The sequence below is a fragment of the Lytechinus pictus genome, chromosome 10, assembly GCF_037042905.1.
Source record: "Lytechinus pictus isolate F3 Inbred chromosome 10, Lp3.0, whole genome shotgun sequence".
NCBI classification, from domain to species: domain Eukaryota; kingdom Metazoa; phylum Echinodermata; class Echinoidea; order Temnopleuroida; family Toxopneustidae; genus Lytechinus; species Lytechinus pictus.
The window spans coordinates 11,488,555-11,543,361 of record NC_087254.1 but is presented as its reverse complement, the minus strand read 5'-3'; the positions used below and the strand labels follow the sequence as shown (position 1 = coordinate 11,543,361).

Genomic DNA, 54,807 nt, shown 5'->3' with positions numbered 1-54,807 from the left:
TGGTGAGCAGGATTTCACTTCTGGGGAAGACGAACCGTCATTCATAAAAGAGACTTCTCCTTGACAGGACGTGGAAGGAGAATCGCGGGCAGGAGAGAGACAGAGAAAGAGAGAGGCAGGGGATTCTATGAAATGATTGAACTGTGCTTTTTATTCGAAGCCGGACGAATTAAAACACACATTTCCTCATTGAAAATTCGCCATCACTTTAAGAGTAAACATCAAATATACAATCAGTGTTATATTTGACTTTTAGTTTCGACTGACTGAATTCGACTGACTGAATCTTCGATGGTAGTACAAAGTCACTCAGGTGGCACTACGGAGTTAGTTTTATCATGAGTATATCAATGATTTTCACGACGCCTTCTGACATGGCATCCAACGCGACGTCGTTGGGCGGGCTCGAAGATGTCGAGAATGCTTCGATCCTGACATCAATGTCCGTCTCGCCGACGCCGTACGATCGTAATCGTGGTCTGACGGTCGACCATTCCCCGTCATCGGCTGTGGCAATCATCGAAGGCATCACGATGGTTATCATCTTTGTTGGGGCGCTTTTTGCCAATCTCATGGCGATCGTCACCATTCTGACTGATAAGGTGAGTTTTTTTAATCCTTTTTTTTAACATATCAATACTTGCAAATATCATTTTGTTAAAGGAGAATGAAACCCTGTGAGTTAGCTTGTGTGACTGAAAACAGAAAAAAAAATCAAAGAAGCAAATCAATGAGAGTTTGAACAAAATGACCAAATAATACGAAAATTATGAGCATTTGAATGTTGAGATCAGTGGCGTAATGAGCCAAAATCTTAGGGGGCTCGATATGGCGTATCGCGTAAAATTAAAAGGAAGTTAACAATTTCGGAATTTTTATAAAAATCCAAGTTTGTGATAGATTTTGATATGATATTCGGAAAAAATATATTTCACCCTTATCCCTTTCGTTTTTTTTTTTTTTGGGGGGGGGGCTTGCCCCCCCCCCCTCCATCTGCACGCCCATGGTTGAGATCACCAATGATGTGGACATCCTCTCTTTAGCAATGAGACCAAGTTAAGTGATGTCACACTTGTACAACTCATCCAATTACTTTTCTAGTATTTACTTAAATTGTCACCAGTTTATTAGAATGAGCAAAATATGTTCTGTGTTCAAAGGGGAGAGTAGGAGTTGCATCTATGTGACATCGCAAATCTTGGCTGTGTTGTCAATGAGAGAACCTCCATAGCATTAGTGATTTTGACTTTCAAAAGCTAATAATTTTCGTATTATTTGTCCAATTTAGTGTTATCAAACTTCCACTGATCTTATCCTTTTTATTATTTGTTTTCAAAGTTTTCAAACAAGCCAACTCGTTCCAAGGGTTTCATTCTCATATAGTATTTATTATTTTGAAGAATTATTGATATAGAATTGAAGATCCATATGCATAGTGGGCTTGACGGAGAGCTAGCATAAGGCACACATGTGTTACAAAATTCTAACAAAATTGATAATTGGAGAAAAAAAATGGAAGATTGGTTGCATTGATTTACTTTTCTCATTTTCATATTTACCACACTGGATCAAAAATAAAATATCAAACAACTTGAACTCCGTGATACATTTAAACTATAGGTTGTTTAACGGAGTGGTCCACTACGAACCCAAATCATGCATGGTGTCTTGTATAAAACCCAAACTTTTACTATGCTTGACTTGCAGGTTTTAAGGAAGAACTTTCACAATCTGCTTATTCTGAACCTGACCGTGGTTGACCTGGGCGTGACGATCACGAGCATGACTTTCTCTATCTGGTCCATCTATGACAACGGTTACCTTCTCGTGCACAGTGATATCCTATGCTCGGTAAGAATAAAACGCTTTTGTTGTTCTGTTGCATGTCGCCAAATGCAAATGGTAATTCTTTTATTTTTAAGTTTTAATTTACAGTGAGTGCCACAGTGTGGAACCCAATGTGAAATCACCTTTACACTGTGAAATTTGAGCATTTCAACAGTGTGAATCACATATTTACATAGTCGACAATCTGAGAACGCTAGAACAGTCACACTGTTGAGGTGTCCACAGTGTGAAAATATCTTTACACTGTTGAATTTGAATATTTAAACAGTGTGAGCAATATTTTTACATAGTTCACAGTGTGAAAATATATTCACACCTTCTAATTTGAGCATTTTAACAGTGTGAATAATATTATCACATAGTCCACTATGTGAATACACTGTGATCGTTCTGTGTGACACTGTGTTCTTTGATAGGAACTGAACGATTTGTGAAAATGGGTCAATGGATGATCATTACTTCGTAGCTCCAAAGGGCCGCTTGTTGTTTCCTGAAAACGAAATTTATTTCATTTTCTGCCTATCGAACAAATGAACTGAGTTTTACCTTCTGAACAACGACCGTTATATTATGAAAAATGTCGTAAATCCAATGAGCAAACCTTATTTCATTTTGGGACTATTCGACCTTCAAAATAACAAACCTTAGTTTATCGTCAGATTTACAGACGTTCGCAAGAACAAGAACAAACGCGATTTTCTCTTCAGATTAACAGACCTTCGAAAAATGTCCCTAATGTTCAGATTAAAGAACCAATTTTATGATTTTCGGGATAACGAACATCTTTCATGTTTCGGAATATGATATACACTTATAACTACAAGAAAACATTCCGCATTAAAGAGTAAAGGGAAAACACCTACATATTTTTTCCTTCAATCGACGATGACATTTTACGTGGAAGTTATCATGTGATTCTGATATCAGGTAACATATATGTTTAGATATGTAGTTCCGTATGTGCTAAATTCCTTTCAACCATTATCAGGTCTATCAAATTACAACAGAAAGGACATTCGTCATTTTTTTAATGATTATGCTCGAGCTGCTATGAAAACATTCATGGAATTAAGCCATTAGTCATTATACGGATAGTACCTTGACACAAGGAGTTGTATTGAATTACGGGATGCATGAGTTACCAAAGAGGCAGTTATTATGTACTGTACATGTAACATGATATAGTATAGGTACGGGTATCTCATCAAAATTATCATGACACAGATAACGTCAAAAAATCATAATGATTATGATGATGACAGTAATGATAAAATAATGTCATAAATGATGACGATAATTAAACACTCTTTGAAACACACTTCTGTTGAAATCAAATATTCAATCACGACGAAGCAACAACAACAAAAACGCCTTCCTTGGAATCTATATTACTTGGCGTATTTAATGGTGGCGATGCCACAAATTTAAAACTTTAAACATTTGTCACTCTGTTATTTGATTGATTTCTCCAGACTTTTATGTGACTCTAATTTTATTTTTCATCCTAATAACATGTAATTCGTCAGTTTTTCTTCTTTCTATAAAATTGAGGCCCTTCGTAGGGCCAAGGCACTAGACCAGACTACTACTTCCGGTCTGCAAATCTTTATGTAAAAAACTTTTTTGGAGTGTGGGGGCATATAACTTTTCTCATTGCTCTGCATCACATTCACTTATTATAAACGATTTTTGCTTGTTTCCATGGAAGCAGCAACACACTGCAGACAACAACGACCGTTATAAAAGGAAGGAGAGAGATGGAGAGAGAGAGAGAGAAAAAGAAAGATAGAAAAGCGAGGGAGGAGGGGTGAACGGGAGAGATTGAAGGAGACAGAAAATGGGCTTTATGGCGTAAGCAAATAAAATGACTAGTATTGACTTAACATCCACTGAAGAATATTCCAATAGTATTAAATCAGCGTGAAGTCTTAGGTACTCTCAGTATAATCCCAATAATAATATTTAAAGAAATCAATGAAAACCTACAAAAAGCGCTGCTTTCCCCTTCCTCCGGTTGCCATGACAATATGTTTAATTGTTTTCTTCTTATTTCAACGTGGCTCCTTTGAGAGTGGATTCTTGATTACCAATGCGGGTGGTACGGGGAGGGGGGTCCACAGAATAATCATCAAGATGTAGAAAGCATTGATCATCTTTATAAATGTGCGTTAGCGCAACGTGTTTGTTGGTGTGAGTGTGGTATATGGTATAATCAGATCTGTAATTATTATAGAAACTGGGGGGGGGGAGGAGTGTTACATTCAGCTCATTATATACGAGAGAACGAATTGAGACGGATTCAAAAAAATCCATTACATAACAGTGTATACTATTCTACGGTATAGATTTGGCATGAATTCAAACGGTATGTAATATTCTGCCGTAGATTTGGCATTAATTCAGCACACACAAAAATAATGGAATTTGATGAAAATTATGGTGTCGAGCAAAATATCAGAAAAAATAGACTGTCTATTTGATTCATGGGAGAGGGAATCTCCACACCAATCCCATTCAGTATATGGATAGAAGAGCATACCAGACACGGAAAGAAAAAATAAGATAAGATAATATAACAAAAGATAAGATATGATGAGGTGAGGTAAGATGAGATGAGATAAGATAATATGGTAAGGTACTATCTCAATGCATAAGGGCTAATCTGGTCCCTAACCACCCCCCCCCCCCCTCGAGTGAGACAATGGACCAGTCGTTTTGGAGTGGGATTTACATCTTTTGAGAGTGCATTATCGCTCGTTCTGGAGCGAACAGTGCATATTCTTTTTAGACATTTTCACTCCAAAAGGAGTTATAATGCACAAATTCATGTTTTACGTGTATTGTGTCACCTCGACGTATTTATATCATACTACATTTTATCATTTATGACAATTGGCAACTTCATTTATTTTTTTTTCAATTTTCAAAATTGCCAATCATTTCAATTCAGTTTCCCCCGCGGAATATGCGTTATTATATTTAGGAAGAATTGGGAACGTAGAGAGTGGTGTATATTCTTCCTAATATGATACCATGATAATATAACAAACATATCCCCTCCCCTTTCTAAGTGACTCTCGCGGTCTCGACGTGAATTGAGTACTTGCATGCAAAAGAACAAAGGACGAGATTATAAACCACATGTTAAATTGTCCTAGTTAAAGAGTTAATAAACAATTGTGGCATCCGTTACAAACCCAATGGTCATTACGCTGTCAAAATTTACTTTCGTCATCATTGTGTAAAAAAACATGAAAGAAATATGTCCATCTATTGTGGTAGCCCGAGGCCTATACGAAAGTTTAGAAATGCAAACAATAATTTCGGATGCCTGGATATTCACTAATGACAAATCAGATCCATGATAATTGAAAGGTTTGATTAATATGCTTCATAACCAAGCTTCATATAAATTTGTTTATATATTATAAACAAACCTTTGTTCATTTTCATAATTTATTACTAGTATCCATTTATGTATTTATATTTCATCATGGTAGCTTATTATACCTTGGGGCCATGAAAATAAATCACAAATAAAAAAAAGGGGGAAACACTGAAGAAGGGGGGGGGGGTGGAGGAATATATGCCACATAAAGAAGTTTTTTTACTGGCTGCTATGATTCAAGCATTTCTGTTTTTATAATAAACCTCTGCACTTTTTAAAACTTAATTACTATACTTTGTACTTACAATATTTTGCGTATGTCTAAACTTTGTTATATCCGATCTATTATAAAATTGTCACATTGTAATGTTTTTCATTATGCCATATTATGCCCATGTGTTGTATATTTACATGTATTTTGATTACACAGTCAATGCAGAAACTTCTGCAAAAAAAAAAGGGTTGAAGTAATGTATATACACACTATGCTAAAGAAACACATCAATGTACTAAATTATTATTTAAATATATAGGTATACGAAAAGATAACTTTCAACATTGCAAAAACTCCGGTGTTGATTTACCACCAGCCGGAATCTATATATGCCCACACCAGAGAAGTGTTAAACAACACCAGTTTGGTTTTGGTCTAACACCAGATAGGTGTTTATACAACACCAATTAGTATTAAAACAGCATCGGTTTGATTCCAAACTGGTATTGTTTGAATACTTCTCTGGTGTGGACATAATAGATACCGGGTTGGTGTTAAATGACACTGGTGATTTTGCAGTGAAGAAATTTGAATTGAACATTGGTTGAGAAATACACCATTATATTGAATAACTATTCACATCTACAAATACACGAACAGTTAAGCAAGTGATTTTGAATACATTTTGGGAGGGACAGTCAATGGAACAAATTGCGTAGAGTAGATATTTCTATGAAGATTAAACCTGGAAATTGAGTAGAGTTTCTTTAAAAATATGATTAAAAGATGATCTTTCAAATTCATGCTGACCAAATGTATGGCCAGAAGCAAAGTATTCCTTTACTACCAGCTTAAAAGAGTTGTTACTAATGATTTGCTGAATGTAAATTGATAAATATGCCAATGAATCGCACCAGCGTATCATATTGCATATTTGTTTTTTTTTAACAAGTGCACACCGAGTTACCAATAATGCCTATAGCATTTCCATTTATTTGAAAGAAGGATAAGAGCATTGCACATTAAATGCCTTGCTCACAGGCATAGGTGCGGCGGCCGGGGATCGAACCCCGGACTTTTTATGTATAGTCAGGCGCCTTAGACCACTCGGCCACGGCACCTCCACGGCATATGGTAGTAGTGTCACGATTGTGTAAAATATAAACCTATTATCAAGTTTGTGTAAAAAAAAGTTATGATTTTGAGGGGGCTGAAGTGCATGTAAATCAAATCAAATAAGATCGCAATAACTCCAGAAATACCTGAAAGTATGTGAATCAGTCAAAAGTTACACAATTCCAGGTTTAAAAGAAATAAAGAATGGATATCTTTAAATTATAAAATCATATTGACTCTCAAGACTACCCCCCCCCCCCCCGGCCTTGCGACGAGACGTCTCAAAAAGGCCTTCTTCGACAACAAAATCATTTCCTAAACATCAAACTGAAATTTATCTCAAAATTAAATTGAAACAAACCGGAAGTGTCGCGTTTGGTGTATACAAGTTGCTCATAAATCAAACAAGGCTCGAAATATTTCTGGCAATTTCCCTCTTCCTTGGTAACAAAATAAAAGGGGAAATCAGAGCTGGTATACCACGCAGAAATGACCATGGGAAGTACGCATTCTTATTCTGAATACCAATGATTATTAAAGGATGTAGCCAGGATATTATTTTCAACTATGGATATTGTTTAAGGTCAGCCTTGAAATTCCGCCGAGGCGTACATAAGGGCACCAACACTTTGTCATTTTTTTTTTCGTTTTGAGTCTCCATAAGTAGTGTGCTTCCTTTCATATTCATTTTGTCTGTAAATGCAAGGGTAGGGGAAAATTGAATGATGGTTAGGCAGAGAGGTTGAACTTGAAGGAAATAATGGAGGCGTTGGAAAAAAACAAAAGAAAGTGGGAGAAAGAGAGAGAAAGAAAGAGAGGGAGGGAGAGGGGAAGAGGGAAGGGAGAGAGAAGGTACAAGAAAGAGAGGGAGAGGCTGAAAGAGATGGAAAGAAAGAGGGGGAGAGAGAGAGAGGGAGATGGGGATGAATTGATTACTATACAGAGAGGGCTGAAATTTCATTCAAATTAGTGCAAATTAATATAACAGCTCGGGACAATTTGAAATGTCCTCGTTAAAAGTATTCGTGATCAATATGTCCAGATTAAAGTGTTTTTTTGTGTGTTTATACCGTGAAATGATGAAAATTGAAGAAATTCATATATTTCATAATCTGTCAAAATCTCGTCCTTATTTTTACCCAGATTGGGGCACAATGAAAAATGCTGTAGCAAGAATCGTGCATGCGCCACTTTTGCGTGCAAATCTGCATAGAAAATTTCCCGTTTTGCCACCAGCGAGACGAGATTCATCACCCTCAATTTGTCTTATAGTTAAAATTTCAGGAGAGAGAGAGGGAGGGGCGGTGAATTGTTTAATGGCTGCTAGACTTAGATTTAATTCAAACTAGAGCAAATTATTTACAGCTCTGTACACCATGGACAAATTAGAAAAATATATTTTTATTATGTCCTCGTTAAACGTATTCATGATCAATATGGCTAGTTTGAAGTGACGTGATTCGTGCCTCAATTGTGAAATGATGGAAATTGAAATAAATTTTGTCAGTTTCGTCGTTGATATCCCCGTGCAGTCATATTCTCGTCAGTGACTCTTTTTGGCATTTCTTTCAATTCCATATAATGATATAGGTACACATCACTGGCGACTCTCTTTATTAAGCGACCAAATTAAAAATGAAAATGAACGAATCGTGCGCGTGTATACAGAAGTAATTGCTACTCCAGTCACTAGTCTCTCCCAGTCTCAGTTTATAATTATATCATATCGGCAAACACATACTACAGCGAACTTTGGAGAGCCGGACCCCCCTTAAAGTAAAATGTATTTATACCTTTCGATTTTTTTTTGTATTAATTGTTTTTAATTAAAAAAATAATACAATCAGTCAATCAAATCAAACATTATAGTCGGAGAAAAAACACACAACAACAATAACAACAAAACACGACATTGAATACATTGATATTAACACACGTTCAAGGGTCAAAAAAGTATTTTAAAAAGAAATCAGAAAAAAAATGTCATAGGATTCCCTTTTAAAGAAATACTAAAAAAAAAACGAAAGTTTTTGTCAAAACGGTGAACCTATAGAATACAGTATGAAACTGAAATGCAATTAAATTCAAAGAAAAATGGTCAAAGGATATAATTTCTGGAAAAGCATGATTCATTTTCCTGAACATGTACAAATTTTTCAAATGATAGTCTTGATGGTTCACAAATAACCGTTTTGCACATGATGATAATTAGACATCCGATTACTCGGTCAATCCTTCTCACTGGAAAGAACAGTGTCCCACAGTGTGCTCACAGTGTGGAACATAATGTGAAATCACCTTCACACTTTGAAATTTGAGCATTTCAACAGTGTGAATCCCATATTCACATAGTCGACCATGTGAACACGCTGTGAACTGTCACACTGTCGATCTGTCCACAGTGTGAAATCACCTTCACACTGTAAAATTTGAGCATTTCAACAGTGTGAATCCCATATTCACATAGTCGACCATGTGAACACGCTGTGAACTGTCACACTGTCGATCTGTCCACAGTGTGAAATCACCTTCACACTGTGAAATTTGAGCATTTCAACAGTGTGAATCCCATATTCACATAGTCGACCATGTGAATACGCTGTGAACTGTCACACTGTCGATCTGTCCACAGTGTGAAATCACCTTCACACTGTGAAATTTGAGCATTTCAACAGTGTGAATCCCATATACACATAGTTGACCATGTGAACACGCTGTGAACTGTCACACTGTCGAGGTTTCTATTGTGTGAAAGTATCTTCACACTTGTTTTTTTTAATATTATTTTAACAGAGTGAATAATACCTACACATAGTCCACTATGTGAACACGCTGTGAACAGTCACACTGTCGAGGTTTCTATACTGTGTGAAAATGTCTTCAAACTGTTAACTTTGAGCATTTTAACAGTGTGAATAATATTTTCACATAGTCCACTATGTGAACACACTGTGATCATACTGTGTGACACTGTTCCTTCCAGCGGGGTTTGTCATATGATTTTTCACACCCTTTCTTTTTTTAAAACAAGTTTTTGGAAGAGGATAATTACCCGGGATAATACCAGTCATGAAAATCAGCAACAAAATCAAAGCATCAGTTTAAATGGTTTGGATGGGGGAAGACTCCCTCTCTAATGTATTTATTATTATTATTATCATTGAAATTTTAGATCAATGGTTTTGGCGCCGTTCTCTTTACCTTCGCCAACTTCACCACCATCCTCGCCATCTCTGTGGACCGCTACTTGACCGTGGTCTGGTCAAACAGGTTTCCCCCGACCAAATGCCGCGCAATTGGTTTCATCATCTTCTGCTGGTTCCTCCCGATCATCAACGTCCTTCCTCCGGCCTTCGAGTTCCTCTCCGATTTCAAGTTCCACCCGGATACTCACCACTGCTCGCCGAAGTGGGAAGACTGTCTCTATTTCATCATCTGGTTCACCTTTATCTTCGGTGTGACGGTTCCCATCATGACGTTTTCGTACATCTCTGTCATATGGACGATCAGACGGCAGGAATTGCAGGTAAATGACCTATAGGTCACACTGACGATACCGATCTCAAGCCAATCGAAAATGAAATTGATACGAATATTTTTTTTTACGACCTGGAGTCGACTGTAAATAGTGTGATGTCCAGTGATATTGCATCTTGTCTACCCCTCCACACGCACCCTCACACACCCTCGCACACACCCACGCTCACACACACACACACATTCGCTCGCACGTTTGTATTTCATAAAAAGCTATACACAATTATACCATTCAAAATATAAGTAGTGGAAGAAAGAAAGAGTTTTTAAGGGGCCGAATGGTGGACACTTGGCACTGTTTAGAAAAAAAAACGTCGTGATTGTTACAGAAATACATAGAGCCAAGAGACATTGTAACATTTGATTTGTTCCAGTTGTCAAATATTAAATAATTGTCGTGAAAAATAGAGCATACCTGCTATGCAGGATTTCACATGATATTTAATTAACGCTAAATTTTACAAAAATTAGTTTTAAGAATCCAGCATCATGACATGTGATCAATTGTTTTCCCTTTTAGCTAAGATCTCACGCTGCATTCAAGAAAGGCAAGAACAGCAAACAAACGAGTGATAGCGGCGTGGTCAACGTCTCAATGGACGTGGTCAGCAACGAAGGCTTGTCCTCGGCCGATTGGCCAAAGACTTCGGACGATCTCGGAACTACCGATTATGACGTCACAGAAGATGACGAGGTGACAGGAGGATTCGGAATGAAAGAACACGTGATCGCTAAGCCCGAGAAAAAGAAGAAGAAGAGACAGCAACTTCTCTACAAATTGGATAAACTCAGTGCGGATAAACGGGTGGCCGTCACAGGTAGGCCGAATAAATTCATTTCTTTATTTCTTTAGGGCATGAAATGTGAAATGTGAAATCAGTTTTAATAGAACAATATATTGTTAACATATGTACAAATACACAATTTAGTTAGATTTCCATTAAAAAAAAACACAGTATACCTCCAGAAAAGATATGTAATATTCACTGGCGTATAGATTGGGCAAGGGGGCGGTGTCACAATGGGCGGACTCCAAATAAAATTCAAGTAAAACTCAATGTGCACCAAATCACAATTTACAATTTATTTCAGTATACAAAACTCCAATATCAAAACATCTCTCTTCGAAGTTCAACATTGTCCAACGTATGAAGTTTAAAAGGGAAATAAAACTGTAACACCTCTAAATGATAAAGTATTCTGAAAAGTACTCAATTCACAAGTTTACAATCAAAGGATCCTGCATTGATCCAAGCTGATCTAATCACCAACTTCAACGTTCAGTGTGTTACATTTTCACCTGCAAAATTACCTCAAAAAATATCTATTAAACCTTTAACTTTGTTTCATTTTGTTTTCACAATAACGACTACCAAAAATTCCTATGAAAGGATCCTGCATTAATCCACCTTCATAGAGTTCCATTCTCACCACTTTGTATCTCTTATCACAACATTTTTGTGATTACATTTCAAAATCCTTCTAACTCCTGAACTTGAGCTTTAAAAAAAATTATGCACCAGTCATCTTCATAATCAATGTCTATTTTCTGAAATGTCAATTTGCAAGACTTTCTGGTATTTAGAAAGCTAGTTTCAAATTTAACGAAAGGTCTCCTGCTTTCTCTCTCACTGCTATTTACAACTTATATGTCAGGTGACATGTTGACCGAAAACCTCCAGAGTTAGCACTTTATAATGTTCAGCTTAAAACAATTCACCAGTCTTCAAAGCGACCCGGTCTTGGGAAATGTCCCGATCCTGGAAATTATATCCCGATCTTAGAACCATCTAAAATTAAAGACAAAACCAAGAATCTCTCTACGATATATCCTAACTGTAACATCAACTGGAGGTTATTTCCATGTCATACTATAATAAAAACTTGTTTGAACATTTACTGTGAGGGTCAAATCACATTCAAGAATATTATTTTATAAAGTATGAATTCACTGTCACATAAACTTGTAGAATGACATCCTTTTATGATACTTATATTCTTCCTCACAAGTGTTTAACTATTTCATAAGGTTTATAAAGATTAACATCTACATTTCAAATCATCTCTGAAGTCTTTCAATCTTTTTTTATTTTTTTTTTATTTTTTTATATAAAAGAATTAAGAAGAAATCACAGATTAACTTACCGATGGCTTCTTCAATACAGGCATAAAAATAACAGCATAAATTCAGCTAAATCTGACCTCATACAGGTATCTAAAAGTTCCAGCCAATATCAAACAAGAAAGGCTGCTTTTCTGTTTAAAGTTGAAATTCAAAAATTATCAAGATGGCAGCTAAAATGGCGACTGCCCCAAAATTGCATAGGTGTGTGTTACACAAAGTCTCCAAGATGCAATGCCAGAAAACTAGTGGAAAGCTACTGGGGTCTCCTCCCAATTTTACAATTTCCCCAAAAGTATCTTAAGCAGCTGTTAAAAAAGAAAGGCTCACTGAGCTCACTAAAAGGGACCTATACAAGTCTACCACCCAAGACACAACACACAGTAGATATGTAAATTATCTCAATTCAATTTTAGCAAAAAGAATCTCACACACACTTCTCTCATCTCCTACTCACTCTTGCATAAGATCTACTCCTTGTCTCTTAGCAACCTGGCTGAGGAGTGAAACTTAGATAAAATAAGCAAGCTTTGCTGAAGAAAATAAATAAAATAAAATAAATGTATTTTCAATGTGACAGGCGGGGTCTTGGGGGCACCTGGTCCACAAACGCCCCACGACCAAGAAATAATATAAGATGAAGTAGAACAGGAAAGGAAAAGGTTAAGTATGATATTGATATATTTATATATGAAATCTTACAGAAAAAGACAATGCGTGTATAAAATACCTCTTATACATTTTTGTCTGTACACAACAAGACCCATTATACCATAAGGAAGCATGCATTCGCATTATTTGTACAGAACTATAAATGCACTGTATTAAACTATTATTCTGTTTTAGGGGGGAAAATCCCTTTAAACATGTTAGGAAATATCTTGCTTTGAATAATGAACATCGTATTCGGATTAGCCTTCAGGCAGCTACAGCAACCTTTTTTTACAAGTGTACACCGAGTTACCAATAAATGCATACAACATATCCATTTATTTGAATGCAGGATAAATGAGCATTGTCGATAAAATGCCTTGCTCAGGGGCAGAGGTGCCGCGGCCGGGGAACGAATCCCGGACTTTCCATGTATAGCCAGGCGCCTTTGACCACTCGGCCACGGCACCTCCAGCATTTAGTTAACACATTTGATACTCGTTCAAATACTGACAGTAGTTTCTTATTCAACTTCCTCTCTTGGGGGTGTTGCAAGAAAATATTTGCAATCAATTGCAAATATTCTGTTGCAATTTAACAATTGATATATCAATTTTAACTGTAGCAAATCATGTTACACTCCTTGTTTCGAGGAGCAGATTAGCAATCAGTTGCAAATTTGTAATTTAATTGCAAGATATATGCTTGATTTTGGGACTGAAATTATACTTGCAATTGATTGCAAGTTTCTTGCATTGCCCCACTAGTATATTTTTCTTCCGGTTGTCAACTAATTTTCTAGCCAGTGGATGGCGTTTTATCCCTGTCAGCGTTCATTGTTACTCCCCTGGTTTTGTATCGAACGCTCGTGTTGGCAATATGAAATCGAATGCCTATATCAATCCTACCCATGATCGTGTATTCATGTAGAATTATTCACATTCGAGTGCAGGGGCGGATCCAGGATTTTCCAAGGGGGCACATATATACGCTCTTTAATATAATCTCCAAATAAAGTGTATGGCCTAAATACTCGTGGGGAGGGGGTTAATTTATACATGTTTTTCTATAATTTTGGGGTTTTCTTCTTCTTTTCGCTTTTTTTCTCTCCTCTTTCTTCTCCAGCTTTTTCCACCTCTCTCTCTCTCTCTCTCACACTACACCATCACTTAACTTTCTCTTCTGCTTTAGATTAACCATTCAGCCAGACAATGATTTGGGCTCGGCCCCTCCCTCAAAAACATTATTCAAATGCTTTGTGTTCCTTCATAAACTTATTAGATATGTCGATAACCTCTCTCTGTATTTGGATTTCTAAAATTTCTCAACGCTATCAGACTATCGACCCACCCTCTCCAGTCTTCCAATTCGATTTGATATCAGTGGCGAATCCAGCATTTTGGAATGGGCTTGCTCAATGAGCAATTCTCAACATAGAGTGGGCGTACGTGTAGTCGTGTACCCCTTGTGCCCCGCCTGGAATGCTGGATCAGCCAATGTTAATACGCATGTATTTCATGGGGGTAACAACAAATATTACATCGATTTTTTTTCAGATTGTGCGTGAAGATTTTAAATTTGCATGGTTAATAATAATGATACTATGCTTTTCGACACCCCCTAGTCACACTGTACAGATAACACTATATTTCAATGCTTTTACACAGTATAAAGGTCGAACCTGGCATTTTCCATTGACAGATCATGTATATACATGTAGGCCTATATGAGAATAGTACGAGGGATCATTAAAATAATTTTATTAGACTCTCTGCCCGCCTCGAATTTGATGTGTCCTTGGTTTATAATCTTGATTGCTAACATTTTATTTCATTATATTAGACCTCATTAACTGAGTACTTTAACCTCGTTTCATCACTCATAAATTTGCATTCATCGTTTTCTCCGTTGTATATTTAGAGAATATAAAGTATAAAATGTTCACATTAGTTTAGCTCATGTACACAATATTTATGTGCATTTTATTGATTGTGAAATACATTCCCGACGATTTATATTTCTCTTTTTTTCACCATAATTATAGTCAAGGATGTTGCTATTCATTTTAGCTCTTAGAAATTCTACATTATTCCTGACGCGACCTCGTTTTCACCTATTCGGGTGAAAAAGAGAAAATTATTTATCTTGATCAAGGGAAAACATTTTCAATTCTATATTTACAAATACAAATAAACTTTATCTAATTATAAAAACGTGCAATCTATTATTCATTTGAGGACACATGTCGGCTGTTACAATTTATTCATAAAAAGAACAAACTCATGGAATTTCATTCAGCATGTCCTAGTTTTTTTTTTCCTCGAAAATTCAGATATTTATTAAATTCTTTTTCATCTCTAGGTATTCTTCTGGTAATGACGACCGTTGTGTGCTGGACGCCGTACTTCATCATCCATTCTTGCTTTATACCGATCGATCCATCTCATTGGCTGGGCGTGGTCAGTATGTGGCTTGGATACTCAAACTCCTTGCTCGATCCACTCGTTTATTCGTTCATGAACCGACGCGTGCGCGCTAGATACCGCTCGCTGATTGGTTGTCGGATAGATTGGAATGCCTTGCGTACCCGATTGGCTAGTATTTTCCGGAGGGGGTGAGGACGATGATAGCAATGTGAATGATACAGAATGAACTATATCACATTATTCTGGTGTGGTTTGTTATACGAGGTTTAGCACCAAGTCTTTGCTATATCCGGTAGCCTTGTCTTGCTGTAGGTCCATGTCGGTGTATATAATTTAGGCTCAGTATTTTCCGGAGGGGGGAGGACAGTGACAGCAATGTCATTCACGGTGGGAATGCGCAGAAAAAAGTGTTTAGTATTACCATAGAGCTAGCTCTATGGTATTACACTATTCTAGTGTGTTGGTTTTATACGGGTAATGTTAACATATTTGATACCATGTATTGTATATGCTAGTCCCGTGTCATATTTCAGGCTCGATGTCCACACTTTTTTAAATTATTTTTTTCTTTTGCGGAGGGGGGGCATCATGATCTGCTGTTATTGATATATTCGTACAATTTTTGTGCAATGTTGAATGTTACATTACTATATAGTGGCAATATGGGCGCGGGGGGTAATGTGTTCTTTGACTTTAATTGACTCTAATTTCATGCGGGCTATATATATGCGAGTAACCAAAGCGAGGGAGGCGTGTATAGGCCGAAGGGCAGTTCGTATTCCGTCACCCTGCATGGCCCAACACGGGTGATTTGACGTCAAAGCTTTTGAAAAAAAAGTATCATCTTTGATATTGAGAAATTCGTTACCAACACAGCCCCCTCCCTCGAAGGGGGGGGGGGGGTGAGGACATATAACGTGATACGTTAGCCATAGCTAGCATGCATAGCACGGAACAATGAAAGTGGATGATGCTCGGGGGGGGGGGGGGGTTACTGGCCTTCATTGCATTCAAGCTTTCACATATCCACACATTTTTAGAACAAGAATGTGTACGGCTCATCCAGTAGTAAGAACAAAGGCGGTAAGAACAAAGAAAATATACATAACAAATGTGTATCTGTGTGTATGTATAATAAAATCAAAGACACATTCCATGTTTATATATCCGAATACTATACAGCAAGTTAAACAGTACTTGACTCGTGTAATACGTCGTCTTGGTTTTTAAAATGTTATGTATTGCATATGAGGCTGATTTTCAAGTATTTCTCAATTTTAATGTAAATATTTTTATTTGTATCGTTACGACCATTTCCATTTTACACCTGGTGAGGTATAGTGATGCACTGTAAAATAAAATGTTGTTTTCTTATTCACCTGTCATTTGTAGCTTTACATGTACATCAATTGTATTCTTTGAAAAGGCGAATATTCTGATTGAAATATTTTGATGATGACAGTGATGATGATGGTGGTGGTGGTGAAGGTGGTGGTGGTGGTGGTGCTGCTGCTGCTGTTGTTGCTGCATATAGTGATGCAGATGATGATGATAATGATGATGGTGGTGGTAATGATGATGATGGTGGTGGTGAAGGTGGTGGTACTGATGATGATGATGATAGTGAAGGTGGTGATGCTGATGATGATAGTGATGATGGTGGTGAAGGTGGTGGTGGTAGTGCTGCTGATGATGATGATAATAATAAGTGATGATGGTGATTGTGAAGGTGATGGTACTGATGATGATAGTGATGATGATGGTGGTGATGGTGGTGATGCTGATGATGATAGTGATGATGGTGATGAAGGTGGTGGTGGTAGTGCTGATGATGATGATGATGGTGATTGTGAAGGTGACTGTGCTGTTGATGATAATGATGATGGTGGTGGTGGTGCTGTTGGTGAGGATAATGATGGTGGTAGTGGTGAAGGTGGTGATGCTGCTGATGATGATAATGATGATGATGATGATGATGGTGATGATGATGGTGGTGAAGGTGGTGATAATGATGATGGTGGCGGTGCTGTTGGTGATGATAATGGTGGTGGTGGTGAAGGTGGTGATGCTGCTGATGATGATGGTGATGATGATGGTGGTGATGCTGATGATGATGGTGGTGAAAGTGGTGGTACTGATGATGATGATGGTGGTGGTGATGATGATGATAGTGATGATGGTTGTTGTGAAGGTGGTGGTGCTGCCGCTGCTGATGATGGTGGTGGTGGTGAAGGTGGTGATGCTGCTGCTGATGATGATGGTGGTGAAGATGGTGATGCTGATGATGATGGTGGTGATGGTGATGATGATGATAGTGATGATGGTGGTGGTGAAGGTAGTGATGCTGATGATGATGATGATGGTGGTAATGCTGATGATGATGGTGGTAGTGAAGGTGGTGGTGGTGCTGCTGTTGCTGATGATAGTGATGATGATGGTGGTGAAGGTGGTGGTGATGATAATGATGGTGGTGATAATGATGATGGTCGTAGTGAAGGTGACAGTGCTGCTGATGATGATAATTATGTTTTGCTCCGTGATGTACGGTGTATTAAAGAACCATCAAATGTATTGAAAATGCCCGTCATAATTATGACAAAACGATGTTTCTTTTTTTTCCTTTAAATATTTTTCCTATTTATCACATTTTATAATATTGTATATTTGTACATTTTGTACAATCGAATGAATTTCCACATTTCATTAACTGTTATTACTTAGCCTTTTCTCAATTGCTTAATAGAAATTATTTCTTCAACTCGTTACAGGGGATCCACGCTCTACAAGCAATGCTTTTTAGTGGATCCCCTCATTTCCATACACGCTTAATACTATTTTATATACAAGCTTTTATTATATAATTATGCTGAGGTAAAATTGATTTTGTACTCATACTTTGATTTGTATCTGTATTTGATATATATTTGTCATGGAAATAAAAATAAACTTCTTGAATCTTGAAAAAAGGGAAAGCTTGGAAGTCTTATGGAAATTCTTGAACCGGAACAGCTGACAAAAATTGCATATATTCCGTTTTTGGCGGACATTGTCCATAGATTAACTTTGTAGTAGAATCCGTCCCCATTGCCATTGGGAAAACTCGCTATTCACAACATGAGGGAAGCAATTAGTAGTAGGCTATTCCATCCGACACTATGGGATCACATTAGCGGGCTTATTTTGATGGATTATTATCTAAATTCTGGTATTGAAATAACCATTAATACTTCGAATCATCGTCAATATGAATTGAGGGTAATGGTCATTTTTAGATCAACGTACAGATATATCAGAAAACATATAGATATAAGAAGCTTTCCCTTCCAATGTATGGTACATTAATGCGATTTTATCAAACAGAATATTTGAATTGTAAGATATTCATGGATATATTCCTGCAGATAGCACTGGTAATCTATCACAGAAATGGAATACATTGTCGTTTGTCCTCAAGGCGAAGCTACGGGGGTGGGTGGTACAGGAATGCCTCCTGTTCATCGTAAAAACGATATTTCAAGTTTTAAACAACGCTGTTAACTATATGTACTTTACAGTATTTACTGAAGATTAAATACCATGAATTGAACGCTGATGTTGTGTATTTTTAAACAAGTGTCTTGTTTAAACAGTTAAACAACAACCGTAAAGTTTACATAAACAGGTTGTATAAATATTTTGAACAGCGTGTTTACTGCGTGTGTATCATTTTGAAAGTAGTGAAAAAAGAGAAAAAGGGAAGGAAAAGAAAGACAGACGAAATAAATGTTTCAAAAGGAGAGATCGGGGTGAATAGCTATATAACCCCGGTTATTCAATACTGAGAAAGATATGACCTGACAATTAGGGTGCCTTGCCCCCCCCCCCCCTCCTCATTGAAATAGCCTAGTCCCACTCAAATTCATCCTTGGTGCTTCTGAAGAGAAACTAAACTAGGTTTTAATTTTATCAGAGCATTGTCTCGTGTTCAGTGGATCATCACGGATCAGCTATTGAAAAGCATGACTTAATAGCGGCGATTTCGTTTATCACCTTTCAAAACCTACATCGTGATCTGTCCTAGTTTTGGTTAATATTTCCGCCAAAAAAAATGTTCTTGCCAATCTTGAGAAAGACCAATCGGATGTTACTTAATAAACGTGATGATTATTCACAATCTATTCTAGTTATTTGGTGAAAAATAACTCCAAACACACACCTCCACACCCGCACCCTCACGCTCACACACATATATATATATACAGTGCGTCCCAGAAAAAACGAAACCGAGATTAAAGGACGATTTATCATAACTAAATCACAAATACAATAGATGAATGACCTACCAATGTAAAGCTTAGAATCTCCTCTTTCATCTTATATGACTTACATTATTCATCATTCATGCATGAGTGAGCAAAAACAATTTGAAGAAAGGACACCAAAAACTCATTTGGCGGGGGTATCTGAATTTCAAAAAGAAAATCACATGACTAAAAAGTTCAATATCTGCTCTTTTATTTGATACCTTAATCACAAAAAATGGTCAAGAAGTAAAAAAGTTATGTTCCCTCGAAACAATACTTGTATTTCCATAAACGTGTTTTCACCGGTTTCCCACAGAAGCTATCGCATGGTTAACAAAAGACTTAATGCATGGCTGATCGTCGACAAAACAAAGTGTCGAGTGAGTTTGAACGGTAGACTGTAAAACCTCTTCATTTTATGAAATTATTGAAATTCAAGCCTTATTTCAAATAACCAGAACTTTGTTATTTCTTGACCATTTTCTGTAATTGAGGTATCAAATTAAAGAGCAGATATTGAACTTTTAAAAAACTTGGTTTTCTTTTTGAAACCCAGATACAGCCCGCCAAATGACTTTTTGGTATCTCCTCTTCAAATTATTTTAGCTCACTCATGCGTGAAAGAGAAATAATCTAATTTCAGATGAAAGAGGAGATTCTAAGCTTTACAATGGTATGTCATTTGTCTATTGTATTTGTGATAAAGTTATGATAAATCATCGATAAATCTCGGTTTCGTTTTTTTTTTGTGGGACGCACTGTATATATATATATATATATAAAGTAATCAGGACAACCGTGTATCACGTCCCTGCACTCATATACATCTCATCTCGTGTATGAATCGCATTCACCAAAGAGCTCTTTATTCAAATAAAGAACTTTTTTAAGGGAGGTACAAGAAAATAAGGCATCGGCCCCGTTTCATTAAACTTGTTATAATAACAAATGTGCAACAGTTTCAAGCTCAGTACTGAAATCCTCAAATTTCATTGGCTGATAAATAAACTTCTAATGGAAATTTATTTTTATACGAAGTTATAATGAAACAGGAACAAGTTTACTTGTGTTTTACAACAATGTACGGAACTACTATATATAAAGAGTAAATATCTCGTGTAAATTTGAATTTATTGTGTTGGATAATATGTCTTCTTATGAAAGTATATCTTCTTTTTTTCATGATGAATTAAATACAAATCACCTTTACAATATGATCATTATTATTTTGGGGGATAGAAACTCTACAAATACAGCAATGACATATAAATACAATTCATCAAAAACTGATTTAAAAATAACAAGGAACCATCAGAGACCTACGAGATATTTCATTCTACACTCGAAGACCACTTAAAGAATCGGAGATCATTGCACAAAACAAATAGTCGTTGATTTTCAATTACCTCTGTTACAAGCTACTGCGAATCCTTGCATCTGATTAGATCAGAACAAATCAGTTAGTGACAATACTTGCTTCATGAAACACTCCCATGTAAAAACTTTGAGCCATTCGGAGGTCTTTCAGTGGTCCTGCCTACAAGATCTGATCTGACTATTGACAGGTGCTGCAGAAGGAATGGGGCGGGGAAGGGGGCAACAGTTGTAGAATAATAGGCCTAATGATAATAATAAAAAGAACAATAATCATACTAATAATAATAAGAATAACAACAACGACAGTAATAATACTAATAATAGTATTAATGATGTCAATTTTCATTGTGCAATTACAATATACATGTGTATATACTCCATACTGCGCTTGATACTGGGTAGTGACCCCGGCTGTAGTTGAGCCGCCGTATAGGGCCTATGCGTTAACAGTTAAAAACCAAATATTAACCCCCCCCCCCACACACACACACCGTTTTCCAATAAATGTGTACAAAGAATCGTAAAAATTACCATCTTGTGATCTTTTGCATAGTCAGCGCCCCCCCCCCCCCCCCCGACTTTCAAAACTGTGCCCCTGGTGGATATCAATGCTTCCATAGGCAAACTATTCTGAAGTCAGTTTTAACTGAGACCATGGGTGTCTGCTAAAATTATGGAAAGCCAAACATGTCAAAATTCTGTTTACATTGTATGTTTCTCATGTTTACTGTGCTCTTTCATAATTTGTTAATGATGAAGACAACTCAGTAAGCAGAGCTTGTGACGAGTGCACCATAACATATAGACAATAAAGACATAATACATGGAAAAAAAACGTTATCAATACAAAGTACATTACATAACAAGGAAAACAAAGACAAAAAACAAAAACAAATCAGGGCAACTCTATGTACATTATATCAAATAAAACAGTAAATAAATCGTCAAACCAATCAACCCACAACTGAAACTAAGCAAATCTCTCAATTTAGGGACTGGATGTAAGTTTTTTCTTAAGTTTTGTTTTAGATTAATTCAAAGATGGTGCATTTCTGATGTCTTTAGATAAATTGTTTTACTTGTTCGGACCTATAAAACGAATATTATTTTGATAAGAACACGTACTGTGTCTTGGCAAATGAATTAATGATGAGGAGCGTGTATTGCATTTATATAAATTCAGATTTGTATCAATCAACTGAGAAAACTTAACAGGCATAAGCCGATTGATACACTGATAAATAAAAATACATTGCTGGTAGGTTGCAATATCCTTAAGTAAGCAGCTTAAGCTCTGAGTAGAATGTGTTAACTTTCGATCTTGGGCTTGCTCCAGCTATGATTCTATTTTATTTTGTTTTGTAACTAGTTTCTTTAGAATTATGTCACAACAGGCCATCCAAAATTGATCCACAACCAGAGTTTAAATTAAATCGGACTAGAGAATACATGCCCATGGGTTGACATTTAAACGTTTGGCTAATTAGAACTTTCCAGAGCAATGGACAACATCTTCTGTGAATACTGGTATAAAATATAGTATCATGATAAATCTTATTCCCCCTTTATAATTTCTGAGTATATTAGCATGGTACATCTTATACTACCATTTCTTTCTTTTTTTATACCTATTTATATATACTATTGTCAACAATACCACTAGTATGACTTTTGTTATATAACTGAGTAATAAATAGGGTCAACGTGGCAAGTACAAAAACAAACAAAACAAAGCAAGGCAGTAAGTCATTTATAACACTAAAATAAATGAAATGAATTTTATACTGCATCAAAATAACATACTACTGATTAAACAGGAAATAGCAGTTTGCACTCTCTAAAGGATTCCGTTCTGTCAAAATATTACATGTAAGTACATTGACATTGGTAAAACAATGGAGGAATGTCAGACATTTGTTGATATTTGATTAAAGAATTAGCCATCTAATTTTTCTCTTGATTGCTCACAAGGCTCATAAATTCATCCAATTTTCTATTGAAAATAGAAAGAATTTTGCTTATTAATAAAAAATCTAACAATTACTTACAGATACAATTTACAAACTAAAAAAAAGTGCAGAAATAATCTTTGAAAAATTAATTTATACAACATTCTATTAATTTGATAGTTTAGGAACAAAAGTTTAGTAAAGAATAATATTTTAATGCTCGTGCGATACCCAAATTGTACATGGGGCCGCTAAATGGTTTTGAATGTGGGAGGGCTGACCATGCCAAAAAAATCACAATCAGATGGTCATTTTTACGTTTTTGTAGACAGTTTTGGAGAAAAAAAGGGGGAGGACTGAAGCCCCCGCCCCCTTCAGCTCCCAGGTTCTGCGGCCCCAGGAACATGTACATATAGGATTGTGTTAAGTAGCCTAAACAAATGGTAGAATCAATGCTGTATAAAAATATTTCCAAACTTCAAAGATGTAATATTTGAGGATCAAGAACTCTATCACAGTATGACATACAACCTCTAACACGCACATCAAAATATAATTTGGCTGTTCATACGTCTGATCTCCCTAACATAATTACACGTTCACATCTAAATAAGATATATCAGGATTTTCATAACGGCATAAATGAGAATATGTACAGTACAGTTATGGGACATCTCCCTAAGGAAAGAAAATTCCCTTTGGAATGGTATACACAGCAAAAAACTGGTGATGATGGGTGTACATACACCAGTCATTTTACATCGGTGTTAAACATGTTAAATGTTTGGTGCTAGTTCCACACCCACAGATTTTATGACAACACCTTTGGTTATTACTTTTACACTCTTTGGTGTTATGTTCAATCTCTATACGGTGAAATTTTAACATCTCAGGGTGTGGTGCTCAAGGTACACAAACGGGTGTCAGTATTAACACCCTGGTTTTTCAGTGTTTTATTCTCTGTGTAGGCTTGCCCTTTTGAGAGTTCTCATCCAGGGAGCTGTATTCAATGGGATTTTTAAAAAATTGGAAATAATATCAAGAGGTCTGAGCTTCACACACTGGGAGATAAGCAGATAATTTTCTTACATTAGAAGAATGACCATAAAAACATTTCTTTTACCCTTGTATAAATTTTTTGAAAGGGGGACTACATCTTACAAGCTTTGCTTTTCAGTAGGCCCTTCCACTTTTTTCATTTCATTGGTACGTTTCAATCCTGCATGTGTTATGCAGTTGATGAATCTTTTCATTGTAAAAATTATTTATTACGAAATGTACTTTGAGGATTTGTGGAATATGAATATATCAATAAATAAAAATAAATAAATACTGACAATTATATTGGCTCACATATGACCTGGGGAGCATTTCATGAAAGGAGTTGTCAGACATTTTACCCGACAAGTCCCATTTAATCAGACAGTTACCATAGTAACACTGCTTCATAGCCAATCAGCATCAAGGAAAGTTGTCAGGTCTGACAACTTGTCGGACAATAAATGTTAATGAAATGCTCCCCTGAAGTGAAAAACTGAAATGCAATTATTATCAATCATGGCTGTTGCTACATATGGCCTGCCTACAAAATACCCTTTATACAATTACCTTGCTTACAATACCTTTTGTACGAGATACACGATACCTCAGTCGGTAGAGCAGGGGTGACTGATTCCGATGACCCGGATTCAATCCCACTTGGTGTGCTAGTGCCATTTGGTAAGGCATTCTTACCATTTATTACCAGGCCCCTCAGAGAGGACCTTAAGCCATCGACCTTCTGGTTGCTTGCTCACAAGCATTCATGCTTTCTTAGCAATCACGTAAGAAACGCCACCACCACCACGACATAAATATATAGTTACAGATATATTGTGCAAAAGATGTAAGCCTTAAGTAATTAATATTTCAGCTAAAACTTTAAAAATAAACAAAATGCATTAAATTGCAGTACAGGAAATATAATATAAAATACAAGTACATTAAGATCATAGGTAGAGCTAATGGGTCAAAGCCTACAAGGTGATACAATGGTAGAGTGCCAGCCTCACAAGTTCAAGTCCTGGTCAAAGACTTGTCACTAACACTTTTGTGAAGAAGTCATAAGAACATCATTACAATCAAAACTAGTTTTGAAAGGATTCCTCTACAGGCTGAATTAATTCACAAATAATTTAACAAGGCATTGTGGCATATCCTTCATGTGGAATTAAAACATTGATGCAGAGGGTTTGAGGTTCAAGCCCCTGGGTACGTCTTTTGGATGTTGACGTGAATGTCACATCCAGGGTGACATTTTATGAAGCTGTTTGTAAAGATACGAACGACTGTATACGCACGACTGGAACGTGATCTTAGGTGCTATTTAAAAGTCAGCTGCATAGGGATATATCATGTAGCACAAGAAAGGGTCATCAGTAGTATGTAAAGTCAGACGCGACTTACGATGAGCTTTATGAAATGGCCCCCTGGGGGTGTTTCACAAAAAGTATGACTTAAGTTGCACTTAAATGCAGAGGTGTACATGATATGCAACGCGCAATCTTATAGAAAGATACACAGTAGTGGGCGTCCTCATGACACGATCAAGCCTTTCATAACCGTATGCAACTCGGTATTTAAGTGGGACTCTAAGTCATACATAAATCTTTGTGAAACACCCTCTGGTCTTGTATACGATCATAATCACCCATAATGATATGTGTATGTAAAAAAAACCAATACACAAACTTTTATTTGTTATAGTATACATGATTCAATTCAATTCAATTAAAAAATGGTCTTCATTGATAATCACACATGAAAAAAGAGCAGGAGCTGGAAAAAAAATCATGTTTACAAGTTGGTGTTGGCACAATGAAACACATAGTAAAAACCATAGTAAATGCATTAAAAAGACTATACATTTAAAAGTTTAATATAATTTAGATAAAGCATAAAATTAATGATAAGACAGGCATAAAAAATGTAAATTATTGATAACTTATTGAATGTTTGGTCAATGCTTAATATCAAGGATATTTACATGCTGAAAAGGGGGAAGGGCACATCCCCTGGCATTTCCATTACCAAACACTAAAAACAAAATGAAAGTCAAGCGATCTAAGCAATAAGCCTGACTTCTACCTAAGCCACCTTTCTCCCTTGCATAGACTGTATCACACGGTGCCAGGGATGTCATCAAAGCAAGCCTCTTCAATTGGTACTTCATGAAATATAAATGGAAGTGAACCCCAATTCTTGTAGGTCTTGTTCTTAATTCGAGACCGAAGCCTTAGTGCATCGATGGAAAATGCAAGCAGAGTCCGAGTTTTCCATTTCCAAATGCTTCCAAGCTTGAAATCACATCGCTCATCAACGCATCTGTATGAAAGAAAAAGGCGTGCCTTTAATTGAGTATATACATGTACATGTAACTACGAAGAGTGCACCTAAAATGAACTTTCTGATCTTTAGAATGAAGTTAGTTACAAAGAATAATGGAGGAAAAATACAAGCTCTTGAACAAACGATTTAAATACCATTGTAACAATTTTTAGAGAATGATTACCATTAAGTGTTTTTTTTTAGTTTTAAGAAACCAGTGTAACTCCGCCAATCCGTACAATACACTTTGATATTTCACTCCTAAATTTCGCCCCTAAAACTAACTTTCAAGAATTCCCTTACAAAGAAAAATAGTCATCACAACAAAACAATATGTGATGCTGAATAAACTACCTCAGGTCTTAAAAAAATATCTTGCCACCAACGTTTCAGAGGCCGCAGAACCTACTGGGGTATGGCTAAGGAGGCTTTTAGCCCTACTTTTTCTGTGTACATGTAAAAAAAACCCAGAAAATTGCCCATCCCCCTTCCAATTTCTAAATTCGTTCTGGGAGACTCCAGCTAAGGCACCAATAGAGAGTTTTCACAATCACTATGCAGTTGCTTTTTGGAACATTGAGAACCTATTGTCAAAACCACTTCGCAACAAAGCAGCCTTTGTAAAAAGCAATGTCGTCTGGGTGGGTGTTTCATAAAGCTTTTTGTCAGTTAAGAGCAACTTATGATCCTTTCTTGTGGTAAATGGTATATTCATTGGCGATGGTTTAGTGCTCAAGAAAGGATCACCAGTCTGTCTTAAAGTCGCTCTTAACTTACGACCAGCTTTATGAAACGCCCCCCCCCCCCCCTGGACAAACGACATGTCATTTTTTCATCAACCCCGGATCTTAGGACGATCTGCTGTTCTGGTTTACTAATTTTTGACAAAGGCCTTTAAGATGTTCATCGTGATTTGACAGGCATTTTTCGATAGATTTACTACGTTGTAGAATCCAATCACTTACCTGATTTCTTTCTTGGCATGTTCAACCGATGACCACTGTCTTACATCTTCATGTTCGTGATCTTGTGTGCTGGAAGCCACGATCCTGACCTTTCTGAAGATCTGGCCATTGATGACCACGTGATGTCCTCCAGGAACAACTCTGATGTCATCTGAGAAGCAGACTTCGGCGTTACAACGTTTGCAATGGTAACTGTGATTGTGCACATCTAACGGCTTGGGTCTCTGTTGATCGAAGATCTGCACATCACGCTGCTTCTGGTATGGGCCAGTCTATGCAAAATCAAATAAAAAATATAAGATTGTTAAAAGCATCTATATATGAATTTGACTGGGTGTGAGATTAAAATTGTGAGAGATTGGTGACTTATGCACCTTTCTTTTTTAGAATTTTTTGTGTGTGTAGATTTCTCTTTTAAAATGTTTCATTTTTGGTATATGTCAGGCAGACATCTACCTTATATCAACAATAAAGAATCAGAGAGACGAGCTATTTCACTCCTCCATAATTTGATAATCAATGAGGTTTGATGTGTGGAATCCAGTTTTGTTCAATCAGGCATTGCTATGCCATGCAACTCTCTAAGAATTTGATGTCAGTCTTTTCATCCAAATTACCATTATCTGCACCTGCTTAGAATGTAAATTATGAATGAATTGGTTGTGTGGTCTAGTGGTTAGAGCATTGGATCCATGATCATGACGTTATCAGTATGAAAATCCCTGCTCGGCCATTATCTCAATTTCAACCCTCAATAAACTGGAAGGGGGTCAATTTGACCCCCCCCCCAACAAATTTCGCCGCTATGCCGCCGCGCAAATTTTTTTTACCACGTCGCTCACAGACTTTTTACTTTAAGTCTTGCGCATCTTTTGAGACCAAATTTGCGATGCCCGGGTACGAGGTTCCAAAATTAAGCAATACTAGTATTATGTAAGCGCATGTTGGTCCTAAAATTGGTCAAAAACGGGATTACGTGTTTTTCTTCCTTACTAAAGCCTAGATCCTAGATGTATTATATGAAGTATGCCTTCTAGCTAGTGTCAATATATACATCTCTATGGTCAATACCAACTTACCCCCTGTATCATCTGCTCAATGGTAAGTGATGACAAGGCATCAGTAGCTTCCTGCATGATCTGTTCTTGTTCCTTACTAAGCTTATCCTTCCCTTCCAGGCCTCTGTAACTGTGGACCACCAGATCAAAGCGCCCTCCTGGTTTCCGGGTTCGACCTTGCCAATCAAGAGTGAAAAACTCACAGTGAAATAGAGCCATGGACGTATTGAGCACGTAAACGACAATGCAAGAGAACGCAGATCATAATTAGGTATATATTAGCTACAATGGTATAGTAATTAATTCTGTCACTTAATCAAACAAGTGGAATGCCTCTGGCGGTCTCACCTGCATCACGCGATTCAATATAGCAGCAGTGCTGACTTTGAAAACTACTATAAAATAATTATTCACAAACAACACCATTCATATAATGATACAATACTACGTTCATTGATATTTGACCTTGATCATGTGACTAAAACTTGTCAGTGATACTTGATTACCCTCATTTCCACATTTCATACACTATATCTATAGACTTTGAAAGTTATGACAGCAATCTAATAATTACCTCTAAAATGGCCAAAGTTCAATGACCTAAAATGACCTTTAACTTTCGTCATGTGACCTGAAACTCGCACAAGATGTTCAGTGATACTTGGTTACCCTTATGTCCATGTTTTTTTAACTAGACCAATACACTTACACGGATATGATGGTATTTCAACAAATACCCCAGTTCATTGACCTTAAATGACCTTTGAACTTGGTCATGTGTCCTGAAACTCAGACGGGATGTTCAAAGATGCTTGATTACTCGTATGTCTAAGCTTCATGAATCAGATTCATAAACTTTCGAAGTTATGATGGTAATTTAACAGATACCTCCAATATGGCCAAACTTCATTGACCTTTGACGTTGGTCATGTGACCTGAAATTCACACAGGATGTTCAGTGATACTTGATTACTCTTATGTCCAAGTTTTATGAACTAGACCAATAAACTTTCAAAGTTATGATGGTAATTCAACAAATACCCCCAACTTGGCCAAATTTCATTGACCCTAAATGACCTTTGACCTTTAATCATGTGACCTGAAACTTGCACAGGATGTTCAGTGATACTTGATTACTACTATGTCCAAGTTTCATGAATCAGATCCATAAACTTTCAAAGTTATGATGGTAATTCAACAGATACCCCCAATTTGGCCAAAGTTCATTGACCCTAAATGACCTTTGACCTTGGTCATGTGATGTGAAACTCAAGCAGGATGTTTAGTAATACCTGATTAAACTTATGTCCAAGTTTCATGAACTAGGTCCATATATTTTCTAAGTTATGATGACACTTCAAAAAGTTAACCTTACGTTAAGATTTTGATGTTGATTCCCCCAACATGGTCTAAGTTCATTGACCCTAAATGACCTCGGTCATGTGACCTGAAACTCAGGCAGGATGTACAGTAATACTTGATTAACCTTATGGCCAGGTTTCATGAACTAGGTCCATATACTTTCTAAGTTATGCTGTCATTTCAAAAACTTAACCTTCAGTTAAGATTTGGTGTTCATGCAGCCGCCGCCGTCGGAAAAGCGGCGCCTAAAGTCTCACTCTGCTTCCCAAGTGAGACAAAACCTTATATAATGTTTCAAATGTCTAAGCATGGACCTACTAGTCAGAGCAGTAGGTCCATGACCTAAGTAAGAAGTTTGCATGGTAAGTTCTCAAAGGGCTATGTTTGAAAGAAATACTAAATACTAAGATTACGTACGAATATTTACTGACCCTTTGAAAGCTTGAGACAGAATTTAACAAACACATCACAGTTTTTAATGAAATATCCCTGGAAAATATACCTCTTGCTTGTATACGGGCTACAGCATCAGTGATGTAGTTGTATCTGTATACAAAGTTACAATCTGGGACATCAATGCCTTGCTGAATCACTGATGTTGCTATGAGAAGCCTGTGTACGCCATTACGGAATTTGTCCAGGACTTCGGTCTGGTGACGTAAGTTCATACCTTGAGGCACAGAAAAAAAAATCAATTATGGAAAACTACATTTTTTAACCATGCTATAGTTGTGTTCAGTCCAAAGACATACTGATAAATCATTCGAGCTAATGAAAATGAAGAGCTGGCAACTTTCTTTCCTTGAAGGGCTTGCGCTTGCCCACTTGAGCATTCCGAAACTCGACTATTGGTGCTTGACATATTAACAGTTTGTGACGACATGGATTTCCCCCCAAATCGAGTCTTTCGCTAGGACAACAGCCAAGTCTGTGCGTACACAACAGTAGCGTAATGAGGGGGCTAGAAATGGCATATGGAGCAACATTTTTTTTTTAATCTGCACGTGAACGAAGCCAGCAGAAAAAAACTGATCTTTTTAATACAAAAATTTAATTTTGTGATAGATTTTTTTCTTTTTCTCCTTTTTTTCTTGGTCATCAAAGTTTGGGGGGCTCCATGGCCACCAAGCCCCCAACCCCCCTTCTATGCTAGAGTGATGCACATGCTACTCACCAGACTTTGTATGTATATAGTCTGCTATGAACATAAAGTGGGTTATCATGTTTTCATGTGTGTCATCTAGTGGACGCGCAAATCAAAAAGTCCCTATTCATGGCTATTTGAAATGTCACCAACTCCTGTCTTTACCCTTCTCTCCCCAAACTTTCCTTTTGAAAGGAGTCTAATAATTAGTCACCTGGGTTTCTACAGCCAACCAGGACTTCCGGATGAAGGTCTTTGAGGGGCTCCGTCTCCATGACCCAATTCTTGAGGGCCCAAGTAGAAGCGATGGTCTGGGTAAAGAGAATGGCTCGGAACGAACCACGAGTGACCTGGTCCTGACAATTGGCGATGTCTCGCTCCATCAGGATTCTAAGCTCTATCAGGGCTGGGTTGTCTGGGGAGTTGGGACTCCTTGAGAGCCTTTCAAGCTTCTGCTGCTTCTCTGCTCAGAGCAATAACACATATAGGTTGTCCTTATTAAAATAAGGCTATTTGCTATTGAATGCTCCTTATATAACACACACGGTAGTGTATCAATCCTTTCTTTGGAGAGAATAATTTACATCATTTTCAAGTACAAAATGACTTTTGTGACTTTTGACATTGACCTCATGAATATGATTATCACCATGTCAATACAAATACATCAAAGTTTGAAGTTGGGTTTTTAAACAGTTATCATGAGAACAAGATGATTTTAGATATACCAAAGTGACCTTTGACCTCATGACCCCCAAATCTGATCATGTTGTCTCTCCAACATGCATATGAACCCAGTTTAACCCTTATTAAACTGTGGGGGGTCAATTTGACCCCCCCCCTCAATGAATTTCCCTGCTACGCTGCTGCACAATTTTTTTGACCGCGCCGCTCGCTGACTTTTTACTTTCAAGTCTTGCGCATCTTTTGAGACAAAATTTGCGACGCCCGGGTACGCGGATCCGAAATTACGCAATATTTTGTAAGGGCATGTCAGTGCCAAAATTGCTTAAAAACGTGATTACGTGTACAAAGTCAATGCAAATTGTGTTTTTCAACCAAAATTCATAAATGTATGATTATTTTTACTTTTGTTGGGTTAAGATGGATTTATTTGATGTTATCTATGATCGCAAAAGGGTGCCCGACAAAGTTCATAAAACAAAAAAAATTAAAAAACAAAGGTTTTGAAAAACAAAGAAATAAATAAGAATTAAAAAAAATAAAAAGATACACAGGAAATTATTTGTGTTTCGGCAATTTTTGTAGATTTTCGTTAAAAAGGTAAAAATTTATACGTTCACCAAAAATTAGCATTCTACTAGCTATGTAAAGTGAGTTAAAGGCAAAAACATTAAACAAAATTAGGGCAAATTTCATACGCTTATTTGCATAATTAATAAGAAATATAAGAATTAATAAGAAACATTTGTTACGAAATTTCATTGATTTGTCTGTTTTATCGATTATATTGAATATTTATTGTTACTTTGATTATATTTTGAAAAAAATTGTTGAACGGAAATAAAAATCTAAATCTAAATCTAAGCAATTAATTTTGTTTAAATTTAATATACAGTCTTGTAGTTTACTTCCGGCTCTACGTGCGTGCAAATTTTCACAGCGATCGTAAAATCAACGGCCGAGATCTGAGGAGGGGGGGGGGCAATTGACCCCCCCCCCCCCGTATATGTTGGTCTGAAATAGCCCAGTTAAGATACGGTTAAGTTAATCTCTAGAAGAGTTCTTCAGTCATTTTGAGAACAAGATATTTCAATGCATATAATGACCTCTTGACTTTTAGTTTGACTCCACAAAAAAAGTCAGATAATGGCACTCCAATTTTTAGTGTATGGTTGTTTCCTTGCATTATATGCCAAAAAATGCTCCAAAGGTATGGCTAACAATGATTTGATTGTATGTTACAGGAATTATCAAATTGGTTTCCTCTAAGAACGAAGTTATGAATTACATTATTACATTGTTGAATGCAGTCAGTCTATGAGCAGACACTACATAATACTTTTTAAAGGGTGCTAACAATTCCCCCTAAATTACATTAGTTGGTCATTTTCATGTTGCTGTATACATTTACAGAAAAGGTAGGGTCCTAGCTCCCCCCTTCCCCCTCCCATTAAATAAAATGAAATAATCAAATTTGAACAAACCAAACAATATCTCACCACTGAACATTCTAAGGAGAGTTTTCTCTGCATCTAAGATCTTAGTTTTTTTTTTCTTTTTGTTGATGAAGTTTCGAAGATAATTCAAAGCATCCTTGGTTCGTACAGTTTCATGGATGGCCAGCCCGCTGCTGAATTCCTTTTAAAAAAGTTTAAAATACCAGCAATCAAGAAAAATGCATACCTAACCTATAAACAATACCCTGTAAAAATAAATTGAATAAATTGCTCCTCAGTCGGACTGAATAAAATGACATTAGAATTATGAGAGACTTTCACTTGACATAATGGTAAATTGGCAATTCGTCTACTGCCAACTTGTCCACTCATCACATGGTCTACCTTCATTTAGTCTAATGCCATTATGTCCATCAACATGTAATCCTACAACCATTTGGTCCAATCATCACTTCGTCTAAATCACCAGTTTGTCTATGACCATTTCGTCTCATAACCAGTCGGTCTAATATCGATTTCATTTTCATTCACTGTGCCCAATTAACACGTAGTCCAATTAGACCAAATGGTACATAGACTAAATGGTTGTTGGACCAACTGGTTATTAGACGAAATAATGAGTGGACAAAATGGCAATTAGACCATCTGGATAGTAGACGAACTGACAATAGACCAAATGATAGTAGACGAGTTGGTAATTAGACAAATTGGCATTGGACCAATTGAAAATAAACCGACTTAATTACCAAGGGAGTGGTAAAAACGAAGTGAAGCTCACTCTTTTTTGAGAGGGGGAGTATCATAAGTAAAATAGTAAAAATCACTAACATGAGATATTACAACATAGTGTTACATTTAAACTCACCTTAAGGACGTTCCACAGTTAAAGTGAAATCCATGTCATTTTCACCAAACTTTGCACATACAGTAGATACTTTAGAACCTTAATATTCGAAATATGCAAAAATTAACATAGGTCCATGTGCTTGATTTTTTGCTATAGAGCTTCAAAGTTCACCCAAATTGATGTTCTTAAGAATTGCGCATTTAAAAGAATTTAGCATTTTTAGACCGCCCAAGATTACTACAATGAGTTTAAACCTCTATTACTCAGTCAAAATACATGAAAAAGTCATCAAATTTTGCAAGAGAGTTAATAATTGTATCGTTAGAATGGAGAATCTATTTATAGTGCTATTTGTTTGCAATTGTAAGTTTAACAGCACTGTCAGTTCTTAAGAATGGCGTAAAAGATAACAAAATCCCAATCTAAAAAATGTAAACTTTCAGTAACAAACTACAAACGTACAATAAATGCTGCACTTTATTCAAAATCCATGTCATTTTCACCAAAATTTGCAGAGTTGTAGAGGAAGGTATACCTAAGAGGTACAAACATTAAAACATGGGGGTTCATGTGCTTGTTTTTAAACTATCAGCATTTTTATTAGAGCAAATGTGCTTTTTAAAACACCAAAAATGCGCCAAATGCTTTGTATCTATGTGAAGAAAAAATCAAAACCACTCTACCATTTTATTTAAACTCGGGGTAATATTCGTGATTCTTGGTAGTACTGCAGAGTAAAGTATTTTGAAATTGTAGAGAATTTTTTTTTAATGGTCCATGAAATAATTCCCTTATTTAGCTTCATGAAATAACGCATCGGATCTGCAGTTAAAGTGCAAAAGATGAGAAAAATCAGCTCATACCCGCAGCTAATTAATCACCTGTTCATCCATTGTGACGTCAGCGCGCAGAGTGTAAACTATGCGCAGATCATAATGCGCACAGACATAACTGTGGAACGTCCTTAAGTCTTAAAGGTAATTAAAATTCTTAATATTCAGACAATCAAGTTTGTACCATGTCAATGCGAGAACACTGTGAAAGGCTTGCCTCGCTAAAGTTAGGGTAATAATATCCAAAGTCATTTTGGAAGCACACAGAAATGTTAAATAGTATGCAATATGCTCTTTACAAGACCTGATCATTATCATTATATTATTATTATCATTATCAGGCCTCATCTGAAAAAACAAATAGGAGATTCAATTTAATGTACACAAGTTTAAATATTTTTTGTTACTTATGATTTTATATTTATATTCTATATCTGACAACTGTAAGCGCTATGATACTTTTGTGTATAGCGCATATATAAATAACCATTGTTATTATTAGTATAATTATCATTACTACTACTTTTATTATTATGACTATTGATATTACTATTATTATATTATATATTGTAATTATTGACATAAAGTGACTACCTTGAGGTATTCAGCACAAATCATGAGACTGAGATGCAAATCATTTGATTGAGAATTATTGGCAATCTCCTTCTGTAACTTGCAAAGGACATGGCTGAAGTTCTCTCTGGAATGGTTGCTGCTTCTGAGGCTAGAGAGCTTGTCGATTGTCTTTTTAAGAACAGTGCTTCCTGTAAGAGATAAAGCATTCCAACGTTTGATCCATCGTGAGACAACCGATAAATTACTTCAACTCTCATCCATCGACATGATGAACCTCTTACACATCAAGAGATAAACCATTACAATATGAAATGTAAGTTGCCATTAGGGTAACTTGTATGGAATCCTTGATTTTGATTTGTTGGTGATCAGCGTTACCATGGTAATTACCATCGGATGGCAAAGTTACTATAATAGTAACTTTTATGCCATGGGTCCCTGTTCTTTTAAGAGTTATGTTAAGAAAGCTGAACAAACAGTCATTTCAAGCATTCAATTTAAAATGCAAACATATAAATACATGTAGCAGTAACAGTAGAAGCATAGGAAGTAGAAGTAGTATACTACTGGAGCCGGTCTTACAAAGAGTTGCGATTGATCCAATCAATTGCAACTATGGAAAGCCAGCAAAGTCAACATATAAAATGCATGTTTGTTCATTTTTTTTTATAGATATGAATGTATATCCATAAATTAATTGATTTCTTGACAATTTGGTGAGTTCTCCTTTATTTACAAAGAACATTTTTCAAACTCTTTGTAGACAAAACTATGACACTGATAGAATTCCATAGAGTTATGATTGATTGGATCAATCGTAACTCTGTGCAAGACGGGTCCTTGGACTAGGAAATATAATTTGTATTATTCTTATTGATGTTCTTCTTATTATAGATGTCCGCTTCAAGATTTTCATAAGTTGAACCCTGAACCAACTCAAGAAGTTAAAGATCAAAATCATCTAAATGAAGTGGAATTGTAAACTTGATAGCATATAAATATGCATGTTATAAAAATGTACCACAAACAAAACTCATAACAAATCACTATTCATTTACTATCAATCACTAATATTGACATTTTAATCCCATACCTGTACTTGAGTTGATAAACGTGAAGACGTTAAACATGAGGTCCTGTATTTCTTCAGCAAAAGGATCATCAATTCTACCCGTCACAATGTGTATTCCTGGGAATAAAATGAATATTTATATCATGACCTACATGAATTACAGCGTTCAAGTATTATCTTTTATTGTAGATGTCAAGTAAGTTCATCTACTGTCTATATTCAAGTGACTTTATCTGCTGTCACTGTCAAGTACCAACATCTACTGTGATATCAAGCAATTTCATCTACTGTAGATGTCAAGTAACTTCATCTACTGTAGATGGCAGGTAACTTCATCTACTGTAGATGTCAAGCAACTTCATCTACTGTAAATGTCAAGTAACTTCATCTGCTGTAAATGTCAAGTAACTTCATCTACTGTAGATGTCAAGTAACTTCATCTGCTGTAAATGTCAAGTAACTTCATCTACTGTAAATAGATGCCAAGTACCTTCATCTACTGTAGATGTCGAGTAACTTCATCTACTGTAGATGTCAAGTAACTTCATCTACTGTAGATGTCAAGTAACTTCATCTACTGTAGATGTCAAGTAACTTCATCTACTGTAGATGTCAAGTAACTTCATCTACTGTAAATGTCAGGTAACTTCATCTAATGTAGATGTCGGATAACTTCATCTACTGTAAATGTCAAGTAACTTCATCTACTGTAGATGTCAAGTAACTTCATCTACTGTAGATGCCAAGTAACTTCATCTGCTGTAAATGTCAAGTAACTTCATCTACTGTAGATGTCGAGTAACTTCATCTACTGTAGATGTCAAGTAACTTCATCTACTGTAGATGTCAAGTAACTTCATCTACTGTAAATGTCAGGTAACTTCATCTAATGTAGATATCGGATAACTTCATCTACTGTAAATGTCAAGTAACTTCATCTACTGTAGATGTCAAGTAACTTCATCTACTGTAGATGCCAAGTAACTTCATCTACTGTAAATGCCAAGTAACTTCATCTACTGTAGATGTCAAGTAACTTCATCTACTGTAGATGTCAAGTAACTTCATCTACTGTAGATGTCAAGTAACTTCATCTACTGTAGATGTCAAGTAATTAACTTCATCTACTGTAAATGTCAGGTAACTTCATCTACTGTAAATGTCAAGTAACTTCATCTACTGTAGACGTCAAGTAACTTCATCTACTGTAGATGCCAAGTAACTTCATCTGCTGTAAATGTCAAGTAACTTCATCTACTGTAAATAGATGCCAAGTACCTTCATCTACTGTAGATGTCGAGTAACTTCATCTACTGTAGATGTCAAGTAACTTCATCTACTGTAGATGTCAAGTAACTTCATCTACTGTAGATGTCAAGTAACTTCATCTACTGTAAATGTCAGGTAACTTCATCTAATGTAGATGTCGGATAACTTCATCTACAATAAATGCCAAGTAACTTCATCTACTGTAGATGTCAAGTAACTTCATCTACTGTAGATGCCAAGTAACTTCATCAACGGTAAATGCCAAGTAACTTCATCTACTGTAGATGTCAAGTAACTTCATCTACTGTAGATGTCAAGTAACTTCATCTACTGTAGATGTCAAGCAACTTCATCTACTTTAGATGTCAAGTAACTTCATCTACTGCAGATGTCAAGTAACTTCATCTACTGTAGATCTAGATGTCAGGTAACTTCATCTACTGTAGATGTCAAGTAACTTCATCTACAATTGATACCAAGTAAATCTATCTACTGGCAATGTCAAGTAACTTCATCTACAATTGATACCAAGTAAATCTATCTACTGGCAATGTCAAGTAACTTCATCTACAATTGATACCAAGTAAATCTATCTACTGGCAATGTCAAGTAACTTCATATACTATACATGTCAAGTAACTACGAAAGGAGAAGTTTATTCTTACCTTCATCGGGCTTTGTGACAACCTGTTCCAAACTCTTTTTATGTTTCTTGACGGTGGATAGCTTCACGACATCCATGTTGGCACAGATCTTCAGCATGTACTCAATGGCATTCTTGTGAATACGGGCATTACCTACTCCTAAAGATGCTGTCATGCCAAGGATCTAGCGTAAAAATGTTCACAAAGTTTTAAGAATGCAGTTACCTAGAATTCATGTAGCATTTTTGTCTATCTGAATGATTGAATACCTTGCTCAATGGCAGAGGTGCCATGGCTGGGAATCGAACCCCAGACTTTCAAAGGTCTAGTCAGTCATCTTCGACCAGTCAGCCACGGTACCACCTACAGCAGTTTTAGTACAAATAAATTTATCAATTTGATTTACAAATCAGGTCAAAGCGAACTATTCTGATATTGAGGCCATCTTATAAAACTTGATGTAAATAGTCGTTTGAAAATGAATCTTAATTCAAAAAGAAGTGAAAATCTTCATTAAATTTGATATATGAAAAAGATTCGAAAAAAATGTGAAAAAAGGGCTCTGATCTTCATTGTAATTTGCCCCTGCCTAAAATTTGCTTCAATTAATCAGATATACATTTCAAAACAATTCCATCCGTCCAACCCTCCGCTAGCTTTTCACCTCAGTCACATCGCAAATGACACAAAATCCATGATAAAAGGAAATTGAGGTTATAAACTTTTGCTGCATGAATCCCTCGCATACATTTGTAATTAGGAAGCTTCGTTATTCCGAAAGTTCGGATATTCCGAAGGTTCGTTATTCCGAAGGTTCATATTTCCAAAGGTTCGTGATTTTGAAGGTTCGTATTTCCAAAGGTTCGTAATTTCAAAGGTTCGTTAATCCGAAAACGAAATGAGGTTCGTAATTCCGAAGGTTCGTTAGTCCGAAAACGAAATGATTAACGAATCTTATTTCGTTTTCGGACTAACGAACCTTCGGAACAACCAACCTTATTTCGTTTTCGGATTAACGAATCTTCGGAACATCGAACCTTATTTCGTTTTCGGATTATCGAACCTTCGGAATAACGCCACAAATGTTTGGATTAACGAACCCTTTTACGTTTTTGGATTAACGAACACCGAGGTATAGGCAATTTACGTGTTTCGGAATTACGAACCTTCGGAATAAAGAACCTTCGGAATTACGAAGTGTAACCGAATCCCTTGCATTCTCTAATTTACATAGTTGTATATAGATGAACTTAAGATGAGATCAAGAAGAAGGTGAATGTTAGAAGAAAAATATTGAAAAATCATATGTTGTGTCAAGGAGTTACCATTGCTGGTAACTCCTTGGTCATGTGGGCCCCATTTATGCCTAATTAGAAAAACTTTTGTGCTGTCCAAATTTGAACAAGATGCGGCGCTATTGCAATAGACTGATCATTAACATCCATAAAAGATTGAGCCTTCGACCTTCCAAACTATTCCCTCCTAATGCTGATTTAGCCCAAGTAAGAAAGTTCACAAAATTTGTGTTTTTATGTGAAAACTAACCTTGAAATATCTATCAAAGAGAATCTATTCCTTGATTCATATAAGCATGTAAAAGGACTAACAGCTACTGTGCTAAAGCCAGGGCAATTGCTTATGCTGCGTTACTCAAGTTCAAGTTCAAGTTATTCGTTTTATTTTTATATTTGTGGATTACTTGTTTTAAGTTTGTCTTCTGTGTCCGTCTCGATTTTTGTATAGAGTTGTATATATAGTTTGTTTATAATTAATATTGAAACTAAGTTTAGGGGCTTGCCTTCTCTACAAGCTTTTGCTTTTCTTGGCAAGTCCCTCCGTTCATTTCTTGTTTCTTTTCATTGATAATATTACTGCAACAAATTGTAGTTTTGTTTAATTTATATTCAACATTTGTTACGAAATTTCATTGATTTGTCTGTATTATCGATTATATTGAATATGTATTGTTACTTTGATTATATTTAGAAAAAATTGTTGAACGGAAATAAAATCTAAATCTAAATCTAAGTCTTCTGAAATAGGAAGTGTCTAAGTGATAAGTAGGATACTGTAGACTTACCTGTGGGAGGGGTTTCACTCCCTTCAGTTTCTGCTGCATGTATTGTGCCATGATAGCATTGTATTGACTCTTTTTCTGAAATAAAAAAGAAATAACCTTATCAAGCACACTAAGAAATCCCGGTGCAAATGGGGGTGTACGATACGTGCGTACACCTCGCGATACCATCGAGTTGCAAGTTAGCTCTTATGCGAGAGTCCATGTATGTTGCCCATGTACTCTTTGCATGCACCCCACCAGCATGACCAGTCTCGCTGATAGACGTATGGTATGTATACAGATAAAGTTGATTTGTGATCGAAGAATACCCGATATAGCAATGCACTAACGCCACACTTTACCTAAGTGAAATGATTTGTTAGATATTGTTTTTTTTTAAACACATTTGATTACGTATACATTTGGAGAAACAGTAAATAGAGCTACTTGAATCACAACCATCGGCACAAGTAAAAAAAAGTCGGATCATGTCGCTAGAGACCTCATTTGGTCTCAGTGCTTCTCGCTGGCATAGCGGGAAGAATCTGGACTACAGATAAACGAGGTTTATAGTTCGAGTCCCAACTAAGGTAACTAAAAAATTGATACAGAAAGTGAATGGACCGGAAGTCTCGACAATCTTTTTGTTATTTTAGGTGGGTGTACATTATGCACCCCAAGAGGTAGACGTGTACACCCTCTAAGGTGCAGAAGGACACCCCAAATAGGAATGCACACTGTATACCCCTATTCGGGGTGTACGTATGCACCGCTAGGGGTACTTGTATAGGGACAAGCCTGTGCACCCCTAGGGGAGTAAAATTGAACCCGAATTTCTTAATGTGTGGACACAGTTCATCATTAGAATAATAAAAAAATCATAACATGAATGCTTGCAAAATTATAAGATTTATGTCTTCCTGTCCTCTGAAATGTAAAGCTCTGCAATCATGCGGCTGATTATTACAACTGATAATTGCAATTGATCATACATCAATCGCTAAGCTTTATGTAAAGGGGTCAAATCAAGTCATAATGAACCATTCTCCAATACATGGGGTTGAGCAATCTACATTGACTTTCACATCCTGTAGGCATGAAGCATTCTGAAGCAATGTATCCAAACTAGATTCCAAGTAATGTACTTCATTATTAAAATATTAATGTAATTGATTTAGGTCTCAAAGACCTAAATATCTGAAGATAAATGAATGTGAATTTACTGTGGCAGGATGAAAATCATCGCCCCTTGAGTAGACCTACAGTGTTAACATGTTACCTACTGGAACTAGGTGATACCTTTTTTGTACACTGCAACAACTCCAGTGTTGATTTAACACCAGCCGGGAATCTATATATGTCCACACCAGAGAAGTATTGAAACAACACCAGTTTCGTATCAAACCGATGCTGTTTTAATACTAATTGGTGTTGGATAAACACCTATCTGGTGTTGGATAAACACCTATCTGGTGTTAGACTTAACCCAAAACTGGTGTTGTTTAACACTTCTCTGGTGTGGACATATATAGATTCAGGGCTGGTGTTAAATCAACACCGGAGTTTTTGCAGTGTAGCATTCCATTGGTTCATGCTGAGAATTTCAAATTGTAGCTCTGTAATGAATAATTAAATAAAATCACCTTTGTCTCATGGCACTCGTCAAGGACAATCAGTCCAATTGTTTTCAGAGAGACTTGTCCCTTGGCCAAGGCATCCACAAGTATCTGAGCCGTTAGTACCACCACGTCATTCTTCTTCAAGACCTGGTCTATGGGAAGACGTGTATCTTGGGACTGGCCATGATCGCCACAGATGTACGCAACATCTTTGATGTATTTCTTGAAGACAGTACTCTGCTGGTATACAAGGGGTACCTATTAATAAAAAAAAAAAGAAGAGAAACAACCATTGGCGGCGGAAGCCAAAAAATTTAGGGGGGGGGTCCACCTGAAATTTTGGGATGGACACAGGTAAAAAATTTGACATGCAAAAAAAAGAAAAGAAGAAGGTTATCAAAAAAAAATTTAGGGGGGAACGGACCCCCAACTCAAATTTAGGGAGGGACAGGACCCCCACTTTCGCCGCCTAAGGAAACAACTCGTATATAAATCAGACAGTTGATTGTAAATTGTATTTCTCTTTATACAAATGAGGATTACTCTCTAAATTCTTTAAATTGCTATGAGGGGATAAATTCAAAATTAGATTGAAATTTTTCAATCTAAAAAGATTTGAAAGTCCATCTTATTCTCATTCTAATTTTCCCCCACAATAATCTATTCGATTGATTTCCAATCTGAGGAATGTAGAGAGTACAAAACTTGGTGAATGGCTCCATTGATGGACAAGTGGTTGATCTCCACACCTTTGCCTGTATTACAGAACAGATTACATGAAAACAAATTATCAATTAAAAAAAATCATGAATATTATAGATAGCATTCAGAATATACATAAGATATTTGTATATAGTGCCATAAATAAATAATTTCTTTAGAACGAAGATATTTTTTCCGTAAATAGTGTAAATACATTCTTTATAGATGACTGCAATTATCTATATCAGAAATAAATATATACAGAATTTGATGTAAATATTGTGATTTAGTTTAATTTGTTGAATAATAAATGATATTATTTGGGGCTTACCATGATTAGCATTTTATATTATATCAGCTCCAATTGCCAATTTGTTTTTGCTCATATGTGATGTACTGTTGCATGTAAATGTATTTGACAATGTGATTGTGCAATAAATTCAATTCAAGTATTCAAACATTGAAATGCACTTTGTTGATGATATCAATCTAACACTGCTATGAACATTTCCTCACATCTGTCAAAGAATACTTTGAAAGTAGAATCCTAATACCAACCACTTTGATTTTTTTTTATCAGAAAGCATAGGCCTAATTCGCCAAGTCCATCCAAAGTCTGAAGAGATAAACATTGATCCCTACTGTGGGATATAATGCAATCTTTGTCAGAAAGCTATTAGAATAAGTTTATTTGTAAAAAAAAATGGTAGCTCAAAATGAAAGCCCATCTGGGGCCTGTTGCAGAAAGACTTGCGGTTAAGCACGAGTCAAAAAATAGAGCGCAAGTCCCAAATATAGGTGCTTCATTGGCTGAAAATCAACTTGCACAAGATATTTTGAGTTGCATTTGATCGCAACTTTTTCTTTCTCCAGATATCATTACCTGGTTGACAACAAAGATAACCTTTTTCTCCGGTGCTTTCCTAAGGACTTCCTGAGCCACGGCAACAGCAATGTATGTTTTTCCTGAACCAGTCGGGGCTACTACACACGTATTAAGGCCTAGAAGAGCAGGCTCAGCAAGTTCTCCTTGATAATCTTCAAGCCTCAAGGTTTCAAGGTGACCAATAGATACTTGAATTCCTGAAAATAAATCATGAACAATTATAAAAACAATTTTGGCACTGTTTACTGAAAGTCGTAATCACTGAAGACTGAAGAAATTATCAGTTCTGACAATTTCATTGGAATCTCTGGTCTAAATAGAACATCTAACTTTATTTTATTTTGATTTCTTTTACCGGATTGGTATACCACCACTACTTTGAACTGGGGAAAAATGCTGACCACCTTAAAAGGACCTGGGATTGATTTCCTACCGATATACTAATGCATCAAACTGGTTTTCACACTAGCTGGTAGGGGCAGAATTTAATGACCTTCCCCTTTTTATATCTTTTCTGATTTTTTTGGGGTAGCTTCTGGAAATGGAGGTGAAAATTAGAACATTTTTTAAGGGAAAGTGATTCGTAAATGACTGACATATGACCTCTATTTTTAGTTGTCAGAAATTCAGTGTTTCTCTTGATAAGACTTTCAAGATATGCTACTGTGAAGCCTAAGCAGGCAAATATATATATATATATTTTTTTTAATTTTGGGGGCAACTTTTCACACCTTACTCATTGCCTAAACCTGCAACAATGAATAAGCTTTAACACTGGGGGTGAATTGGGATTTCCAGGGCTCCTTTCGTTTAGTTTCCAGGGCCCCATTGCATAAAAGTTACTATTATGGTAACTCATGCAATTCAATGGTAATTACCATGGTAACATGGCTCAACAGCCAATCAAAATCAAGGGTTTCATGAAAGATACCAATGGATGGCAAAGTTAATATAATATCAACTTTTATGCAATGGGGCCCAGGGCTCTATTGAGCATCTCGGGTGCTAAATCTCTCCCCAGCACCGGCCCCAGCATAAGTGTAATTTTTTCCCATGTGCCTAAGTGGGTATAATACATATCAACAGTTGTTCTTTAACAACGTGAGTAGAATTAAATGGTTATAACACTCAGTCCCATTTGTCTTTCTATCCCAACCCGCACCTTTACCAAAAGGGATGTCTGTTATCCCATCATATGGTACAAAATCATTTCCTACACCCAAAACATGCAGCCTTGTTGTAAGGATTACCATTACTTCTCACAAAGTTTGTTGGTAGCTAATTGCAATCCATTTCCCATAAGATTACAAGATAAACTGACTTTAACAGTGTGCCCTGGAAAACTGTGATCAGACAAAGGTTTAGGAGGGCAAGTTTTTTTTTACTTGTACACCGTTTTGCACTCCAATACAATGCATGGAAAAAAGTCATGTGACACCTTCTGACCAATCATGATGCTTAAATAACACTTTTTTTTAAGTGTGTTAACAACTGTTTGACCCCAACTCTTTGTCTGCGCAGGGTCCTGCCTTAAATGAGTTGCAGTTGATCAGATCGATCACAACTATGGAAAGCCAGCAACGTCAACATCTAAAATCCATGTATGTTCAAAATATTTGTAGATCAAATGTATATTCATACATTCATTGTTTTCTTGATAATTAAGTGTGCTTCTCGATCTCTTTGTCTACAATGACATTGTGCCAAATTCCTGTCAAAAAAAATTACAACATTGATGGATTTCCATACAGATGAGGTTAATCAGGGCCCGTCTTACAAAGAGTTGCGATTGATCCCATCAATCACAACTATGGACGGCCAGCAAAGTCAACATCTATTATGCAAGTTTGTTCAAAATATTTTCTATGATGTATATTCATGCTTTCATTGTTTTCTTGAAAATTCACCGTGCTTCTCTTTGTTTACGAAGGACATTGTTCAAATTTCCTGTAGAAATTTTTTTTGACACTGATGGATTTCCATAGAGTTACGACTGATTGGATCAATCGTAACTCTTTGCAGAACGGGGCCCAGATCAATAGTAACTCTTTTTAAAGGACAAGTCCACACCAACAAAAAATTGATTTAATTAAATAAAAAGAGAAAAATCCAACAAGCATAACACTGAAAATTTCATCAAAATCGGATGTAAAATAAGAAAGTTATGACATTTTAAATTTTCGCTTAATTTCACAAAACAGTTATATGCACATCCTGGTTGGTATGCAAATGAGGAGACTGATGACGTCATCCACTCACTATTTCTTTTGTATTCTATTATATGAAATATTCTAATTTTCTCCTCATTGTCAAGTGAAAGAGTGATTAATTCCTCCCTGAACATGAACAGGAGGCGCGATAGCTCAGTAGGAGGCGCGATAGCTCAGTCGGTAGAGCGGGGGACTCGTATTCCGGTGACCCGGGTTCGATTCCCACTTGGTGCGCTAGTGCCCTTTGGTAAGGCATTAATCCTCAGTACCAGGTCCTTCGGAGAGGACCTTAAGCCGTCGGTCCTCTGGTTGCTTGCTTACAAGCATTCATGCTTTCTTAGCAATCAGGTAAAAAATCACCACCAATTCAATATTAACATTGCTTAATACTATATGATTCAGTCAAGTCGGTCCCTATGGTCATATCTGTAAACAAATGAAATATTGTATAATTCAAACAATAAAACACAAAAGAAATAGTGAGTGATGGACATCATCGACTGACACATTTGCATATCACTGTTTTTTTTTAAATAAGCAAAATTTTAAAATGCCATAACTTTCTTATTTTACATCCGATTTTGATGAAATTTTCAGTGTTATGCTAGTTTGATTTTTCTCTATTATTCAAATCAACATTTTGCTGGGGTGGACTTGACCTTTAAGACAGGGCCCAGAAGGTTCGTATACCACCTTACTGTAAGATTTACCTGAAAGCCTATCAGCTCCAGGAGTTCCTCTTTTCTCTGTTAAACCATCTCCTTTCTTGACCCATTCTTCAACACGGCTATCATTACCTGTATCTGAATTTAAACATTGGAGAGATTGATTAATTTTTAATGCAGATATACATGCATGTTGCTGTGGTACTGCATGGGAAACAAATTGGGTTTTTTTAGCAAAGCTTTACATTCATTTACCTTATTTCTAATGCCCTTAAAAAGGTCTATGTAGTCATTGAAAATTTGGCAATTAAAATAAGCAGTATGATATGCAGTATATCATGATAAATAAATAAGATCAGAATTCAGTTCATTAATGGTCATCAAAGCCCACCCCCCCCCCCCACACACACACATATTTACTGTATTTCATCCCACATACATACACACACACCTACTTATACCTCACACAATCACCTCCCCCCTCTCTCTCTCTCTCTCCAGTCACATCCTCACACACACATATTTACTGTATTTCATCCCCACACACATACACACACACACCCACTTATACCTCACACAATCACCTCCCCCTCTCTCTCCAGTCACATCCTCACACACACATATTTACTGTATTTCATCCCCACATACATACACACACACACACACACTTATACCTCACACAATCACCTCCCCCCTCTCTCTCTCTCTCTCCAGTCACATCCTCACACACACATATTTACTGTATTTCATCCCCACACACATACACACACACACCCACTTCTACCTCACACAATCTCCTCCCCCTCTCTCTCTCTCTCCAGTCACATCCTCACACACACACATATTTACTGTACATCATCCCCACATACATACACACACACACCACTTCTACCTCACACAATCACCTCCCCCTCTCTCTCTCTCTCCAGTCACATCCTCACACACACATATTTACTGTATTTCATCCCACATACATACACGCAGTCACACACACACACCCACTTATACCTCACACAATCACCTCCCCCTCTCTCTCTCCACTCACATCCTCACACACACATATTTACTGTATTTCATCCCCACACACATACACACACACACCCACTTATACCTCACACAATCACCTCCCCCCTCTCTCGCTCTCTCCAGTCACCCCCACACACACACACACACACGAATATTTACTGTATTTCATCCCACATACATACTAGGTTTTAAGGAAGGCCATCGAACATCAGATCACATATTTACATTAAAGACCATCTTAGACAAATACGTGAGAACGCATAAGATGGATGACAAGTGAAATATATATTTGTGTTTTGTCGACCTGCGAAAAGCATTCGACAGTATGTGGAGGAATGGTCTGTTTTATAAAATGCTAGAATATGGTATAGAAGGCTTTGTTATGAGATTGTAACTAATATGTATAAAAAACTAAAGTTGAGTGAAGGGATAACTGGGAGTTTTGGAAGCAATTGTGGTGTAAAACAAATTAAGTCCCGACCTTTTCAACCTCTATCTAAATGACTTGCCTCATGAGTTAGGAATAACTGACACTGATCCAGTTGAGTTGAATGGAAAGTTAGTCAACTGTTTAATGTATGCAGATGACATTGTATTGGTATCAAAATCAAGGTGTGGAATGCAAACATTGTTAGATAGACTTGGTATTTACTGTGATAAATGGCTATTGAATGTTAATACTGACAAAACAAAAATGATGATAAGAATGGAAAAAATTTGAAAGATCGGGCTTTCGAGGTAAACGGTTAGAACATTGAAGTTGTTAAACATGCAACATATTTAAGTTTGGTTTTCAATAACTGCGGTTCATTCAAAGATACAAGAGTTAATCTGGCAGATAAAGCCAAGAGAGTATTATTCAAATTATTTCAATCCTTTGGTTACAATCTTCCAACTATAAAAACCGCATCACGAATATTTGACTCTTTAATAAAGCCAATACTCTTATATGGTTCGGAGGTATGGGGCGCTTTTACCGTTAACTTTAAAAAGTTAGCGGAGCTTGCAAATGGTAATTCAAAGTTCTATTTGAGAAATGAAATTCAATGTGTCCAGTTTCAATGGTTGAGAAATGTCTTAAGAATGAACAAAAAAAGCAGCCACTTAGCAATACTTGCAGAAGTTGGAATGTATCCACTGATCAATAACACAAATTAGCGGAAACTTGGGAAAATATTATGCTCGAATGAGAAGTATAGATGAAGATTCTTTGCTACATCACTCCTTTGAAGAAAACAAAAAGATAATTGAGAATAATTGTGAATGCTGGCTAGGAAATCTGCAACACCTTCTGAAGGGATTTTAAATCGGTTGAATAATTTAGTATGTTGGTCATAGCAATTATAATCAATGTATGACTTAAAATATTACTAATGACAATTCAGTATGCCCTTTTATCTTTCTCATTGAAAACATGTAACTTTTTTTTAGCAGCATGAACATATTATTTCATATTTTTCCACCAGAATAATGATTCATTAAAAGTAAGCAAAAGGTTTTATGATTTTCTAAAACCTTTCCAAATTCTGAAATCATACACATATACAGTATAAGAAAATAATGTATTTTATTGCTTTGAAAAAAAGGAGATAAATGAAAACTCTTACTTGGTATGACATGTAGTTGTCCAAGAGCATGTGTTAACCCAGTACTCCTTGATTCACTTGGAACTGCATTCAATTTGAAGCAAACAGAGTTATTGTAAATGAATTCTTAAGTACTTAATAATATAAAGTAATTCAAACAATTACAGGGTTCCCACAGACATTTGAAAACAGAGTTCCATGACTTTTCCATAACTAAATTGCTGCTTTCCATGACTTCCCGTGAAGTCGCGGGAGTTATGTAGAATTTGGGATGTCACAAAACCTGGGGAAAATGGAAATCATGAACACCAATTACAACAGAGTATGATCAGAGTATGAGAGTTGCAAGACACGACAAACTGGAAAGCTGCCATAGTGGTAAATGCAATTCCATGACTTTTACATGATTTTTTACAAATTTTTCCAAATTCCCTGAATTTTCTCTGACTTTCCATGACCACAAATTTTTCCAGGACTGTAGGAACCCTGAATTAATATCTCACATGAGTTTTTTTCTGAAATATTAATCTGAGATGAGAAAAGGGTCTTAATACTAAATTCATCCAAGGCAACTTTCTATCAAACCACATTCAATTCAAATAAACATCTATTTTCTTTAAATCATGTTACCTTCATAATTCGTGGTCATGCATGTATGAAAATAAAGCTTTACCCATCATAATTAATCTCATCTTTAAGATTGATTTGACACATATTTTACACTGCTAATCTTGATCAAACTCTTTGTATAGAAAACTGTATTTGCATACAAACTAGGAATTGCTATGATAATATTGAATATTTGAAAAAAAATCACTTTACTGAGGTCAGGCAGGATTCAATATGTTTTTCTTTTCCAATAAAGGCAGTATCCGTATTTTTGAAAGCCTAATTGTAATTAAGCATATGATGCACTGTTGTTACCATGGTTGCCAGCACAGGCCGGCAAAACCAGCACAGACCTTTAACGGCCCACTGCCAGCCACCACTATTTAAAATGTTATGTTTAAACTCCATCTAACAAACAGGCTTGACAGTCTGTATATTTGTAAAAATTTTTAATATAAAAGGGCCGTTAAAATGAAATTGATTTTTATGTGTAGAAACTCAGGGGATTCGGGGCAGAGCCTCACAAAGCTTCTGCCAAGTAGCCTTGTTGATCCCAAGCTACCTTTAGCCAGCACTAAAATGAGTTGGTGACAACACTGATATGGTATATTAATAATTATAATAATAATATTTATGCTTGCTTACATAGCACATAACACTTACTTTATCAGAGATTTATAAGCGCTCTAATGCAGCATATTAATTTCCCCATATTAAGCAGAGCAGCTGTTACCCACTCAGGCGTTTCAGGTTTAAATTCCTGCCAGGTACCCATTCACCTTACCTGGGTTGATTGCAGCACAATGTGGGTAAACCTCTTGCTGAAGGAAAACATGCCACGGCCTGGAATCTAACCAACGTCTCTCAGATTAAAATGAGGAGAGTCATAACCACTAGACCACAACGCCCCTACATAAGATATTTGTTTTGTTCTTGTTTTTAGATATTAGTGATATTGTTGAAAGAATTATAAACTTCTTTTTACTAATGAATGCATGCCATGTATTTTTTTTTAACTTATCATTTTTTTACATTTTGAGTGATAATACTTACTTTCTGAGCCTCTGTGAGAAGAAACACTTGGAGAGCTCATACCCTTTCCACCGAATTTGCTGTCTTTCTTGACCGAAAAGGAATCATCAGGTGATGACATGGCTGATGTAACCATGCTGATATCATCCCCATCACTCTCGAATGTAACACTTCTCTTCGTAATACTTGCTGAACTCTCAGATGGTGCGTAAACCCCAAGAATCTGGTTATCAGAAGCACTATCACCTTTAATAAACAAAGTCAAGAAGAAAAAAAAATAGTCATTTCAAAATGGAGTAAATGGGTACCAGCAGGAAGTGATCCCTCAAGAAGCTGTGAGCATCAGATTCGGTAGACTAACTTAGCACCTAACAAGGTGGATACTTGCGCTATACAAATCCTATGTTATTACTATATATTATTTTAAAAATCTCGGCTTGTGAATTACAGGCACTTTGAACTCAAGGTTTAATCCAACCTAAACCTAATACCTCAGTCACATTTCCCCTAAGGCGGCCGTACGGCGAGTTGAAAGTAGCCGTTTTATCTAATTTTATTCAAACCACCCATACATAGCTGGTACAAAAAATGTTATAACTTCTGTTTTCGACTCGCGGTACGGCAGATGTAGGGAAAATGTGACTGAGTGAGGTACAAGGATAAAGGTGAAATGCTGGGCAATCTAAATGAATTGAGGTGCAGAATGAGAATGAAGCTTAGAGGGATGGATGACCAAATAGCAATAATATAAATAAAAATGATGATAATAATAATAATAACAATTATAATAATAATAGTAATAATAAGTATTATCATTATAATTATGATTATCATCATTATCATCATTATTATTGTTATCATTATTATTATAATTATTATCATTATCAATATTATTATCATTGTTATTATCATTATTATTATCATTATCATAACTACTATAATACTAAGTACTTCTACTACTACTAATAATAATAATCAAGAAAAGGGGGTGGAAGACAAATGAAAGGATGTGGTGGAGGAGGAACAGATGATGAGGAAGAGTGGAATAAGAATTGGGAAGATGGAGATTGAAATGATAGCCTGGGTTTCAAGTGGATGGAGAGCAGGACTCACCTGAGAGCAGCACATTAGCAGCAGCGTCAAATCCTTGTTGCTTCAAGATTGCAAAAAGTTTGGTCTTTGTGCCATCTCCTTCGCTTTTATGATCCCTCCATTGTTGAAGAGTAGCTAATGTTGCTATGAATACATCATTATAGTTATCTTTAATGGAATCTCTCAGCGCAGGAATCTCAAATTTCAACCCAACTCCAAGTTTGAAAAAATCTTCTGGACGAGTAAATGTAATCGCAATGGAGAGAAGTTCGTCATCAGACGGTACACTTCTCGACGCCATAGTGTCAAATCTGTTAGAAAAATCAAATGACATTATGTTCACTCAGTATTATGATTTACAAAATTAGGAAGCATCATAGGAAGCTGCACTATCAAATTTCCAATTGTCATCAGTATTATTATTACTATTAGAGTTATTATTATTATTATAATTATAATTATAATTATAATTATAATTATAATTATAATTATTATCATTATCATTATCATTATCATTATTATCATCAATATTACCATTATTTTCATTAATATTATCACTATTATTTATTTGGCCATAAAAACATACAAACTGTACAATATCGAAAATACAGAAATTACAATTTGAATAATTAGGTATAAATAAGTAAAATAAAGAAAAGAAGAAAAGAGTAAAATTTGATATCCATGGGCCAGGACTCGCAAACATAAAATCCAATACTGTTGCCCAGAGGCATGCGAGCCCTCACAGAAAACCATTGAGAAAAATATTACACATACAATGGTTATTCAATTTTAATATATTTTAAAATTCAGTTAAAAACATTCCACAAACATTATTAAGAGTCATAGGGCAAATATGTATACAGCCAGGCATGGTAATAATGACGAGAAGTTATTTGTAAAATGTCAAAATGGAAAAGAAAGGAGGAACAAAATAATTAGAAAGAATTTGCAGACCCATGCAATGCACTTGAGAGAATACGTTGCTTAACATACTTTATGTGGCATTAAAAAAATAGGTGCTGGAACCCAATAAGTAACAATAAGCTTGGGAGGAATGCTCTTAGTCAACAGTAGGGGCGTGCCTCCAACAATCCTGCACTCACCAGGGTACAGCACCCACTAATTTACATAAAAGTCAAATAAAATTTACATAAGACCTATGTACAAGAAACATGACCTCCTCTAATGAAAGAAAACAAGAAAACTAAACTACAATAAAGAAAAAAATATATCAAACCTCTATATATTACTTTAAAATGCCCCCATTATGTTATGAAATGTATATTTGACAGAGAAGATATATTTATCTAAGCAAACTTTTATTTTATACCAGTACTAAAAGAGCAAACAAAAAGATATAATAAAAATATGTCAGTTTCCCATGAATATATGGCAAGTCATCTTCAAATTAACTTGAGACCAATCTAATATCAAAGGCAAAATCTCACATTAACTATTAATTTCAAATTTATTACCAACACAGTTTTAAGAATTGTGATATATATTCTTCGGCATAAATTTACTAAACCATTTGTGATTATTTATATATTATATCTCCCCCCCCCCCCTCTCTCTCTCTATATATATAAATGTACGTACGTATGTAAGGGTGTATGTATGTATCTCCAAAAATGGGTTTTCTTTTTCCTAGGACATGTAGGATAGGCATACCCAAGTCATTGATATTTATTGCTGAATGAATGTTTATGTAGACCATAACAATTTGGCCACATCTCACCCCCCCCCCTCCGTCATCTCTGTCAAAGGAATGAAGAAAAAAACACAAGTTAAATGGATAGACAAATTAATTTATCTATCTAAATTATGATTTGGGAATGACAAAGAGTAGGCCTATAATTACTAAGTACTCAAATAGTTAGCTTCAGTCTCCATACAGAAAACGGCCAAGTTACACTTATCTTGGCTTAAATTGATGTAAAGATATTTCGTCCTGGAACACTTATATTAAAGTCTTGGCGTATATTATTTGCCAATACCAATATTATACCTTTATGTGCAGACTTTAAACAATTAAACATTTATTTTCATATTTAAATAGTCATGACAACATTTCTGGCATAATTATGCATGAATTACAATTAGAAGCTCTATATCAGACAGAAATATATATATGTTAACACTGTTCATGGTTTTCTATTGTAATAAGTCCATAAACTTAGCAACAACAGTCATGATTTAGCAGACTAGATTCACTGGCGACTGTAACCAACATTATTCAGTAGAACTACACCAACTGCATGGATTGAAGCCTTTTTGTCTAGATCGATTTAGGCTAAAATTAAAAAGAGCACAACAACATAGATCTAGTTCTACTTGTAGTTGTAGTGAAATTAACTTACCAAACGGTGTCTTGATATGAATTGAAATGACCAAACTTGAAATGAAGATCCCCGTGAAGATCGATCCTGCTCAACACTAACAGCAATACATGTGTCATTACTGTGAAAGTGTGAGTACTGAAAAAAAGAATTGAAGAATATCTTTTTTATTGATACGCGATGACTTGAGATCTTGCTCTTGGTCCTTGAAGTTGAACTATCTATGACTAAGACGCACCTCCGGAGACCTGCTTGGTTTGATCAGGGAGAGGAGATCTACCTGATTTCAGATGAAATATTGTTTGGTTAGTTCTTCAAGACAAGGCAGCTTATAAAAGTATGGCCTGCTTGCCTGTACATCGGTGGATCCCGAATATAGCTTTCGAGTCTTCTGACAGCGCACGAATCGAGCAGACTGGGGAATCCCCGGATACAGCGGCAAGCTTGGGATTTCCCGCCTCTGGGATTCCCCACCGACATAGATATTGCGTGCGCTGGCCAGAATCAGCCGCCAAGCGGGGTTTTTTTTTGCCCCGTTTGCCACCCCCCCCCCCTTATATTTTTTTTCTTATGCCAATCTAGACTTTTGTTATATTAAACCTGTTTAAGTATTTGCTTTGATATTATAGGCGGATCCAGGGGGGCCCCTCTTGGCGGAGCAAAAAAAAGGAGCCTGGGAAAGAAAAACAGAGAGAGGAGAAAAAAAGGAGAGTAAAAATAATAGGAAGAAAACCAGTGGGGAAAAAAAAGATGAGGGGAAGACTTGAAAAAAAAATTATGTCACTATATAA

At 36.2% G+C, this 54,807-nt stretch overlaps 2 protein-coding genes across 2 annotated transcripts in view; one reads left to right on the top strand and one right to left on the bottom strand.

Annotated features, from left to right (window-relative positions):
• The window catches only part of LOC129269843 (5-hydroxytryptamine receptor 7-like), a 16,919-nt gene extending 229 nt beyond the window's left edge, over positions 1-16,690 (top strand). Inside the window, exons 1-5 of the mRNA XM_054907309.2 lie at positions 1-602; positions 1,708-1,851; positions 9,739-10,092; positions 10,624-10,921; positions 15,238-16,690. The exon at positions 1-602 is cut by the window's left edge and continues 229 nt beyond it. Coding sequence (XP_054763284.2) covers positions 339-602; positions 1,708-1,851; positions 9,739-10,092; positions 10,624-10,921; positions 15,238-15,494 — 1,317 coding nt within the window. The 5' untranslated portion in view covers positions 1-338 and the 3' untranslated portion in view covers positions 15,495-16,690. The remainder of the gene's footprint in view (positions 603-1,707; positions 1,852-9,738; positions 10,093-10,623; positions 10,922-15,237) is intronic.
• A 9,282-nt stretch (positions 16,691-25,972) lies between these two features.
• LOC129270170 (antiviral innate immune response receptor RIG-I-like) lies at positions 25,973-54,430 on the bottom strand. The gene is made up of 17 exons (XM_054907572.2): positions 54,038-54,430; positions 51,696-51,985; positions 50,604-50,828; positions 48,963-49,025; positions 46,375-46,467; positions 43,452-43,651; positions 41,891-42,124; positions 40,269-40,343; positions 38,210-38,372; positions 36,297-36,392; positions 35,222-35,391; positions 32,990-33,128; positions 31,021-31,269; positions 30,165-30,332; positions 28,322-28,476; positions 27,243-27,514; positions 25,973-26,274 (listed from the first exon to the last, which is right to left on the bottom strand). The coding sequence occupies exons 2-17, from the start codon at positions 51,973-51,975 to the stop codon at positions 26,070-26,072; spliced, it is 2,787 nt and encodes a 928-aa protein (XP_054763547.2). The 5' UTR covers positions 51,976-51,985; positions 54,038-54,430; the 3' UTR covers positions 25,973-26,069.
• Positions 54,431-54,807: the final 377 nt, after the last annotated feature.

Coding starts and splice junctions, on each gene's coding strand:
- LOC129270170 (XM_054907572.2), bottom strand. CDS start 51,975: ATGGCGTCGAGAAGTGTACCGTCTGATGACGAACTTCTCTCCATTGCG. Junction 50,829..51,695: donor TGCTAATGTGCTGCTCTCAG/GTGAGTCCTGCT, acceptor TGTTTATTAAAG/GTGATAGTGCTTCTGATAAC. Junction 43,652..46,374: donor TGGAGCTGATAGGCTTTCAG/GTAAATCTTACA, acceptor ATTTATTTTCAG/GAATTCAAGTATCTATTGGT.